Raw genomic sequence first — 69,139 nt, forward strand, 5'->3', positions numbered from 1 at the left:
CCCCAACCCTGCCTCAGTTCCTCCCCCACCGCCCTCCATGGGGGGAGCTGGGAGCTTTCTGCCTGGGCTGCCTCTGTGCTTTCTGGGAGGGGATTCATATGCCCCTTGCACAGTTCCTGGGCCTTCCTTGCCCGCCTGTCCCCTCAGCAGCAGTGATAGTGATGTGACACCCCGACAGCCCAGATCCCATTTCCAAACATTAATAACTTCCTTAATCTCCAGCTGGCTTTTTCCAGATCAGCCTGGCCAACCCCCTCCCTGAGAAGCAGGCTGATGGGATTGGCTTCCCTTAGAGCCGCCCAGGGTCTCCTGGACCCTGCCTGGGTTTCCTGTCATTGCCCCCCCACAACCCCGACTCAAGTCCTGCCCTGGCTCCTGTTCCCCACAGTCCCGAAGCTCCTGCTGCAGACTGATCATGGCAGCCAGAGGGGAAATTTCTCTGTGCTGTGGAAGGAAGAGAGGCAGGCCCTGCATGAACTGGGGACAGCCCACCCAGCCATGCCCCCAGCCGTGCCCCCAGCCATGCCCCCAGCCATGCCCGCCCTCCAGGAAAGGGCAGCTGACTCCCCCTTAGAAGAAAGTGCTGCCTAGGATGAGTTCTGCCAAGAGAGAAAGAGGAGAGGGAGTAAGTGGTGGGGTTGGGGGGCCCTCAACCCGGTGGTCCCTGCCTGACACCGCCTGAAGTGAGGGAGATTTGGGGGTGGGGTGGGGGGGCTCCTCCCTGTGTCCTGTCTGGAGAAGGGCCCTTGGCCAGCATGGGCAGCACCAGGCCCTGATCGTCCCAGTCTGGACTAGGCATTACTGGGGATTTGAACTTCTGGGTAATGATGGGAGAGAGCGAAGACAAGTTTTGTGGACTCAGAGGAACCAACAGCTCTGTTTTTTTCACTCTCAAAATTTTGTCTCAGAGGCAACAGCCTGGGGCTGAGACCTCAGGGGGCAGGGGCACTCCCATGGGACCCATTCTGAGCACTGCTGGATACTATCTTCCACGCTGAGTCCTAGAGACCAGACAGTCCCTAATGTTTCGGGCTGCGTTCCCCTGGGGGGTGGGGGGTGGGAGGCTGCTGAAGTGAGTCAGGAGAGAACCTGTCCTATCTGTGAGGAGAGCCTGGAAGGCTCATCCAGTGACAACACCCCTTTTCAGAAGGAAGGGAAAGGAGGTCAGAGAGGACAAGGGACTTGACCAGGGTGACCCGGGGAGGGTGCGGCGTTGCTGGGACCAGGACCCAGGCACCCCTGAGACCTGGGGGCGCTGGGGGTAGAGTGAGGAGTCTGCCCCTCTGCCCACAGCATTCTGGGGAGCCCCGCCAGCTCTGCCAAGCTCGCTCCGTGGGCCTGGAAGGGGTTGCAGCCAGCAGGAGTGTTGGGGACATGGCTGTGCCGCTCTTCGTTTGCTTCAGGGAGGGTAGACTGTTGTGGCCGCAGTGTTGAGCACAGGACAGGATGGTGGGGAGATGTGTGTGCACATGTCGGGTGTGTGTGTGGGTGTGTGTGGGTGTCTGGGCTGTCACCACTCCACTGCACGCATCGGCCCGGGGCCCAGGCCTGTGGCCCGTGGGTGCGCGTGAGGACGCTCGGTGGCAGCCAGGAATGTTAATGGTGCCCGGCTCTGCAGGAGCTAAATTTAGAAACCCAAACCGAGAAGGTGAATGGGGCTCACCTTCCCAGCAGCAGGCCCCGTCCCCACTGCAGCCACGGCCCTTCTTCTCGCCAGGAGACCTAGAGACCTCCCCACCCCCCGCCTGGCCTGCCCAGCCTTCCCCCCACCCCAAGCTGGTGGGAGGAACTCTGGGGTGCCGGCCAAGTTGCCCCGGCCTCAGAGCCAGTGGGCAGCCTCTCTTCCTGGGGCTGCCTTCCCATAAAGGAGAGTGTTTGGGCCCTGTCCTGCCTCACTGCCCAAGGCAGGAGGACCCCAGGGAGCCCCCAGACAGTGCTGGACCAGGTCCTGAGCTGGACTGGGCACGGGGCCCTCTCCCTGCCCCCACCATTCACGTCACTGGCCACTGCCAACCTTGCCCCTGCAGGATGCCACCCCCACCATCTGGGGGTGGTGACGTGGCCCATATGACGTGGCCAGGCGCCTGAGAGCCGTCTGTCCGTGGCAGAGGGAGGTGTGTTTCTGGGAGTCAGCCCAGAGCCCCAGGAGACAGGCAGAAAGGAGGGGCCCCATCCCTGGGGGTCAGGGTTGGGGTGCCCTTCGAGGGGCAGAGTCGGTGCTCAGGCCTCATGGGGCCAAGGAGCGACCAGCAGGGAAACAGACAGCAGCGGAGCTGGCCCCCCCATGGTGGTGACAGCTTCATGCAGGGCCCCCGGATCCTTGTGGCCAAGGCTGGGCCCCAGCCTACTCCCCCTGCCCCCCACCCAGGCCCGTGCTGGGGAGGCAGGGAGGGCGCAGTGCTGTCTCCCTGGAGTGACCCTCGTGCTGTCTCCACAGGGCAAACGCTACAAGAACTCCTTGGAGGCCGTGGGCACGCCAGACTCAGGGCGTGGGCGCAGTGAGAAGAAGGCCATCAAGTAGGTGCCAGGCTTCGAGTTTGGGGGGGGGGCACGCAGGCAGCCCCGTGTGGGAGGAGCCTCCCTGTTCCCCGGAGCTGGCCACACACCCATTCAGTTTCCCCCTCCCATCGGGCGCCATTCTCTCTCCCTGCCCCCTGCCCGCACACTCCTACTGCCTCAGGGTGGCCCCGGGCTCTAGCTTTTCTGCCTGTGCCCCCACCCCCCACCCCAGACCCTCACAATGTTCCAAGGACCCCAGCTCCATTTTCCGGCCGCTGTTGCTTCCCGCTCTGTCTGCCTCCTCCCTCGACCCTGGTTGCCGTCTCCTCCATGTCCCCTCACGTCACAGCCATCTCCAGCACGCTCCTAGCTCCCCGGCATATCCGAGCCACCTGCCCCCCGCTGGGATCCCCTCTCCTGGGGGGCTCAGGCTCTTCTCTAAGGCTTCACCAGGGTCCTGAGGGTGACCTGGAAGGTGGGCAGACCTCAGTGCTGGGCCACCTGGGAAGCAGAGCAGGGGGGACTCGTCCCTTCCCTGTCACTCCCGGTCCCCACGGCCTGTCTTGTTGCCTCAGACTCCCCCGGGCTCCCTGCTTTTGCTCTGAGATCCCTCTTCAAGGAGGTGGGTTTGCCTTCCGCAGACCACCTCGGCCAGCCCACGGCAGAGGGTCGCTGGGACACACGCAGGGCAGCCCCCCCCCCCCCGCCACCAACCACCCCACTTGGCTGGAGGCTGTGGGAAGGAGGGTTCTCTCTGGAAGGTTCCTCTCTGATGAACCCAGGCCTTCCCCTCCACCTTAGCCTCGTGAGGGCCGAGCCTGCCAGCAAGGGGCTTTGCCTGAAGAGGAGCCGCCCCAACCTTCCTTGACCCCCACTTCCTTCCTGTAGCTCAAGGCCTGCACCGCCCCCGCCCCACACCTTCCCTTCTGCCCCCTTCCCACAGCCCCGTCCCTCCTTCCTGTCCGTGTTCTCCCCTCCTCTTCTCGCCTGCCCCTGAGGACTTCCTTGCTGTGCCTCCTCTGTTTTCATCTCTTGCTCTGACCCTGTTTGGGGCCTTCACAGAAGCTTCCAGCGTGTGCCTTGCAGTTGGGGGGGGGCGTACGGGCAAGTGGAGGGGTGGGCCTGCTGAGGTTGGGGGCGGGAGGAGGCTCGGGAGGAGGCCTCGGGGAGCCTTTGAAGTGGTTTGGTTGCACACTCTCCAGTCTTCAAAGCAGAGAGCTGGCAGGTCTCGGGGGCTGATGCCGAGTGCGGGCCCCAGGCTTTCTGAAGGTGGGGAAGGACCATGGTGTGGGGGGGGCCGGCCCAGCACCTGTGCCGCCTCCATACCAGGCCCCTAACCCAGTTTGCAGCTTGGCCGGGGGGCCTGTCTGCCGAATGACCATAACCTGGGGATGGATATGTTCTAAATAGTCGTGGAAAGGGCCCGTGAGAGGAGATGGGATGACCAGCAAGGGGGAAGGCCGACAGCACAGCGGGCGGCAGGCTCTGCAGGCTGGGGCAGCACCCTCGAATGTTCTTGAAAACAAAGTGAGGGCAACGGTGGCTGTCCCCTCTTTTCTATAGCTGCCGCCTCTGCCCACCCTGCTGAGCTACAGAGCCTTTGCCTCAGGGGAGGGAAGCCACCATTCAGCATGCCCCTAGGTTCCTAGGCCTTTACCTCTCGCCAGGGCCCAAAGCCAGTCAAGTGGCAGGAAGCAGGGCTTACCCATTGCACTTAGGACCTCCTCTGAAGGGATCTTTTGTCAAGGATTCTGGGACATTGCATTCTTTAGCAGTGGTTCCCAAACTGTGTTCCTCAAAGCACTCCATAAATGATTACTGGTTGTTCCATGAATTACTGAGGTTTCATGGGTTCCGTGACCAACGAAGTTTGGGAAGCACTGCACACTCTGTCTCCCTCTTGGAGATTAGGGTATTCATTGATACATTAAAGCCTCTGAGAAGTCCTGCAGTAAAGGAACCTGTGTGTCCCAAACTTTTAAAATGAAAGATGGTCTTTTCCAGTACCGCAATGGACTACATGAGGGACCCTGGAGCTCCTTGGAACAGGGGGTGGGAAACCAGCCTGGCAGTGATGACCCTGGTGGCTCTTTCTCTGCAGGACCTAGGATTGGAGGACACTTGATTTTGGAGATCTGGAGGGGGCAAGGGGAGGGAGGCCGTCCAACTTGTTCCATCTCTCTGTAACACTGGGGGAGGTGGACCAAAGGATGTCCCTGGCAGGAATAAGGTCTTCTGTCGAGGGAACCTCTCCAGGGAGGGGCCTCCCAGTGCTGAGGGCCTGTCCTGCCTCTCCCACCTCAGCCTCCACTGTGCCCCTCACAGACTGACTCAGACTTTGGCTTCAACCCTGTGTACAGAGTCCCTGTGAGACATTTCTAATGTGCACTCTGGACAGACAGACGCTGCCCAAACCCTCCTTGGGCCAGGACCACCATCTCCTCTGGGCCTATGGTGGCCACTCAGCTTCTCTCCTTTGTTCCCAGGTCTGAGACAGAGAACCAAGGTCAAGGTCAAGCTCTGATGTGGGGTGTGGGGGAAAGAAGCAAGTCCCCCAAGAACACATTTGTTCCGTCTTCAGAGGGTGTGCCTCCCGCACAACACGGCCCTTGCCTTGGCCTTGAGCAGTGGCAGGGCCTCAGCACAGGCCAGGCCCACCCCAACACCCCCTAGGGCCCTTTTCCCTAGATGTGTTTCTGAGGGCTCTGGCATGACTTCCTTCTGGAATGTTCCTTTGGCCTGTTTCTTCTGCCTTTCCTCTCCCTGTGCTCCCAGGCCTGCTCCTCAGGGCCCCAGGAGCCTGACAAGCTGACAGAGCCCCTTGTCTTTGGCTCCTAGTATTTCCAGGCTGTGCCTTCTGCTGGCCGAGGCTTCTGCAGCCAGCCCCCAGCGGAAGTCCCCACATTCTCTCTTCTTCCAACCTATCTGCCTCATCCGTGTGACTTGTCTCAGAGCAGGAGGGGGTGGGAAGAGTGGTCAGAGGGTCCCTACCAGACCTAACATCTCCACCTTGGAAAGGATCGGGGCACAGAAAGAGGCTACCCTGGCTGCCAGGTCAGGTACTTGTCAAGGGCCTGGGGCTGAGTCTGCCCATCAACCCCTAGAGAGAAAGGCAGTCTCCCGCCACACAGGCCCCCAAACATTGGACCCGAAGGGCTCCGGATGACTCTGGTCACACCCTCAGCAAGGTCAGAGGCCTGGAGACCCTTCTCTTCTCTGGGAGGCCACCCAACCACCATATCTGCAATGAGGAGCCTATCCTCAGCTCGGCTGAGATCCACCAAGCTCCCGCAGAGGCCGTGTCCTAGGAGGGCAGAGAGCAGAGGAGGTGGGGGACCTTGGGCCAACGGGATGAGAAGAAGTTGGGCCGGGAGCTCGGCCTGGCCCAGGAGCGGCTCAGTGGAGGTGGATGGAAGAGGAGAGAACTTTGGGTCTCCGCTGTGGGAAAACCGACAGTCCAGCGGTTATGGCCAACCTTCTGGTTTGGCAGGTGGGGAAACTGAGGCCAGGAGCAGTGGGGCCCCCCCACCCCCGAGAAGTTGGCAGCAGGGTCTGATCTACCTTTCAGCTCTTTCCAGCCAGAAACCGGCACCCTCTCCTCTTCCCACTCCCCACGCCATCCTCCCCCAGGCCTATGCCCAGCCCCCTCTCCTCCCCTCCCCTCTCACCATCTTTCTCTCTCCCACCAGCTTCCCGGGGCGCGAGGCTCCAGCCTGCCCACCAGCAGCTCGCCTCCTTTCTGCGTGGCTTCTCCCGGCCCTCGGCCCTCGAGCGTGTGAGCGTGTGCGGGCGCGTGTGTGCACGTCCACATGGGGCGCAGCTGCCCCCTCTCTTCCTCCCGCAGGAGCAGACCCTGGCCCTCTCCGCTCTCTGTGTGCGCGGCCCCGGGGCCCCTGTCCCCTCTGCCCCCGCAGGACTTGCGGTTCTTGTTTCTTCTTGTATCTCCCTGTTTTCTCCCCTCTCTCTCTGCCCCTCCAGCGATCTAGACAGAGACTTTTGGAATAACAATGAGAGCACAGTGCAGCAGAAATGGAGCTCCTATCCTCCCAAGGAGTTTATTCTAAACATTTCACCCTACGCCCCTTATGGCGACCCACGACTGTCCCTCAAGTGAGTGACTTTACCTGGTTTGATCCTATGTACCGAGTATCTGCGCACGCCCTCACTCCCCCTCCTGCTCCTGTCCCGGACTTCCCCCAACCGGTGCACCCATGGGCAGGCCGACCATGGAGACGAGCAACCCCTCCTGCCTCCCCTCTCCCTCCCGTTCCCGCCCGCCCCCTCTCCCCTCCTCCCCTCCCCCCGTCTCCCAGGGCCAGCCGAGCAGGAGAGCCTCCCCACCCCCCACAGTGGGTCCCCCGCGGCCCCCACCCCCTTCTCTGTGCAGTCAGGATGGGGTTGCCCGTTTGGTCCCTCCCTCTCGGTGTGGCTCGCTTTCTCATCCCTGCTGTGTGCCGCTGCCCAGGCTGCTCGGTGGTGGTGGTCGGTGGTCGCGGTGTGGTCGGTGGTCGCGGTGGCGGTGGTCGGTGATGGCGGTGACGGTGGTGGGGGTGATGAATTCTGACTAACACGGCTTTCTCTTTCTCCCTGCCTTGGGGCCTCCTGGCCTGGACAGCCCGCTCTTCCTCCGTCGTTAACCCTTCGTTGTCCTGTGGGATAGAGTTGGAGGTGGCTGCCCTCCCCCCACCCCCGCCGCCCCTGCCCCAGGCGGTGGGGAGGGGCCGCCCCTCCATTGTCGTGGTGCGTTGTTCTCCGACCCCAGCCCGCCCGGCCCCCTCTCTCCTCTCTGCAGGCTCTGCTGTTCACCCACTTCGCAGTGCTGATGTGTCTCTCTCTCTCTCTGTCTGTCTCTTGTCCGTCTGTCTCTCTCCTCCTCTCTCACTGTCTCTTTCTTCCTTTTATCTGTCATTGTTTTCCTCCCTCTCCCACCCCCACCCCCGCGTGTGGCCCGCCCTCTCCCCCCCACCGCCACCCCCGGCGCCCCTCTGGCCCGCGCGCCTCCAGTGGCACCCTCCTGTCGGGCGCCAAGGTGGCCGCTGCGGCGGGGCTGGCGGTGGAGCGGGAAGGCCGGCCGGGGGAGAAGCCAGCACCGGTGCCGCCACCCGGAGAGGACGCCTTGAGAAGCGGCGGGGCTGCCCCCAGCGAGCCGGGCAGCGGTGGCAAGGCGGGGAGAGGCCGCTGGCGGACGGTGCAGAGCCACCTGGCCGCAGGGAAGCTCAACTTGTCCAAGTGAGTCATGGCCCTGTGGCCACCGGAGCCGGAGCCGTGAGCTCGGGCCGGCCCCCCGCCAGCGGGGACAGCGGGACCCCCCCGGCACGCCCGCTGCTGCCCCCAGAGGTGCCGTCCTCGGCCTCTGGTTCATTCCATTCCTTCACAAGACACGCATCATCCTCGCCATCGGGCGCAACAGCCATACCGTGTCGCATCCCAGCCTCCGGCTGCTGCCCCCCATCAGTCTCTTTCCTTGCCAGTGACCAAGCCATTCCATTTTCGGCCCCCGAGGCGGCTTCATTTCAATCCTCAGGTCATCCCATCCTCTTTGACTGGCCGCCCCATCCCAGCCGTCAGGTCATCCCTCTGTGGGCCACCCGTGGTCGTTCAGCCATTGGACCATCCCATCCCTGGGGAGCTGGCCTGCTCTCAGCCTGTGTTCGATGCCACTCACCGGCCTTCCCTCTTACAGCCAGCAGGTGGCTCTAGACCCAGAGGCTGAGCCATTCCATTTCTGACCATCAGGCGCCTCCATCGGCTTGTCCCACTCTTGCTTGCACCATTCCCCCGTCTGTCCTGCAGGCCCACCCTGAGCAGCTGGGCTGTCCCCATGGGGCCATCCTCATCTCAGCCATCCTCATTGGCTGTCCCGGTCTTGGGCAGTGAGCTGTCCCACTGTTAGCTGGTGGGTGGTATGTTCTCGGCGGTTGGGTTGTTGAGCGCCCCAGCTAGCTTCTCTTTTCTGACGAGGGTGGTCTGGATGTCAGACAGAAGAGCCGTTTCCTTTTTAAAAGCTCTCTGAGCTTTCCAGACAAGACTGTCCCTCTCTTGGGCCGTGGACATAGGGCTGGCCCCTGTTCACAGCAGAAAGTATGTTCTCTCCTCCCCCACCCTGGGCTGCCTTATTCTCATCTTGGCTTTTAGAAACTTCCATTTCCCCACAGCTGAGCCTTTCCAGGCTCTAAATCCTTTGAACTATGACCATTCTCACCCGTTGGGACGTACGTTCCATTTTCAGCTGTTAGAACTGCCTCACTCCCAGCTAAGGGAGCAGACAGCCTATCACTTAGAAGACTGACATCCCTGACCCCTTCTTAGCTGGGGGCTGTCCTCTTGCCTCCATTCAGCACTGCACACACCCCTTAGCCCGGTTCTCTTCAGAAGGCCTATGATTCCTGCTTTGGGACCACAGAGGGCCACTGTGCCGAGAACTTATTGCTTGTTTGCCTGAAGGCACACAAGCTGATTTCTCCCTTGAGCCTCAGGAAGGTCTCGGAGGGAAGCCCCACACTCCCCGGAGAGCCAGGCCCAGCACCCCACCCTCCCCAGCCTGCTCCGGCCACAGACTCCAGGCTGGCTGAAGCCTCCATGCCATCCGCTGGCTCCAGGCCTGGAGGCACCAATTTTAGTTTCCTGTGACTGAGAGGTTGTAAATTGGACTAATTTTGGATGTGATAGGAAACCAAAATGAGGTCAGCAAGGAGGAGGAGGAGGCCGTCCAAGCGTCGTCCTCCCCTGCCTCCACCTGACCCCCAGCACCCCCAACAGGGAGCTGTGGGCCTACCTGGCCAGCCAGGCCTGGGCCTGACCCTGGTGGTAACCCCAGATGCAGGCCCGAGCTGGGCAAGACTGCTGCCCCCTCCAGGACCCCAGCTCCCAGCCAAAGCCATGTTTTGCCTGCCTCTCTCTCTCTCTCTCTCCTTCCTCTCTTGTTCTCTCTCTCTCATTCTCTCTTTTCTATTCTCTGACTTTCTCTCCCTCTTTTGCTCTCCCTCTTTTGCTTTCTTTCTCTCTCTCTAGCCCATAGGGGCAGCCTAACTGTTGTCCTTTGCTTCCCAGGGTAGGCTCGGGGGGAGCAAAGCTGAGGTCTGGTTGCAGTGGTGAAAGCGGTTCCAAGGGCCCTGGAGCCCCTCCCGCAGACAGCCCGGGCGGGGAGGCGGGGAGGGGGGACATGGCTGCCCTGTGGTCCTAGACCAACAGTTGGCAAGCTTTCTTTGTAAAGGGTCAGAAAGAAAATCTTTAGGCTCCACAAGTCACATAGTCTCTTTCATGCCGACTCAAGCCTGTCACAGCCATAGACAGGATGTAAATTAGTGTGTTCCAGTAAAACTTTATTTACAAAGACAAGTGGTGGGCCAGATTTGGCCCACAGGCCACAGTTTGTCAACCCCTGCCCTTGCCCACTAGATTGGGAGACAGAGGGAGGGGACAGAGGAGGAGGCTCGGACCTCTGAGGTTCTGGCCCTGCCTGTGGGATGTGCTCATGTCTCTGGCCAGGGGAATGAAGCAGGCAGGTTGCCTGGGGAAGCCAGGGGTCTCTGACTCTTCCTACCTCCGTCTCCTGAGACATTTGCAGGTACCCCTGGCATGGGGAACCGTTAGCTAATACATGTCCCTGGGCCCAACCTCACTGGGTCCCCATGGCAACCTTGGGACAGAGGCAGCTCAGGGATGATTTTCGTCCAGGCTTTATGAAGACACTCAGATGAAGAAACTGAGGGGTGGGCTCACTCCTCCAAAGCCCCATGGTTCGGAAGCAGCAGAGCTGGGGCTTGAGCCCAGGTTCCTCTGACCTCATCCTGCCTCTGATCAGCCACGTTCTGCTTCCCGTCTGTCCCTGCCCCCTTACCAGCATTTTTCAGGGATGCCGGTGGGCCTGCTAGGAGGGCGCCCTCTTGCAACTGCATAGTCACCCTGTCCTCCATCAGAGTTGGGGCAAAGTGACCAGACAGGTGGTTCCTGGGGCTCCCACCTCATCTGATCCTTTCCCGGGTCCCCTCCTCTGACTGGGAGTCACCCCCAAGAAATCAGGAAGGGACACTGCACCTCAGAAACAAGGAACCCTGGAAGTAGGGCAAAGGTCTGCAGTCCTGAGGCAGCCAGGGCAACCAGGCAGAGGCCCAAGGACAGAGGGTGTCTGGGGACAGTCCCCAGCCTCTGTGGCCCAAGCATAAGAAAGGCCGGCTTTCCCTGTCTCGTCACACGTTACTAGGCCAGCTCTGCACTGGCCTGGATTTCCTCATGTCTCCAAAGGCCAGTCGTACTTAGATCACAGAGGCAGACTTTCCTGGGGTCCCCCAGCGAGACGGCGGGAGGAGGGAGCAGCAGCAGCTCCCTCCACCCCCTGCCGTTCCAGCACGCCAGGTCCGGGGCCCTGGGGCCGCCTTCACCACGCAGCCTGCACAGCTCCCACAGTCTGAGAGGCGTTTGTCCGCAAGCCAAGCTAAGGCCAGAGGGTGGGGTGGGCTGGGCAGGGCCAGCCCAGGGGTGGTGGTGGGGGCGGGCTCAGGGCGGGCGCGGGGCTCGGTGGCCTCCCGGGTGAGGTGGTGGCAGCTACGGCGCGCGCGGCGGCGACAACCGGGATGGAGGCCCCTCGAGGTCCGGCAGAGCGCGCCCTGCACTGGGGCCTCCTAGTCCTGACCCTCGGCTTCTTTCTCCTCCACTGTGATCCCTTCACCTGCTTCTCCTTTCTCTCCTCTCCTCCACCCGCCCCAAGTTTCGAGGACTCCACCCTGTCCACGGCCACTACCCTTGAGTCTATCCCCAGCTCCACGGGAGAGCCGAAATGCCAGCGACCCCGCACCCTGATGCGGCAGCAGAGCCTGCAGCAGCCGCTGAGCCAGCACCAGCGGGGCCGGCAGCCCAGCCAGCCCACCACCAGCCAGAGCCTGGGCCAGCTGCAGGCCCACGCGGCCTCGGCGCCGGGCCCCAACCCCCGGGCCTATGGCCGGGGCCAGGCTCGGCAGGGCACTTCCGCCGGCTCCAAGTATCGGGCGGCCGGCGGCCGCAGCCGCTCCAACCCGGGCAGCTGGGACCACGTGGTGGGGCAGATTCGAAACCGAGGCTTGGACATGAAATCCTTCCTGTAAGTCCCCCCCTTGAGCGGGCCGGCCCCCACCTCCCAACCCAGCCTCTCTTCCCTCATCTCCTTGGGGAGCGGCTGGCCCTCCGCAGCCCCTCTGCCTCTGAGGCAGGGTGCCCAGCAGACTCGGCCCACCCCTCCCCAGCCCCCTGTGGCTCGAGGCTTGTGCCTGAAGCCCCCCCACCCCGCCGTGGAAGGATTCTTATCTGAGCCGCCCCTGTGAGGACCCCAGCTCCCCCACTTCCATTCCTCCCGGGGCTCAGAGAAGGTCCCCCCCAACCCCCTGCTTAAAGTCAATGGGGACACTGGACAATGCTGGTGAGGCCGCCAGGTCTGCCTCCCCTTCTGGCTAGTCCCAGGCTGCTCCGGGCCTCCCTGCCAGCCTCCTCCCCTCCTCCCAAACCTGGGCTCGGGCCCTGCCTCCAAGCCTCCAGATCACCCCTTCCCTGTAACCCGACTCTGCTCACCTTCCTGCGCCCGCACTTCCTCCCTCCCTCTCACTTCCCCTGTTCCTGCCATCAGCCCTGTCCTCTGCCTCTCTGACCTTCTACAGCCACCTGTCCTCCAGCTCCCAGAATGGCCTATCCCCTGAGGACAAACCTCAGATGTTCCCCCCAAAGCTTTAGAAAACGTTCTTTCTAAATCAGAGGCTTCTTTCAAGTGCACAGGCCTGAGAAGTAACCACCCACCTTGGGTATCTAACTGCAGCCATTCCTCACCCCCCCACACTCCCATGCTGCCCCCCCCGCCCCCCCCCGTCACAGGTAGGGGTCCCTGCCCACGGCACTCCCTCTCTCTGGCAGGCATCGCTCTGGGCATCTGCACTCACTCTCCGAGCCCAGGCAGACCTGGGCTTTGGTCCCTGATATCACGCGCCTCCTCCGGCCTAACATGACCTTCCTTCCAGGCTCTGGGGATTATTTCCATCGCCCAGGTCTTCCCTGGGAGCACTTTTCATGGAGCAAGAGACCAGCACTAAGCCTGGGAGAGGAGAAAGGGAGGAGGAAGGGGAAAGCCAAGATCAAGGTCCAGCTCATTGCCAAGATGGTGGGGATTGTGAAGGCAAGCAGGTCCCTCCAAGCTTCCTACTTCTCCAGCTGAGACCCCCGCCCAAGCTTCCGGCCCAGACAGGAGTGCTGCCCCTGGCAGAGGCACCCCAACAGAAGAGGCCTTGCCATGCCAGTGTCCCACACCCGTGCAAATGGCCCATTGCCCTGGCCTGGCAGTCCATGCTGCCCGTGCCCTACTTGGCCCATCCAGGCAGCACATCTGCTGGGGCTTTCCCCCACCCAAGGACCCTTGGGAATCCAGCTGGTGCCTGCACGAGACAAGATGCCCAGCAGAGCCTCCTGGCTTCCAGGCCGCGGTTTGTTTGGGGACGGATACGATGGCACTGGTGCAGATTAGGAGAGTCAAGGGAATTGGTTCTTCTGTGGCTTGAACAGAACTGAGAACCGGCAAGACCCTGCACCCCTCGGCTCCTCCTGCCCTCCGGTTGCTCTTGACACAGCTGTCACCCTGCTATCTGTTCTAGCAGCCATCAGAACTGGGGTAGGAGCCATCCCCAGGCCCTGGGAAGAAGGGAGCCGGCTGCAGGAAAGCCTCTGTGTACCGACTCTTCCCTGCCCGCTGCGCCCCTGCTCGACTGGGATTTGATGAGTGGCACTGCTGGGCCAGCACCCACAGTCCACACTGCTGTGCCCACCATTGCTTCACAGGCCCCTCGCCTGCTGGCCACCACTAGAGATCACCCAGCGCCCCCCTCCTCCACTTGTCATTCTTCCCAGCAGGGGTCGGCAAATTTTTTTTTCTGTAAAGGACCAGATTATAAATATTTTAGGCTTTGTGGGGCACGTGGTCTCAATCACATTTTTTTAAGCAATGCTTTAAACACGCATAAGCCATTCTTAGCTTGCAGGCTGTAGAAAGCCAGGCCACCAGCTGTACTTTGCCCACCTCTGACCCCTGCCTTCCAGTTTAGCTGGTGTGCTTCTGAGGCCCTTCTCTTGCCCCAGATGCTGCTGGTCTACGGAGATAGCCAGGGCGGGAGGGCTAGCCAGACCTCCCAGGACCCCACCCCCTCTTGCAGGAAGGATGGTGTTCCTCCTGCTTAATGGGTGTGACCCCCCCAATACCACCAGCTTCTCCCCAGACTCTCCTCCTGCCCCTCGTTCTCACCCTTGCAGCCAGTGTTGCTGGAGAGAATGACAAATTGGGAATTTATGCAGAAGAGCCGTTTTGTTTTCAAGACGAGCAAAAGGAGTATCTGGAAAATGCATTAACCAGGGAAAAACATGTTGTTTTCATTGGGTTCTCCTTCCCCCAGCTCCACCAGCTCCCAAGCAGCCAAATGGAATTTTACCAACTCTGAAACAGTACCGGTGGGCAGAGAACAAAGAAAACGAGGATTTGTCCTGAGGGAAGGGGGAGTTGTTACCCAAAAGTTAGATGCCAGCGGGAGTGTCAACCTGGAGTAATGTGCCCAGGACAAAGATGTATGACCTCGTAGGCAGTGCAACCACTTGGCTTCCTCCCCTCCCTGGACCCCTACTGCCATCTCCCATTTTCCCCGAGCCCAGCCCCCCCCCCCAGGTGCCACGTGTCACCTGCTTGAGTTCCCTTCTGACAACCTCTCTAGGAAATAACCAAAGCCGCCTCTCCCTGTCTAAACCTTGCCCCCCTGAACGGTGGTTGAAGGGCCGATCTGTCAACCCATGATCCCCCTCTCCAGAATATTTCATCAGGCTTACCATCCTTCCCTTGGCCCCTCCTGAGACATGCTTTCCTCCTCTTCCTTTGGATGAGAGACCCAGAGCTGGATAAGCTCCACAAAATACCCAGAAAATGGCCATGAACTCTGATGATTTTGTGGGGCAGCAGGTCACTTTCCATCCCTGGAAAATGCAGGGTGACCCCGCAGTTGCCACGGAGCTCTCTGAGAATGCCGCCTATGAAAAACGTCACGCCTTGACCTCTGGCCCCACGCTGCTACGCACATGCCAGCTCCTGGTCTGCCTGGACTGAGCCTCCCTCAAAGCAGAACGGCTCCAGCCTCTTCCAGATCTTCCTCATTGCAGAAACGGGCTCCCTCCAAACCTGGCCAGGTCCCTGCTCTTTCTCTCTCTCCACCTTTGCTTTTTGGTGACTTCTGGACTGTTTCTCCAAGGAAAGGCCCCTGAACTGGACTCGAAAGCCTTGGTGGTTTTCCCCTGGATTTCCAGGAAGGGGGACTCAAAAGAAGGCCCATGATGGCCAGCACACCATAAACCAGAAGGGACTTCCATTCTCCTCTGACGGGCTGTGTGTTCAGGGACCCCTCCTGCTGTCAAGGACATCTGGCTGACCATGACCTAGAGATGTCTTTATGAGGGTGCAGCGCCCACTGGATTTCCAGACTTTCTAAGAACCTCCCACATGGGAGCCCAAACCTGCCCGCCCTTCCCAAAGCAAGATGGCAATGGAGCCCCTTCCTCTTCTCCCAGGGGCTCAGCGTGTAGCCTCTGGCCTTTGTTCAACTGGAGATGAGTTCTCCTTGGAAGTTCGAATGCCCCAGGGCATGTGCTCCCCCATCCCCTGGCCTCCCCCACCCCACCCCTGCCAGCCTTCCTTAACAGTTTCCTCAGCAGTGTCCTGAGCACATGCCCCTTCAGCGGGCTTCTGCCCAGCCCCTTCCCCAAGTCTTTCCAGAGCACCTTGCTCCCTGGCCCCCAGGCAGGCAGGGTCTCAGGCCGAGGACACCTCCCCTCATTCCCTCCCTCCCCACGTCCACCCGACTCTGCTCTACAACTGTTGACAGTGCTAAAGTGTGTGGTTTCTCTCCTGCAGGGCCAGTTTCTTACGCTTTTTTCTTCTCTCTCTTTGTCTCTGTCTCTGTCTCTGTCTTTCTCTTTCCCCTCCCTGCCCCAACCCGTGGGGCCTCCTCGTTTCCTCCCGGCCGGTGGGCTGCCCACCTCGGGCAGGGAAGGCAGGATGGTGGTGCTATCCTTGGTCTTAGGGCTTTCGGAACAGGATGACTTTGCCAATATCCCTGACCTGCAAAACCCAGGAACCCAGCAGAACCAGAACGCTCAGGGGGACAAGAGGTACGAGCACAGGCGAGGGCCTGCAGCGGCAGCGGCAGAGATGGAGGCGTGGAGAGGCTGCCGGCCTCCACCAGCCCTGGCCCGGCTGCTGGATGAGGCGGCGGTGCCCTCAGCGATCCTGGAGCGGGAGGACAGCCCCCTCCCCAGCTGGTGCCCTCACACACACCACACCCGGGTGTCCCTTGGGTCCGAGGCCAGTGTGGCCATCCTGGGACCATTCTGGATCAAGCCCTCGCCCGGAGCAAGCCCGCCTTTCTGTCCCATCTCCCTGCTTGGCTCCCTCCTCCCTTGCTGCCCCTCATCTTCCATCTCTGCCCCACCCCCGACCTCGAAATCCCAGTTTCTCTGGTGGTTGGTGGGCAGGGGGGATGTAGGGAAGGGGCACCAGCCTCTTCTCCCTCATCCCCGCCACCTCAACCTCCCTCTTGCCTGGAGGTCCCGCTGGGGTGAAGGTAGCACCCCGTCACCGCAGGGCTACTGCACAGGTGTGGCTGGGCTGCTTGGCTGATTGAAGAAGAACCCCTGGTGGGAGGGTGTGGGGCGTGGGAGAGGCCTGGTGACCAGGAAGAACTGAGAGGCAGCCCTGAACCTGAGGTACCAGGAGGAGGGACTAGGGGGAGGGTCCGAGAGCAGGCCGCGGGTGCCGGCTAGGCTCCCTGTTTGCACAGGCCAAGAAGAGGGCTGGGCATTGAGCCATAGTCTTGACCGTCAGGAACTCGGGGAAGCACCTACTGGTGCCTCCTGTGTCAGGGAGGGCGTGGAGCACTTGTGGGAAAGGAGACCGGGAAAGGTCGGAGGGAGGCTCGGGCAGCGCCACCAAGGTGGAGTGAGCCTGCCCTTGGTGTGGCTGCCGCCTGTCTCCTGGCCTTGGGTTGGGCCAGATGCACAGCTGTAGTCGCAGAGGGAGGGCTCCTCACCTCAGTCGGGTCTGCTTCTCGACACGACCAAAAGCCCCCCGGAGAGCATGTGGGCTGATGGCCAGGATGCCGGCCTACACGCTCTACAGATGTGGGCCAGTCACTGCCCCTCTCTGAGCCTCTGCTTCCTTGTCTGTCAAATGGAGAACTGGACAGGGTGACCCCTTCCAGCTTGGGCATGCGAAGCTTCTCAGAGACCCTCAAGCTGGGGCACCTGTCAGAGCCTGTGAACTGGGCAGGGATCCTGACATTCCCTGAGCCCCTTAAGGCAGGAGGGGACTGTCCCAGGCCACCACCAGGGGCCTGTGGGTTATGGAAGGATAGGTCAAGAGTTAGCGGACTGCCTGTCCCTCCAGCGGCTTCTCGCCTTTTCTTCCTATCCCAAGTTCACTGTTGAATGTCTATGGTGGACACAGTCAGAAGTTCCCAGAGAGTGGGAGGGAAAAGCGGGACGGGTTCTTTCACTCGGTGGCACAGATGGTATCACACCCGAGCCCATGTCCCGGGGTGGGGGCGGGGGGGGGGGAGAAACAGAGCCTACCACCTCCAGCCCACCTGGCACCCCAGGAGTCCTGGACTGGGCCCTCGGTAGGCTAGAGTGCCGTGGGGAAGGGGCCAGGGGCCACGGGGGAGAGGCGGCAGGAGGGGGCTGGAGACCTCTGGAAGCCTGCTGAGAACCCAAGCTCCTTGCCGGGGAAAGGTGTGACGTGTGCAGGAGGCGACGCAGGCTGGAAACGAGATTTCACATCACCCCTGTGTTCATTAGCTGGCTCCATTTCCACGCACAGCCTCTTTTTGCCTCTGCCATATACGTCTCCCGCCCGTATTCTAACACACCCATCCCTTCTGACCATTACATCAGCTGTCCCTGCCTTCCTGGGAAGGGTGGGTGTGAAGGTGGAGGCCGTGGGCCCTCACCCCCCACCCCTGCCTGACTCTCCGGGTGGACACATGCCATTCCCACCCCGTCACACCCACCCCATCCATCTCAGGGTCTCTGGGTATTTTCCCAGGTGACCGGGCGCTGAGAGGGTGTCTGGCACTGAAGGCTTCCTTCCCAGAACTCTCCCCGGCCCCAGGCTTGGCAGCACCCCACCAGGCTCCCGGCCCCTTAGGGCTCCACTCCTCTAGACTCCTGGCTCTTTGGCCCTTGGCATGGTGGGCTTGGGTCATCTGTCCCTTTCTCTTCAGCTTCTGCCTCCAGACCCAGAGTCTGCCCTACTGCCCCGATCCCCCCACGCTTTCCCATCCAGCTGACCCCTTGGCTGTCCTTGGGGAGGACTTTCAGCCCCCAAGGTCTGTCAGCAGCAGGTCCCTGGGTGACAGGAGGGCCCCGGGAAGAGGAGCAGCCATTCCAATTCCCAAACAAGGTAGGGGTGCGTCTAGCGAGCAACATGGAGATGGGAAGGTTGGTCACTACCTCCCTCCCAGGATCCTTGGTGGCCCAGAAGTCCCCTATCCGGGATCTCCCAGTCCCTTAGCCTCAGTTCTGTGGACCCCAAGAACAGAATGCTGTTGGACCCGGGAGGGAGGAAGGAAGGAGGCCAGGACTACCGCCGGTCCCCGTTCCCCGCTGCCTTCACCCGTCCTGCCCTGCATCCACACCCATGTCATGCTCCCTGCCATCCCTTCCATCGCTCCTTGGGATCCGAATGGTGTCCACCGTGGCCCCACCCCCACCTGAGTGGGGCGCGGGGCAGGGCAGGGACCTGGCCACCCCCATCGCTCTCCTCGCCCCAAAACCACCATGTTTCCTCTGTCCCGGTGTGTGTCCCCCGCCTCCTCTCTGCCTCTCCTCTCGGCCGCCTCGCTCGTCCCCTTGCCCACCCTGCAGCCTTCTTCACTAGCCTCCAACTAACCTTTCTTGGCCTCTCTCTCCCCCTCTCCTTCCTCCCGTCTGCTCCTCACAGGGATGTCCCTGGGCCAGTGACGGGGCCCCTCCGCCTCTCCCTCTGCCTCTCTGTGCACTTGTGTCTCTCTCTGTCCCGTGACCTCCGGTAGCTTCAGTGGCGCTGACCATCTTCCCAGGCTGCTTTGCAGCTGTGCTGATGCTGTGGTGTGGCCAAAATAACTCCGACTTTCTCATACCTTCAGCAGTCAATCTGGCGCTCTCCTCCTGTCCCACTCTATTTTTAACCTGACTTTACCTCTCCAGCTATTTCAGTGTCCTCTTCCTCCCCGTGCCTGTCTGCGTGCGCACGTGTCCGCGAGTGTGTGTCCCTGTGTGTGCGCGCGTGCGTGCGTGCATCGCCGTGGCCTCACTTCTGGGAGGGACCCTGGGGTGGCCCCAGGCAGGGCGGGGTGTCTCGTGCTATCTAGGCAGGGCCGGGTTCTCGCAGCAGGTGTGTGTGCGTCTGATTCACAGGGTGTCTGTCCCGGACACGGCTCCCTGCTCTTGTCCGTTTCAGTCGGTCCTGAGTCACACGCACACCTCAGCATGCCTGGGTCTCCCTGGATGTTTCCTCTCGGGATCTAAGTGTGCATCGCTGTGTGTGTGTCATCTCACTGCTGTGGTCGACCTGCCTCGTTGCTGTGCCCTTCTCTCTCTGGTGCCCCCGGGTGTCTGTCGGGCTTGTGTGCACTAGTGTGTGTGTGTGTGCACGTCCGCGTATGTGCACGCGCACGTGCACACCTTGCTGTTGGGTCCTGGTAACTCCCCTCCAGGGCATGACAGATTCCGTGCATGTCTGTCTGCCTGTCGTGGCTAACTGTGTGCCAGAGGCTGGTCCGTACCGAGGGTGTGTGTCTCACCTGCGTGTGTCCCCGAGTCTGAGGCTCTGGGACTCTCGGAGCTGTTCTCTTGCAGCCTGTCCCGAGCCCCATGCTGCCGGACTTCCTGTCTTTTCCTCGCTGCCCGCCCCACCTACCCTCCTCATGAGATGTTCCAGCCTGGTCCCTGGGCAGGCTTATAGTGCCCCCTTCCTGAGCCCCAGCTGGACGGAGCCTGGGCTCACCACCCAGCTGCCGGGCCAGAGAGCCCAGCTTCCCGGGAGCAGCATGGAGTCGGGGTGCACACGGGGCCTCGCACGGAATGGTCAGATCCGGGGCTTCTCGGTGGTGCCCCGTCTCTCTCTGACCCTGGGTGAGAGCCGTATCCCACGCGCAGTCCTCAGAGTGGGAGGCGGGTGGGGACTGGGGAGCAGAGGGCGTAGACTCGTCCCATCCCACAGGTGGCTGTTTCAATCTAAATTAGTTTGAGTCGAACGACACAAAATACTCTGCCCTCAGTCGCACTGGCCACTTCAAATGCTTAGTAGCCACATAGGGACAGTGCAGACATAGAACACAGCTGCCATCATAGAAAGTTCTACTGACCAGAGCTGTGTGGGCAGTGGTCCTGACCTCGCCTGGTTATTCTTGGGTCTGAACAAACACAGGCAGGGCCTCTGGGAGATAACACCCCGGGCGTGTCTGCAGAGGGTAATGATGCAGGGGGTGACCTGGACATGCCGGGGAGCCTCCCGTGCCAGGTTGGAGCGATGAGGGCTGCCAGGGGCTTCTGGGGCCAGGGGCGCACTCAGAGACCACCATGCAGGCAGTGACCGGATGGTGGGGGGTTTCCTGGGGAACAGGAGGAGTGGGAGTACCCACGGGGGCAGTCTACCTGGATCACGCTTAAGTGAGGGAGATGGGCCCTGGGCACTGCCTTAGGGAAGACCAGGCCTCCCTGTGGACCAGAGCGTAGCTCCTGCTGGCCTACAGGAGGTGGTGGCTGCTTAGGTCTCAGAGGACGTGCCGCTGCCACCCCGGCCAAGGTGTCCAGCCCAGCCCACCTCCCGACCTGCACTCATTTGGATTCCATCCCCCCCGCCCCCCCGCCTCCAGGTTGCCCGCAGGAGGGAAAGCAGTGAACACAGCCCCGGTGCCGGGCCAGACACCCCATGATGAGTCTGACCGCCGGACTGAGCCGCGTTCCTCCGTCTCGGACCTCGTCAACTCCCTCACCAGTGAGATGCTCATGGTGAGAAGGGCAGGGCGTTGGGGCTCCAGGCAGGAGCTGAAGTGGGAGGCTAGGGCCGGGGAGGGGACGTGTGTGACAATTGGTGACAGCGTGGGAATTGTCCACTCGGGTATGGGTACCAGCATGGTGACTGAGTGAGCAAGGCTTGGGTTCTTTTTTCAGCTTTTTCCCCAGAACAGGCTCTCTGTGCCTCAGTTTCCTCATTTGTCCAGTGAGAATAAGAATGCCCATGTTCCTCCCGTCTCTTTCTGGGTTGAGTAGGGGTCCAAGAAAACCTACTCATGGGAGGTATTTTTATGATCTGTAGGAGGAAAGACTTGGGGCAGACTGTGTCCCCTCTCTTGGAGCGGTGTCCCACTGAAGGGAGGTCTGAGCTGGCGCTCCTGGTGGAGTGGGGCTCATTTTCCCCCTCTCAGGGACCTCCCTTTAGCCCCCATTGCTGTGGGCCAGCTGGGGCCCAAAGATAAAAGAAGAGTACGACCCCCCCAGGTCCTGATTGCTGGGACTGTGCTGAGGGTCTTCTGTGCACACCCCACTCCACGGGGCTCCCAGCCCTATGGATCTGGGGCGTTTCCACCAAGGCACCTACGCCTCACCCCTTGGTGGCAGCAGTGAGTCACGGCCATGTGCCTCACCTGAGCTGGGGGAAGAACCCAGGGTGAGGACCCCATGATGGGGTAGCCCCGTGGTTTGCAGGCGGCAGTCAATCAGGGCTTTGTCAGCTCACAAGTCCCAAAGAGGCTTAGGGTCTGAGGTTGGGGAAACTGATGCCTGCTGTGTTCCTACTGGATGTGACTGGAGACAAGTAATTTCTGCTCCCTGGACCCAGGGTCCCTCCCCAGTCCCTCCTGTAGAGCAAGGGAAGCCAGTTTGTGGGCTCTCAAGCCCTTGCTGGACATCATTCAGTTCAGAGTTCCTTTGCCCAGGCCCTGGCATGGCAGCTTCCACGCTCCCCTGGGGCCCCAGAGCCCCTGGGCCCCGGCCTTCTGCCAGTTAGGGTTCCGGCCAGCTCCACCCATCCACCCACACTGCCCCTTTTTTTTGCCCAGAGATTTTCAAATTATAATATGCACATGAATCATTGGGCGAGCTCGTAAAAATGCAGATTCCCATGGGGCGCCTGACTGGTTTCAATTAGAAGAGCCTGCAGCTCCTGATCTCGGGGTCCTGAGTTCGAGCCCCATGTTGAGTACAGAGATGACTTGGACACATATAACTATTTTTAAAAATGCAGATTCCCAGTCAGCAGGCCTGCAGTGGTCCCTCAGATCTGCATTTCTCTTGGATGCAGACTCGGGCGTCAGATTTTCCCTGTTCCAGAGCTGATTTCCCCTGGGCCTCTACCTGCCACCCCCACCATAGGCCCCTGCACGCCTGGCCCTCCACTGCCCTCTTGTCTCTCTCTCCCACCCACATAGGTGGACCCAGCCATGCTGTCCTCTGGATGGGCCAGGCCACAGCCCACCCTGCCTCCCTGCCCAGCCTCTTAATTGGTTACAGCTTCCTGACAGTTAGGTTCCAAGAAGGAACAGTCCATTCCCAGCCAGCTTGCCTGCCGCTTGCTGCCCCCAGGGAGGAACTGACAGCCTCAAGCAGAGGAAGGAAGTGTAGGCCCCAGGGCCCACTCATGGGTTTCAGGGCTCAGCCGATGCTCAGAGGGGAGCAAGCAAGGTCTAATGGCCCAGCCCCAGGCCAAAGCTGGATCATTGTCATTAATAGTGATGAGGAAGACAAGCAGGCCCCAGCCCGTCAGAAGCTGGGGGGTCAGGAGTCAGTGCCCACAGCTGGCTAGAGAAAGGGACTGAGGGAAAGGGGTCAGACAGGAGGCCAGGCCACACCCCCATCGGAGTCACCCCAGCCCTGACATGCTTTTTGATGCTTGCTTCTCCTGGAGCGGGGGCTCCCGCCGCACCTCCCCTGGGGCCCTGCTAGGGGTGGCCAGTCTGGTTGCCATGGAAACAGCTCCTCAAAGCTGCCCCGGCTGGTTAATTAGGGCTTGGGACTGTGGTTTGGGAAAGCTGGGAACAGGCATAGAGCCAGGCCCACCTTGGTCCTCTCACCCCCAGACCACCTGGTTGGGGAACCTAAACCACTCAGTTTGGGAACTAAGACCTCAGACAGGGCTGGGGTCCCCTGGGCTCCAGTCACCAGGGACTCCACCCAAACTACAGAAGGAACAGGAGGGTCAAGTGGTCTTTGCTGGCCCTGTCTACTCATGCATGCCCCAGGCTCCCAGTCCCATGGCCAGCTGTGGCAGGGGCTGGGCTAGAGAGGGACCAGAGTCCATTTGCACCATCCCAGGAACCACACAAGATGGATCTTACAGTCCCGTCCTGCAGGTGCGCCATCTAAGATGCACTGGGAATGAGGCTGGTACCAGCAGCGGGCAGGAGCACAGGGGAAACCTTCCCTGCATGGGGAAGCCACATTCTCAGTGGGTCTAGAGGGGAGCCTGATGCTGGATCTGAGTGTCAGAGTGAGGGGAGCCCAAAGGACACACATGATAGCTGGGCACTGACCTGGCCTCGGGTTTTAAATCCCTGTTCCCTCATGGGTGACTTGGGGCAAGCTAATCACCTCTCTGCGCTCCCACCCCGACTGGTACATGGTAGTGCCTGCCTCATCCAGATGTCAGAGGGAGTCAGTGAGCGCCAAGCACAGGACACAGGGCGAGGCCAGGCCTGGTCCTTACTGCTCTTAGAGTGATTTCAATCTTCTCCCCTGGGGCAGGTGAGTTCTCGCTGGCTTGGGGGGGGGGGGATGTCTCAAAATTGCCCTGAGATGTGAGACTGCTTTGGTGGAAAGAGTGGGCTTTCAAGTCAGAGAGGGTCCATGATGCTGTGCAATCTTGGCTGTGTGACTTAACCTCTCTGAGCCAGTCTCCTCAGCAAGGGAGTGGTGCTAACCGCCTCACTCAGCTGTTGTCAGGATTCAGTGAGAAGGTGATGTAAGTCTTCTGCCATGGTAGGTGCGCGCTATATACATTCTTATTTTCTGTATTACGTGCTAGTTCAGAGCCTGGGGCCGCTTCCTAGGAGGAAGGAGGGGGCACAGGGAAGGCTCCTGTAGGGGAAGTGGGAGAGAAACTGGGCCAGCAGTTTCACCCTAAATGTGGTACCACGAGTCCCAACTCGGGCTCTCATCCAGTCACCTGGGGAGCTTTCAGAGAGAGGGATGCCTAGGCCACTAGGACCCCTGGGTCTGGGGTGGGACCCAGGCAGCCCAGAAACTTCCCCAGGTATTCCCATGAGCAGCCACAGCTGAGATTTGGCTGGGAGACACTCCCCCCAATTAACTCCCCCTACTTTTTCAATGTCAGCTTGGGAAGGGGACACCCACACCACCCTCCACGTGCGTGTCCCATGCTGGGCGGGCCCAAGAGCCCTGCCCCCGGGAGATGGGGGCTGAGCACAGGCGGGGCCCTTCCTCTCGGTGGCCCTCGGCCCCAGCAGAGGGAGCTGAGGGGCTTTCTAAACAACTCCACAGCCCAGGCTCTCTCCAGCCCCATGCAATCAGGCTCTCTGGGGACTGGGCCTGGGAACCTGCATTTTTAGCATCCCCACGTGAATTTATGCCTTACACAAATTAGACGTTACTGCTGAAAAGTCATTTTGTAAATCACATCATCCTCAGAACCCCAGAGAGTCACTTTCCAAAGAAATATCCTGGTAAACTCTTGAGATGCGAACAATCTCCCTCATCTGTTCAGCAGCCCCGGCTTTTGTGCTGGTGCATTTCACAGTGGGCCCCGCTGGGCTGTGGAAGGCGGGAGAGTGGGAGGGGGAGCTCGGGGACCTGGGGGGGGGACATCAATGCAGCTCTGACCGGGGAGGCAAAAGCAGCATGGCGGGGGAGTCTGGGGCAGGGGCCGTGGGCAGACCCAGGGCTTCCAGGGCAGACTGGGGAGTAGGGTGCACACTGCTCTGGGGTTTGGGGGGCAGGGGCTGTACCAGCTCTGCCCCTCCCGGATGACGGGACCATCCTCGCCCAGATGTGAATGTGAATGAGACGGGCCACCACCAGCCCCACATGGTGACCAGAGGGAGAGCCAGCGCTTCGCCTTGCTTCGCCGCTGAAGGCTTGGCTTCAGGTCCAGGGAGGCTTCCTAACTGTGCTGGGCTGTGGTGGGGGGCCCCGGGGGAGGGCGGGGAGCAGAACCCTCGCCAACCCTGCCGGCCTCTCCCCCGCCCCCAGCTCTCCCCAGGCTCCGAAGAGGACGAGGCCCATGAGGGCTGCAGCCGGGAGAACCTGGGCCGGATCCAGTTCAGTGTCGGCTACAACTTCCAGGAGTCCACGCTCACCGTGAAGATCATGAAGGCGCAGGAGCTGCCAGCCAAGGACTTCAGCGGCACCAGCGACCCCTTCGTCAAGATCTACCTGCTGCCAGACAAGAAGCACAAGCTGGAGACCAAGGTGAAGCGGAAGAACCTGAACCCCCACTGGAACGAGACTTTCCTCTTCGAAGGTGAGGCCGGGGCTGCCCCCGCCCCCACCCAGAGCCCCGCCTTCCCCTCCCGCCCCCATCCTGGGGCGCCTGTACTTACCGGTGCGCAGGCGCGCGCGCACGCACGCACACACGCACGCGCACGCACTCAGGTAGACACGCGCGTCTCCTGGCGCTCGCCCTCACAGGCACACGTCTCCGCCCAGGTAACCCGAGGCGCTTCGCGTCTAACCCAGCGCAGCCGGTACGTGGGGTCTCGGGGCAGACGCGGGACCCCTCCTGCGGCAGGCAGGGAGGCGCGCACAGGACCCAGAGGGGGAGCCCCGGGAGTCCAGGCCTCGGCCCAGGCTGTGTGTTCGAAACCCAGCTCCGCCCCTCTTTGGCTGTGTGACTAAGACAAGTTCTTGCACTTCTCTGGGCCGAGGTTTCTTCATCTGTAAAAGAAGGACAGTAATAGCAAGGAGGAACAAATCAGTGACTTGTGAAAGCCCTTATGATACCCAGAAGACCCTTTACACCTGTTTGTTGGAGACGCTCCGTCCGTTCCCCTTCTCTGAACCTTTCCTCCCACCCCTCCCCACATCGAGACGCGTGGTGACAGCAGCTCTGAACCATGCCCCTGGTTCCTAGAAGCCACTGAGGCAGATGCCCTTCCTCTCCCCTGCACACCCCCTCAAGGCCGTCTTTATTTCTTACCTCTGATGCGCCAAGGTAACCAGGAAGGTGGGCTGTGTTCAGGGAGCCATTTCTGTCCCAGGCCTTTTTGATGCGTGGACTCCACGTAGAGAAGCCATTATGCTTTCATCCAGTGAAAATAAATCCCTGTGACTCCAACTACCATCTGCCTCGGGGTTCCAGAATTTTCAGTGTGCACCCCAGGGAATCTTCCCCACCTGGTGTCCCAGCCATTTGACACCCCACCCCTTCTGCAAAGTGACAGCCAGCTCACCTCAGATGAGTCGTGGAGGGTGAGCTAGTGGGTGCTTGTGGGGTGGGAGGACCCTTCTTCCCGATTCAGCGGGGAGACCTGTTTAGAGATGGGACAATCAGGGAGAGGCTCAGCTGTCTGGAGGGGTGTGAGGCCAGCTGGTGGGGCGAGATTTATGGGCAGAGCTTCAATCCCCTGGTCTCTTCTGCAGACATTTATCTAGCACCAGCGATGGGCTGGGCACTGTCCTGAGTACTGGGGGTGCAGAAAAGACCAAGACACCATTTGTCCCTCAAGGCATTCCTGAGCTAATGGAGGACATAGGTGTGTAGACAATCAAGCCCTCTGCATGGCAGATGCTGTGGGAACCCACTATCCTCTCCACTTGATGGTGCTAGAAAACATTTCCCACGATAGGGGCCATTCAGGATGGGTTCTCACGGATGAATAGGTGTTTGCCAAATAAGAGACTGAGTCCCTCCTCTGCTGTTGAAAAGAATGGACTCCAGTGTGGGGACCTCTTGGAGCCTCCAACATTTCCAGAACTGTTCACGTGAACCAATGCCAAAGGTCACTGGACAGGTCCCTGGGGGACTCCAAGGTGAGCAAGACAAGACCGAGACCCCTTCGGTGGGAGGAGGGCCTGAAGGAATTCAGGGGTGGAGGTTTGGGGAACACAGGACTTCCTCTTCCAGCACACCTGCTCCTGTGAGAGGCAGTTCTGCTTCTAGTATCTGGCTGAAAGTGCTAGAACGCTCCAGAGCTCTTCCTCTCCCTCCATCTTCTCCGCCAGCCAGGCTAAAGTGTTGGGGGTCCTGTCTCCTTCCCGCTCACACCATGGTTCAGGATCTCACCACCTCAGGCCTCCAGGCTGACCTGCACCTTCTCTGTGCTTTGTGCCTCCCAGGCTAGCCCCTCCTCTGACCAAGCCTCCCCAGGTCCAGTGACTCTGGCTGCAGCCCTTCCTCAGATCCCTCCCCTGGAACTCCCTGCAGCTTCCTCACCCACTCCCCGAAGCACACTCCTGCTGCTCCATCAGGCCATTTGCTGCCATTTATTCATCCTTACAAGTATTGATTCACTTAAACAAATATTTATCGAGTGCCTACTACGTGCCAGAAACAGTGTTGGATGCTGGGGTCTGGTGGTTGAGGACAGAGATGCCTTCCCGGAAGTCCTTCCCTGGTGGGAGTCAGGCCCAAGGAAACAGAGGAGTCTCTGTGAACAGCCCATGGTGGCATGATGTGAACAGAAAGTGCTAGAATCTAGAACAGGGGACCCGACGCCATCTGGGATGTCAGGGAGGAACGCTGAGACTGTTTCGGCCAGGCCGGGTGGTGGAAGTGCCTCCAGACAGGAGATACCGGGTGCTGGAACTCGGGGAAGGAAGCTGGTGTGGCCGGAGCCCATCACTGAGTGGAGAGCGCTGGCAGGAGGGGCCGGGAAAGGACAGCGGGCCAGGTCGTACAGAAGGACTGGAAGCCAAGGCAGGACGTGCAGCTTTTACTCTAAGTGCACTGGGAGCCCCTGAAAAGCTTTAAGCAGGAGGGTGTCACGATGGGATTTCTATTTTTAAGGGATCACTCTGCTGTGTTGACAATGGATGGTAGGAGAAAGCACACAGGCAGGGAGGGTGGTTTGGAAACTCTGGTGACTGTCTAGAACGTGCCAGCAGCTTGGATGAGGGAGGTGGCCGTGGAGAAGGGGATAGCTTCGGGATCTGTCAAGGAACAGCGAAGGGCTGGCTGATCCCTGGAGGGGGAAGCGTGGCGTCTGAGGATACGCGTCCGCTCCTGTTTCTGTGTCTTTGCCCCTCCCGTCTGCCTGAGGCCTCCTGGGGCTGGCTTTCTGGCCCAGGCTCTTTGAGGGATGATCGGCAGGAGCAGGGATGCCCAGGGAGAGAGGGGCCCCTGCCCAGTCCCCGAGACAGGCACATGACCCAGGAGTGCCTAAATGGTCGCGCCTGCTCTTAGCTGGGAGACTGCAGGCAGGTGATATAAGCCCTCTGAGCCTCCGTCTCCGCATCTGTAAAATATATCAGATGCTATCCACCCTGGAGAGCTGTCATGTGGGACAAGTGTGGCCATGACAGTTCTTGCTAATGCTTCAGGAAGGTCGGAATTCGGCTGTTGCCTCCCATACCTCAGTGGGGTGGCAGGGGGCGGGCTTCCTCACAGGGACTTGGTGCCCTGGGGGGTCGCCATGCCCAGGCCCCATGTGGCCCCTCCGTCCTGCGCTTCACCCAAGCCACCGTCTGTCCGCCAGGTTTCCCGTACGAGAAGGTGGTGCAGAGGATCCTCTACCTCCAGGTCCTGGACTATGACCGGTTCAGCCGCAATGACCCCATTGGGGAGGTGTCCATCCCTCTCAACAAGGTGGACCTGACCCAAATGCAGACCTTCTGGAAGGATCTGAAGCCATGCAGCGATGGGAGTGTAAGGCCCCACTTATGGCTCCCTGGCTCAGGGGGCGGGCAGGTCAGGGCCAGCAGAACTGGTCCTAGTCCCCCTGCAACCTTGGGAATGTCAGGAGGGTGGTGGGGAAAGGGCACCCAGGGGAACAGAGTTCCCACCCTTGGTCTCAGCACCTGTGTTTGGCCCTGGGGCAGGGTGGGCGGGAGCTGCTGAGCTGTGGTAAAGGACCTGGTGCCTGTGTAGGGAGGAGGGGCCTCATGGGGGGTGGTGTACGGAACTGCCAGGTGAGGGGACACTGGGTGTGACAGAGGTGAGAGATGGGGATGGGTGAGCAACCTGGGCCCGGGCAGGGAGGGCCCTGGGGCAGTGGGGCCAGCTGGAGAGTTCTCTAACCCTCCCCTCTCCCCTAGTCCCCACACTGCTCCTGTTCTCCCTCCCAGGGGAGCTGAGGCAACTGGAGGGGGACACCCCTCCCCACAGCCCAGGCTCACCCCCAACCTTTCCCTCCCAGGGGAGCCGAGGGGAGCTGCTCTTGTCTCTCTGCTACAACCCCTCTGCCAACTCTATCATCGTAAACATCATCAAAGCCCGGAACCTCAAAGCCATGGACATCGGGGGCACCTCAGGTGCTGGGGCTTCTCGACAAGAGTGGGGGAGGGACCGGGAAGGTTCTGGGGACATGACGGTCATGCTGGATGTGGAGAGCAGGGTCTGAGCTGTGCACTCACCCCTGACCCTCTCACCCCACCTTTCATCTCAACTCTGCTACCTTAGAGCCCTGGGTGGCCCCCTTTGGAGCACCCTCAGGGTTTGTATCACTTGGACTCCATCCTGACCAGAGTCAGGGAGAAGGGGAGCACTGTGGTGGGAGATCTGGGCTCCAGCGCCAGCTCGAACACTTGTCATGGGTGACCTCAGGCAAGACCTGGCCTCTGTGGGGCTCAGTTTCCTTGTTTGTTTTCATAATAGGGCACTGAGTGATGGCCAAGGTCCCTTCCAATTCATCCATCCACTGGTCCCCCAGTTCCCTCTCATTGTTGCTTGGGGCTCTCCTCACCCTCTGGGGAAAGCATGCAGCCCCTCCTGCCCCAGCTGCCACTCCTGGAGAGGGAAGGGAATCCTGGGGAGCTCCAATGCTGACCCTCCTTCTGCCCATTCCCCAGACCCCTATGTGAAGGTGTGGCTGATGTACAAAGACAAGCGGGTGGAGAAGAAGAAGACAGTGACTATGAAGAGGAACCTGAACCCCATCTTCAATGAGTCTTTTGCCTTTGATATCCCCACGGAGAAGCTGAGGGAGACGACCATCATCATCACTGTCATGGACAAGGACAAGCTTAGCCGCAATGATGTTATTGGCAAGGTAGGGGCCTGGTGGGTGGGGCAACACACCTGACTTCCAAGAAGCAGCAGGGGCAGTGGGTGAGCTCGGGGCTGGGCCAGTCCCTTCCCCTCTTTGCGCTTCCATTTCATCTATAAATGAGAGGACGGGACAAAATCTTCCCTGGGTGTCCTACTGTGGGTTGGTCCAGACCACCAGAAGGGCAGAGACAGGAGGAAGTGGGAGAAAGACATGGCTTGGGTCCCCAAAAGGGAGTTTACTGGACAAGACCCTCCGGCTGGGTAAGTCACCCAGGTCCCATCTTCAGAGGGTGAGCTCGATGGAGCAGTGTAAGAAGCCACAGTCAGACCCCAAAGACCCGGCTTTTGTTCCCACCCCATGTGTTGCTAAATAGCTGTGTGACCTTGGGCAAGCCCCTTGTCCCTCTGACCTCCAGTGTCCTCATTTATAAAACGGAGCCAATAGTACCGACCCTATAGCCCTTCACAGGGTAGTATGAGGATTACCCGAGATCTGTGGATGTTCTCCTTGTAGAAAGTGACTTCTCCTCATGATAGACTTACCCAAAAAATCCATGCCTGGCCTTGAGTTTTTCCAGGATGATTCTGTGACATAATCCCTTCAGTTTTTCTACCTTGACATGTCTATCCCTGTGTTCGTTTAAGGTTTAGTATGGAGAGTTTGGGCTTGGGAATCAGATCGCTGGGGCCCAGCCCCACTCTTGACAGCCATGACCTATCTGAGCCCCATCTCATTTCCACAATGAAAGTGAGACAGTCCTAACCTCCCAGCGTGCAGAGATTAAATAAGACAACATGGGCGAAATGCTTAGCACGCTGCTTCAAGTGTGTGTGTTAGCTGCCATTGTAAGAAAAATTATTCGAGAAGCATTCCCACTAAGGGCATGTCTGTCCATCCGGAGCTTTGACCAGGAGCAGTACAGGAAGCCAGGGGGAAGGGCCGATGCCAGGCGCACGGGAGGAAAAAATTTGTGTTCCCTGAGGCACAGCCCCGTATGGGGTAAATGACAAGTGACCTGGGCCCCCATGGGGAAGAGAGCCACGATGGAGGCAACTCTCAGATGGGGATGGAGAACTTAGCTACCTAAGGGAAGCCCCTGACCTTCAAGTAAGGTCCCAGGAACCTGAGCGCCCAACCTGTAGTCACAAGTGGCACCATTCCTCAGGGCGGCAACCCCCGTAGCCTAGCAGGACCACGTGTTCCCATCAGCCTGCGGCCTCCTGAGCCCCCTCCTTGACCAGCTCGGGCCAAGTAACCATTATCTACTTCAGAGCTCTTTGGAAGCTTAGCCTTTTGCATTTGGGTGTTCTCGTGATACCGATCATAGCCCCTTCTGAAACCGTCCCACCTTCTGCTGCCTGAGCCAAGGTGAAGGAGGATGGGTTGTCACTCCAGCCTGGGTCTCTTGGCGAGCCCACGCTTCTAACCAGCCTCCAGTCACAAGGTCAGCTGGGGGAACCATGCCCACGGCTCCACAGGCTGCAAAACCCCCAAAACAAAAGCCAACAGGATCGGGCTGGTAGGACAGAGGCAGAAAGGCCTAGATGTAAATTCCGCTGTACCACTTACAAATTCTGGGTGAGTCTCTTTGCTCTCCGCACCTTCGTTTCTCCATCTGTAAAATGGAAATGATATACCTGCCTCATGGGTAAGGATTCGGGGATCTGTGTTTATAAAGCCCTGACCTCAGTGCCTGGCGGGCAGGAAGTGGTGAGAAGGTGGGAGCGATCAAAAGTGAGAAGAGCTAGACAGTGGCCAACAGGGCAGGGAGGGCTGGGCCTAGCTGCCTCCACCCCCGTTGCAAAACAGGTCAGGAGTCTAACTGGGAAGGGCCAGGCAGGCCCAAGCTCCCAGAGGGAGGCACAGGAAGGAAAATGGGTCAGGCCGGCGGGGAGGAGGGGGAAGGAGGGAGCCTCCGAGGGTAGGCCGTCGCTGTAGGCAGAGGCCCCTAGGTCCCCGTGATCACGATCTCGGGGTACCACTGAGGAGATGGAGATCACCCCCAGCGGGGGCAGGGGACGATGCTTCTGAGGGTGTCACTGATACCGTGCTCTTGCCTTTCTCCCCAGATCTACCTGTCCTGGAAGAGCGGGCCCGGGGAAGTGAAGCACTGGAAGGACATGATCGCCCGTCCACGGCAGCCGGTGGCCCAGTGGCACCAGCTGAAGGCCTAAGTGTGGCCACAGGAGGCCCAGGGGGCCAAGGGCCCGGGTCCCCATCATGCCCTCACCACTTTATGCACAATGCCCGGCCTGGCCCCCCGCCATAGGTGAGGGGAGGACCCTGAGGGCTTGGCCAGGGAGGGGTCCCAGGAGTCCGTTGGGCCCCATTTCTAGGAAGTACCAGCCTCATCCTCCACCGGTCCAGCTCTGGGGGAGGGGCTTTGGGAGCCATTTTCCTGCTTTGCCCCTTTCCTTCCTGACTTGCTGATACTAAAGAAGTGGGGGAGAGTGTGAAGGCCAGACAGGCAGATGGGCAGACCCCTCCAGAGACCCGCCAGGTGGGCACGGTCCCCCGTTTTCTTTAAGGCAGTGCCTGGAGTGGAGAGAAGTTGCCCTCTCCCCAGCTCCCGATTTGGGCCCCGGGGAAGGAAGGCCGAGGCGTTTGGCCTGGCCTGGCCAGGAGAGGCCCATCCCAGGGCAGTTTCAGGCGCCGGCTGGGCCCTGAATGCCAAGGATAGTATATAGCCCACTCCAGGGTCCTGGAGCCCAAGCCCGTGTACTTGGCGTCGCGTCCACTTTGTGTGTGTGCGTGGGGCGGGGGGTGGGGGGCGCTCTTACCCTGTCCCCCCGGGGGCCGCCCGTGCAGAGAGGGCAGGCTTTCATAAAGTGAGGTAGGACAGGAGGCCGAGAGAGGTCAATGCACAGAGCCAGGGGTGGGCAAGGAGAGGCGGGTGGGGTGGCGGAAGAGGAGCAGACTCTGGAGCGGGACTGAGAACTTGGCTGCCTCCACCTCCTGCCCGTCTCTGCTCAGAGCTCTCCCGGAGCTCCTTGCTGAGCGATTTCATCACTTGAACATCATTTCACACCTTTTAGGCCCCTACTGCGTGTACCACATTCCACCAGGACTCCCCTCCCTTCCTTCTCAGGGGTCCCACGGCCCCACCAGCTCTCTTCCCCAACACCCTGACCCAGACACCCTCAGCTGCCCCAGATCTCAGATCCCAGCCAAGCTGGCCGTGTTCTCCATGCTTCCCAGGTTCCTTCCCTGTCTGGGCAGCCCTCTGCCTCCCTCCATCTCCCGAACTCGCAGACCCTCCCTTCCATTCGGGGTCGGGGTCTGTGGCCCAGCCTTCTTTCCCCATTGCTCCCAGTCCCTCCGAGCAGCTCCTTCCACCCTCTCAGTTCAGGCAGAGGAAGCAGGGAAAATCCAGATTCCGCAAATTCTGAGGTTGCCTCACCCAAAGAAGCGGGGATTTCTCTGTCTCAGCCGTTGCAGAGACCAGAACTGGCCTCCCCTTGGAGACAGCAGATGCCGGGATGATCTTTGCTTAAACCTGCTCACCCCACGAGGGTCCTAGTATTGATAAAAGGTAGCTGGGGACAGTCAAATCCAGGGGTCTGCCTGCCTGGGCCTGACGTTGCCGGCACAGGCCGCCAGGTGGCGCCCGGACACCACGTCTTTGGTGGCCGCCTGGGACCACAGTTCTACCCCGAGATGGGCCTGACCCCACGGGGAGACTCTGGATAGGGTCCCCACTTACACAGCACGGCAGAAGCATGGGAATTTGAGAGCCATTTTCCTTCAGTAGGCTGCCCCTTGAGCTGCCCGTATCAAAATGTTATTACACTGAATCTCACACCCGTGTCCTCATCCCCTCCTCCTAGGGTCTGGAGGAGCGTCATACAGTGTCGGTGAATCATTTTGTAGATTGAGGAGTGCTCTTGTAAAGCAAATAGTCACCCATATTTCTTGTAAATCCCAATTTTTCTGTATTGTAGCTTTGCTTAAAATGGGGCCCTGCCCGAGCTGCAGGGTCTATATCGGGCGGCCTGGGGACCAGCCCCCAGCGGGACAGGAGGGCAGCAACTCCGAAGGCTGTGTGGACGTGATCAGAGGGTTTTGTGGGAAGCCTTGCAAGGCGAGGGATCTGTCCTCCATGGCTTCCTCAGATCCTGTGCCCCAACACTACGGGGTGCCAGCTCCGCCCCTGTGTCCCCTGGCCCACTGCGGAGCCTGGGGGCGGGGGGAGATTGAACCAACCTGCAAAGAGTGGGCGGAGCAACCGCATCTTTTCTTCCTCGAGCCCCGCCCACAGGGCTCTTGGCGAATCATATGCAGAGAGCATCTTCGGGCGGAGTCTGTTCCCAGTCTGACCCACCCAGGCATACTGGTGAACCCCGCCTGGGTTTTCCCAACCCCCAATACGCTGCTGCCGGGAGGCCGGGGAGGGGCGGCAAGTGGTGGGCCAAGGTCCTGTGGGCTGGCAAAGAAGGAGGCGGGTGGTATGCGGTGAGGGCGCGGTTGGGCTAGGGCTTGAGGAGACCAGGGAATGGGGAACTTGAGGATGGGGGGAAGGGCACAGAAGCCCTGCCACCGTCCCAGGACCTTGGGCAGATCACCCACACTCCCGGGGCCTCAGTTTCCCCATCTGTAAAATGATGGTAATAATACTTCACCTACCTCATAGGGGAGGTTGTGAGGCCGCCGTCACCTGACCTGGGGGTTGAGGCAGGAGGACTCTGAAGGTGCTACCCGGGAGCAAAGTATTATTACTGTAGCCTGAAAGCAAGGCCCACCTGCCCCTCCCCCTGCAGAGTCTCCAGGGATAGCGAGGCTGGCCTGGGCCCATCTATCTCTTCTCCACTGTGTCCCAGGTCCCTTCATGAGCATCACCTGCCGTCTTTGTGGGCGCCCTAGACTTAGTTGTTATCTCGTTCAGGTATCCTTTCTTGTGACCATCTCCCTTCGTAACTGCTGTACAAATTCCACCTGCCACAGGACCCCGCACCTGTCCACTGGCGCCTGACGCCGGGGAAGGGACAAGGAAAACAGCCACAAAAAAAAGCCAAGGGGGGCCCCCAGAGTCCCCAGCCCGGCTTGGGCCCCAGGGGTGGGGTTGGTGGCCACTGTTTGTATTGTGTTGGAGTCCTTGAGTGCAAGTGTTTTATTTTTTAAAAGACAGACAGACAGAAATTATCACAAGAAAAAAAAATACAGCAAAGAGAAATGAAGAAAAGCTGAAGAAGGAAAAAAGAAGGGGGGGGGAAAGAACCATACAAAATTTTTCCACCACACCCACCCTCTAAGCCAGCAAGATTTCCTCTTTGCAAAATCATATTTTTGTGGGAATGGGCCCTGCTTTTTGTGGCAGGGCCCGTTCTGATCAATAAAGGATCGTGATGAAGTAGGGCCTCGGCTGTTTCCTCCGTGGGTCCCAGCCCTACCTCACCTCCCAGGGAAGAGGTATTGGGTGAGGGGGTTGGGAAGCTTGGGACCGAGTCTCCCTGTGTCCCCTTTGGGATTTGGCTTCACTGGCGATGAGGCCCCCTCTGACGTTCCAGCCTCTCCTCAGATCGAGAATATGAACCCACCAGCTACCCAGAAAGCAGGAGAGCAGCCATATTTCCCGATTAGACCTGAAGCGAGGCTTGACGGGAGTGGAGTCTCTTTGAGACCCTCTCCCTCACCCAGCCCAGCATCACCTCCTTCAGCTCCCAAGGGCCCGTCACCAGCCTCCAAGGCAGGTCAGACAATCCAAACCGGGACCCTCCACCTTGCCTACCTCTCCTCCCGAATGCTGACTGGCCCATCGTGGTTTCGGGGACCAGGAAGGAGCTCCAGGTCTGGTGGCTGGATCTTTGGCTTCTCTTTACCCTTTTCTGATTTAATCCTTTAGGATTAGAAGAGTCTTTCCAACTCAAAAGAGCCCATGGCCAGTTCCAGTCTGAGGAAACTGGGCCCCAGTGTCTTCCTTTTCCAGCCACTGTGGTCCCCGGGCAAGTTACTTCCTTCCCCAGGACCAGGGTCCTTAGTTCACAAAAAAAGCAATAACCATCCCAGCCCATTTCCTGCCCTCCCCACACGTAGCCTGGGGGAAGCCGAGGCCTGGCAGCTCTCAGGGTACTTTAGAAGGAAGGTGCTACATCTGTCGCAGACCCAGAAGGAGCAAGTGCACGTCTCTCCCCATGTGCCAGCAGCTGGCCCTGCCTCCTCCAGAGTGAAGGGTGCCTCCGCACCCCTGCTCCCCAGCATCTGGGGTGGGCAACTGCTTCCCTGCGATGCACCAAGAACCCCCACCTAAAGCCACCTGTCCTGTCCCCTTCCGCCCCGCCAATTTCTTCCAACCTGGCTTCAGTGTCCCGTTAAAAGGTGGTTTTCTTCTTTTGGCTTCTGATCTCTGTCCCAGAGATTAGAGGGAGCCCTCAGGTCAGGTAAGTAGCCTGAAGAGCACGCCTTGCCAGAACTTCTGTTCAGGATCTCTCTGGAAAGCTGGGCCCGAGGGAAGATCCCCTCAGGGGCTCAGGGGCTCCCCCTGGACCTTTTGCCTGGTTCGCCCGCCTTCTTGTTGGCTCTCCCAGCATCCATGCCTTCACCAAGAGATTTGCCATCTCTCCCTGTGCCCGGGGCCCCCATCCTCTTCCCCACGCAAACCCCTCCCGGATGCTGTTGCTTTCCCGAAGGCCATGCTCGGGCCGCGTCCTGCTCTCCTCTCCCTCCCCCACAAAGACAGCGGAAGGACACGCTTGATCATGCTGTACACCCCAGCCCGTGGCTCCCCTGACCATCTGTGTCCCTTGAAGATGCCCCACTCCCTGTGTCTGCGTCCTGCGCGTGTGCGTGTGTGTGCCTTGTGTCTTTAGATTGTGAGCCCCACCCTGGGCAGCGACCCCTGTCTGATACATGTTCTATGTGGCACGCCTAGGTGTGCTAATAAATGTCCATCCTCAGAAGAAGAGTGTCCAGGTGTCCTCAGGAAGCTCTGGGACAGGTGGCTGGGCAAGCCGGCGTGGTGGCATTGGGAGGCAGGAGGGGTTCTGGGCAGGGCCTCCAGGTCCCGAGCAGCGCCTTCTGCTCTCCCAAGCCCCAGAGGGTGGGTGGGAAGCGGGGGATGACTGTCACAAGTTAAGAAGGGACATGCGCACACACACATACCCTAGTCTCAGTCTCTGCCGCTCTGCTGGTCAGGTCTGGCTGCAGGGAGGCTCTGGGAGGGCACGATCCCACCCATCATGCACCGAGACCTGACCATCAGCTTAGGACAGAGGGGATCTCCTGTGGTGTGGATTCAGCTCAAGGTTAGGAGACCTGAACCCCATGGATGAGCAAGTCCCTTCCCTCCCCGGGCCTGTCCCTCACCCTGCTACTGCCTCTGATCATTTGTCATCACGGTCGCCACTGCCTGCCCTCTGGCTCTGATCCCTGAACCCTGGGCACACACACAGTTCTTGGAGACCTTCCAAGGTGCTCCCCCAAGGCCCACCCTCCACTGACTGCCCCGCACCAACAGGAGTGCTGTAGACAGGTCCACTGCTACAAATTCCCCTCCAAAAATCTTTTCCCTTCCCCACCTCCCCGCCCCCTTCCCCCAACGCCAAGTGAGAAGTCACAGGCAGTTGGGGCAGGGGTGAGCTAGGACTCCCGATACCGTGCTCTTTCCAGCTGTCCTTGGCAACTGTCCTTGGCAACGGCCCCCTCCCTACTCTGGTCTCTCCATTTCCAGATGGAGACCCAGACCCTCGATAGTGCTCTCAAGCCAGGAGTCTGCAACCACTTTAGCCAAACTGTCTCATTTCCCAAGAGGAGCTGGTTCCTGGTGGTGGTGCAAGCAAGGAGCAAAGCCGGGAACTGGGCCCCAACAGGTTTTTCCTCTCCCTGGAGAGAAACTCAGCCTTGGAAGCCCCTGCTTGGCTGGTGAGCAGCCATGGATGAGGGTGCCATGTTCGGTAGGGGCCCTCTGTGCCTGCACATGGCCCCGGGGTATGCATGGGGCCTTGGCCTCACCTAGAGTTCTCGGGCAGGTGCAACAGGGGAAGGGGTACAGGGAAACACACCAATGAGAGGGAGGAAATCTGGGCTATGGGGGCCAGTAGCTACTCCAGAGTGACCGTGGCTCCCCCACCCCCCACCCCGCACCTCGACTTCCCCTACATCTCAGATTTGCACGGAGGGAGGTAGAGAAACTCCAGGTTGCATGGTGTTCTGAGCTGTAGCATCACATCTACATAAACCCAACACCGTGTGTGCAGATGGGGAAACTGAGGCCCAGAGGACCACGACGTGCTCCAAGTCACTTGGCCAATCGCAGAACTAGGACTGGAACCCACACCTTCTGAATCTGGCCTCAGGGCTGTTTCCTGTATGCTGTCTGAGTCACGGAGCAAGAGGACAGTCTCTGGTCAGCTGCGGTTCCTACCTCGAGTGATTCTGAGACCTAAAATTCCATCCTCCAAGTTCCCAAGCCCCAGAAAGGACCACTGACCCTGACGGAGCTCCAGCCAGGGGAGCAGGGGCACCTGAGGAGCCCCAGGAGGGGAAAGATCTGCAGCCAAGCCCCAGACCCCTTGTCATCCTGGAGCAGGAGCTCCTGTAGCCTCCAATCTTCCCCACCCACCCACTCCTTCTGTCCGTTCAAGGCCTTTTATCTCATTTGCAAGTCAGCTGCTCCCAGATCCGTCCCAAGCCTCCCTGTAACCGGGGGCCCAGCCCAGTGACCGACAGAGCTGCTGGGCCGGACCTGACCTTTGGGCCTTGAATGACATCAGCCCTGTTGCCATGGTGACCGTGGCCGGGCAGCATCTTCTCATGGGAGATGGGTCTCTAGGCTTGAGGCTTTATGATGTTTTCTTTAAATCTTTGTTTCCTGAATAACGAGGAAAGAAAGTAATACCATGACCGAGTAAAAAAAGAGATAAGGAGGGAGAGACGAAGATAAAGGAAAACAGAGGGAGGGATATGGAAAGAGGGAAGAATAGACCCATGGCGAGGGGGTGTGGGGGGCAAGTGCCAGTGAAAGGAGAGAGAAAGGTCAGCCCAGCTTGAGGGAGATTCACATTATATTAAGAGCCGGGAACCTATGAAGCAAGCTGGAAAGGACAAAAAAGGAGGTGAGAGTGGTTTCTGGCAGGCAGAGTGAGTGAGAGCGAGACAGGAGACCAGCCTCAAGCAGCCAAAGCCATTTGTAACAGAGGGCAGGCGCTTGGTCCCCAGACGGGACACAACTGTTGGCCACGGCCCGCCTGACGCAGAGCTGGCGCACATGGACAGGACCGCCTCGCCAGAGGGAGCCCAGGTTCCCCATAGCCATGGGACCCAGTGCTCCCAGGACTTATAAATAAACAGGCATGTGGGAAACACACATTCTTTCTCCAAGAAATATAATTTATGTTTACAGCCAGTTTTTTTTTTCTTCCTAAAGAAAACACTACCATGCGGGGCCCCTACCCCTGACAGTGTCCCTGAGTGTCCCCCGCCCTGGCCCCCTCTTTCCGTTATTGCTTGGATGGGAAAGATCTGGCCCTGGGAATTGTAGGGCGGCACCCCACTCCTCACCCCCTGAGGCTGTCCCTGGTGACGGAGTGGAGGCACACAGTGCCTGTCCCATGCCCCCACGCCGTGCCAGCCACCCTGACTGTGCCCATTTAAGGGAATGGAGAGTGCAGGCAGTGGGAGAGGCCCCGGAGCAGCCTCCCAGAGCAGAGATCCTCTCTCCTCCGCGCAGGAGGCCCTAGAGGCACAGTGGATTCTTCTCAAACTTGACAGCTGGAAGGCTCAGGCTGTGGGGAAGGGAGAGAGAGCGCTCTGCTCCCAGCGAGATTCCAGGCACAAGCTGAGAGAACAGAACAGAATGAGAGGCAGGAGTAAAGACCCTGCCTTCTAAGCGCCCCCTACCCCATGCAAGTTTTAGAGGGCCTGGGAAGGGAGGTATGTGCGATGGGCCCCAGTGGAGGGCCAAGGGCAGCTTGGGTGTTAGGGCCCCAATCCCACGCTCCCACTTCTGTCCTGGGCACTGGCGCGGGGCCCAGGCCCTACTCCAAGGGCAGTTCGGGCTCACACAGGCCTGTGGTCCACCCCAGAGGTAGCGGCTCCTGCACCAGGAAGGGTGGCTTTAGGAGGTCGAAACTCCAGGAGAGGGAGGGCTGGTGTGGCACGCTGGGCACCCAGACTCAGCCAGAGGTGGTGATGCCGTGGACAGCACTGACCAGCATCTCCACTGTGCTGTCAGCGACGCTCTCAGACTAGACAGAGCCCAAGGCGACTAGACCGAGCCAGGCTTCCCAGTCTGAGGACTGCCCAGAGATCAGCCATGTGGCAGGCTGCTAACCAACCAGGAGTGTGCGAAGGTGGCCCGCAGGCCTGCCTGTCCCTATAGCTCACCCAAAGTGGCCCTTTCACTGCCCCAAGGTAGGGGTCCGCAGTTCCCACAGACCTTCCCAGAGCCCCTCCTCCCAGAATGGCCAAAGTCCATCACCCAGAGCATAGGCTCAGGTGCCCAGTCCCGGAGTGGCTTCCAGGGCGGGGAGGCTGCCCCGGGGGGCCCCCAGAGCCCGGGAGCCACCGCCCCCGATGAGTAGGTCCTCTTCCTCCTCATCCTCAAAGGCCCGAGCTGGGCGCCGGGGCGGCGGCCGAGGCATGGGCTCGTCGCGCTCGGCCATGCGCTCGACGGCGCCCTCGCCCACGAGGAAGACGGTGTCGGCGACGCGCGGGGGCCCCGTGACCGGGTTGTGGTCGTAGGAGAAGACGCGCAGGGCGCGCAGCGGGTGCAGGTCGGGGAAGCCGCCCAGGCGGTTGCGGTCCAGGTCGAGGATGTGCAGGCGGCCCATGCGCAGCAGCGCGGGCGGGAACTCCTCGAAGCGGTTACCGTAGAGCCACAGGCCGCGCAGGCCCGTCATGCGCGGCAGCTCGGCGGGCAGCGCGCGCAGCCGGTTGTCGCCCATCTGCAGCGACTGCAGCGCCACCAGGCGCAGCAGCGGCCGCGGGAAGCGCCGCAGGAAGTTGCCCTCGATCCAGAGGCAGCGCAGGCTCTGCAGCTGCGCGAAGTCCGCGGGCAGAGCCAGCAGCCGGTTGCCGCCCAGGTAGAGGCGCGTGAGGCGCGGCAGGCGACACAGGCCGTCGGGCAGGCGCTCGAGCTTGTTGAAGTCGAGCGCCAGGATGCGCAGCTCGCGCAGCTCCTCGATCTCCTCGGGCAGCTCGCGCAGCCCCGTGCCGCTCACGTAGAGCTTCTGCAGGCGGCTCAGTGCGCACACGGCGCTGGGCAGCCGCCGCAGCCGCCTCCCGCTCAGCTCCAGCTGCTGCTCGCCGCTGCGCAGCTGCTCCTCCGCGTCCGACGGCAGCTCGTCCGGCGTGGACTCGGCGATGCCCATGGTCACGGGCCCCGGCCCGGGCCGCCGCCGCCGCCGCCACCGCCGCCTCCGCCTCCCGGCATCGCCCCGCCCTGGCCGCCCCGGGGGCCTCCCCGACGGGGCCGAGGCCGCGCCGGCTCCGGGGCCCCCCGCCCCGGCCTGTCCCTGCGCCGGGAGGGGGGCCGGGCCGGGCCGGGAGGAGGCGCCCTCTCGGGGCCCCGCCGCCGCGCTCCGCCGCCCGCCCTCCGGCCTCCCGCGCTCCCTCCGCCGGAGGCCGACTGCCTCGGCTTAGCGCAGACTTGCGGCTCCGCGACCCGTCGCCCTGGCAACCCCCGACGCGTGTGCGGCTGCCAATGAGGCGGAGGGGGGGCGGGGCGGGGCGGGGCCGAGGTGCCACCAGAGCGGGGTCCCGGTTCCCGGGCCCGCCCCCCACGCCGACCCCGGCGACCCGCTGGGGGAGCCGGCGCAAGCCGAGGGAACCCAAACTCCGCGTCCCGAAAGCCGGGCGCTGTGCCAACACCGACCCGACGTCCGACGCTGTCTACACCTCCAGCACGACGAGCCGTTTGGTGAGCGGTCGTGTGGACCCGGAGCAGCAAGTCAGGAGGCACCGAGGACCTAGGAAACCTGGCGCGCGACTCGGGACTCCGCCCGAGTGGCTCTCGGGGAGGGACGGAGGGGCGCGGTCACTGCAGGCTACTCATCGCCAGCGGCTTGCGCCCATCCTCACTTTAGGAGAGTAACTCGGAGCAGTGTTACTTTCTGGCCCTTTTCAGGGTGGGTCACATCGGAGGCTTTGTGGGGACCGGGGCTTGGCCCCGCCCCATCCCCCCCGCTCCCACTGCCCAACAGGTTCCTTGTTGGTGCGCTCACGCTCCAGTCTCCTGCCTTGTCCCGCCAGCTACGCTCGAGGTCTGTGTGTGGCTGCGGTGGGCAGAGGACGGGGACACGGTGAGCCGCTCTGAGCACCACCGAGGATGACCACTGTCATTCTGCAACTCTCTTGCGCATGCTCCCACCAACAGCTGTGTGCCCCTGACTTCTTCCCTCCAGTTCAGAGCCCTCCTGCCAGAGCTCTTGGCAAAAACACTCGCTCCCATTTACACGGAGTCTGCCATGTGCCCAGCGCTATACTAAGAGCATTGCACTGAGTCCTTGCAACACGTCTGAGGTTGGTACCCTCATTACCCCAAAGTGAAAGGCGGAGAAACTGAGGCTCTGAGGGGTTTGACTTGAGCCGGGTGACTTGCCCAAGGTCACGGGGCTGGTGAGCAGCTGGGGTTTGTGCTGTTAATCACATACCACACCAACATAAAGAAACAGTGAATTTTCTCACCAGGGAACCTCTAACTCTCTTGCCAAAACTACAAGGAAAGCATCATTAGTCCCATGTAGAAGAGGAGGAAAGTGGCCTGAGAGGGATTAGGGAACCTGCTTAAAAGCAGCCTCCACAGGTTCAAGGCCGCGTGCTCCATCCGGCCTCCCCTTGAACCTGGCTGTTGTGCACATGTAACTGATCCTAACTCTCCCTCTAGCCCCCCTCCAGCCACACCCTGACCTTTGACTCACCCCTATCCCCACCCCCACTGCAGACAGGGAGGGAGGCCAGCCCAGGGGCAGAGAGCAGTGACCAGTGCCAGGAGAGCATGAGAACCGCTCGGAAGCTGGAATGTCAGCTCCCGGGGCAGACAAGTTTATCTCCTTCCCTGCTGCACCGTGTCTGGCACATAGCAGATATTCAACGAGAAACTTTAACATTTTTTAAATGGAAACAAACTTTTCATACCATGAAATGCTCCGATGGTAAGTGTACATTTTGATGAGTTTTGACAAATGGAAACACCCATGTAATATTTCCATCACTCAAGAGTTCCCCTGAGCCTCTCTCAGTCAATCTCTGCCTCCCAGAGACAACCATGAGTGTGACCTTTATCATCACGGATCCGTTGTGCCTGTCCTTGAATTTCATATAAATGAGATTATTCAGTTCCTACTTTTTTCTTTTTTCTTTCTTTTTTGTTTTTTGTTTGGTTCCTGGCTTCTTTTGCTCAGGTGCACAATATATATTTGTTGGATAAAGGGATGAAAAGACATGGGGTTAACAGGTGATGGGACACCAAGGAAGGTATTACAGTGACCCAGGAACCCGGCCACCCACCCCTGTCCAGCGGGGGTCACTCACAAATGAAGGGAGGACTCCCAGCCAAGGCAGGGGACTCAGGCGGAAAATACGTGGAGCCCAGACCCAGACTGGGGTGCAAGAGGGTTCTGAGCTCCTTCTGGACTTGATCTAAGCCCCCATCCAACTCTTTCTTCTACTCCTTTGGGATAACTTTTTCGAAGAGACCAAAAAGCTGAAGAAAACCCAGCCAGGCTGCTGGGGAAGAGGATGAGCACCTCCCCCTCACCCCCCCCACCGCCCCCCAAGCAGGTTCCCCAAGGGAACATTCGTTGTGGAGGAGGAAGCCCAACCCGCGCCCCCCCCCACAACCACCACATGCTCCCAGCTGGCGTGCCAGCACCAGGCAGCCCTCCTAGGCTCTGTGGGCATGGCAGGAACCCCAGGAGCCCCTGAAACTCCAGCCCCAGCCTGGCAGAGCTTCCTGGGTTCAAGGGCACAGGGGACCAGCCCTCTTTTTCCTCCGAGTCTTTTTCTTGCTCTGGGTAGATCATGTACCTTCACCTCCCACCAGGCCCTTCTCAGTGGGTAAAGGTAAAATGTGCTGGCGTTCCGGGCCCACGCAGGCTGGCAGCGGGGCAATCATGGTGATGAATCACGCCGGCACGGCAGGCGCATGGTCCTTGTGGAGCGTCACTAATGAATTAGCTTCACCCCCAGCACGCGGCTTCTCAGCCTTTCCCTACTCCCCAGGAAGGCAGGAAACTGAGACCGGGGAAGGGGGAGCAAGGGGGATGGAAGAAAGGGCTCCGACAACTCCGGGGATGGGCTCCAACCCCGGCCATCCCCTCTGCCCACACGCACACACCAGAAAAATGCCCAAAGTGTGGGTCCCTCAGACCCCCCAGAAACGGCTTCTCTATGCCTCCACATGTGCCCTGCCCACCTCCACATCTGTGGGGTTTTTTTTTTTTAATAAATTTTTGAAATACAGAAAAAGTACAAAGCTCTCTGTGATAAACACCCCCGTGCCCAGTATCCAGCGTGGACAATTGTTCACATTTTTGTCATACATCCTTACATCTGTGTTCTTTTACATAAAAAGAAGGCAGCACATGTCATAATACGAAAGTCTCCTTTGTGCCCTCCAGTGTCTTCCCCACCGCGCTGACCCTGCCAAGGCTCCCCTCTGGCTCCCATTCCCCTCTCGGGGGGCCAGGACCACTGGGGCTGCTGAGACTAGAACAAGATCATGGAATGTCAGCATCATAGGTTCTTAGCAAGGATTTGAGCCTGTTAGATCCAACCAGGAAACATGGGAACAGGGACAATGCTGAGCTCTGTTAAAGGTCAGCGAGAAGTTAGGGACCTTCATCCCAGAACAAGGCATGGAGACAGGAAACTCACCATTGATGTGCACAATTCCCAGGGGTTCATAATCTCCTGGGGTCTAGTCCAACTCCTTCATTTGGAGAAAAAGGACATTGACCATGTGTCCTTCATGCCACAACTCACTCTCCTGACCTGCACCACCACCACCCCCCCAACTTGAGTCCTCCACACCCCCAACATGAAACCCCTACTTGTATGCCTAGGCACTGGGGATTGCTGTGAATGTGAACAGTATAGGCAAAACCCCCTGACTTTGTAGGACTTCTATCCTTGGGGGTGGAGATAATCTACAAAATGCATTCACAGTCTGTCAGGGACTAGGCAGGCTTTGCAGGAAATGAAGCAAGGGAGAGAGTGCTGGAGGATGGAGGACCCCCTTTAGAACAGAGTGGCCAGGGAGACCTCCCCGACAGGATGGCCTTGGAGAAAAGATGGGAAGGACGAGAGGGCAAACCGTGCAGGTCGTTGTCAAGGGGAAATGCGTTCCAGGCAGAGGGCGTGGTGGTGCCAAGACCCTGGGGCAGGAGTGGGGATGGGGAGAGGGTTCTGGAGCAGCAAGGAGCCTGGGGAGCCAGGGGGAGTGTGGTCCAGAGATGAGTGCAGAGCCAGTTAGTGAGGAGGGGGCAGACCTCAGTTGGGCCGTGACCTTTGTGGAGGCTTTGGCTTTGACTCTGGGTGAGAGGTCACTGCGGGACTTTGAGCAGAGGAGTGGCAAACAATCTGACATGTATCTGAACAGGCTGCGGCTGCAAGAAAGGGTGTGGCGGGGATGGGGGGGGGAAGTTTGTGCAACTCATACCCCTGTCTTGATTCACTTGCACAGGAAAATGCCGGTTCTCACTTACTGAGCCCCTGTAGATTATCTCGTCCACCTTCCAGCACAGTTTTTCCAGGCAGATACTAAATCCCCCTTCTCTGACTGAGGAGAAGACAGATCCAGTGGAGTAGCTTGATCGAGGTTACCCAGCTGGGGAGGGGCAAAGCCAGATCACCCTATTGCAAAGTCTGGGCTTCTCCTCCTATGGCTCGTTGTCTCTCTCGGCTGGGGGAAATTAGAGAAACCACCCCGGTTGTCTAAATGCTCGCTCCCATCCTGCAAAGAGTAAAGAGTTTTCTAGAATTGCCCTACTTGGAGATTTTGATCCCAGGGCCCAGGGCTTGGTGTGTTTGACTAAATGGGGGCGGCATTTCAGGGCCCACAGAACAAGCATCGGAACCTCAAACAGGTTCAAGAAGCCAGCGCAAGGAGAGTCCCACATTCAGGGGCAGCCCAGGGCTGTGATCTGAGCTCAGGGTTTGCCTATCAGCAAATCCCAGGCCGTCTCTCTAATCACAGGCAGACCCACGATGAGCCCAGGGTCCTTCACTAGATATCCAAACTCATGAGTCTCGCTCAGCCGCCGCCAACCTGCTCCCCAGACTCCCTCGAAACTAGAGCCTCACCATGTCCTGAAGATCATATTCCCCTGGAACTTGAGCCCTGAGAGTGACCTGCCAGGTCTGTTGAAAGGTGAGTCTTCTCCCTTGTCCCTTCCAGGGACACCAGAGCTGCAGCAAAAGAGGCCGAGAGTGTGAAGGCCACTCCATGCGATGGGCGGGAACCCGACCATTCAAATGGGTTCTGGGCATGACCACTCCTTCTCCCAGGAAGAACCACAGTGCTCTCAGCTAGCAGCTGCCCTTAGGGTAATACATTCCTTGATCTGTGGTCAAGTGCAGGCTGGACACTGTAGACCCAGGTCTCAACCATGACGGCCAGATTCTTGCCTGGCCTGGACCCTGCCCCAGGGAAGGTGCTGAGGGTCCCAACTTCTTCTTCCTGAGCACCCAGCCCAGCTCCTTCTCCTGGGCCGATGGGATGGGGCCAGGACTGAGCCCCGGGCCAGTGGGGGTGGGCAGAAGTGATACCGCCCACACTCATTCACGATCCTCCACTCTTCGATTTTCTGCAATATTAAAGGTAGAAAAAAACTGGATCTCCGAGTCGCCACTTCCAGATGAGTGACCCGACCCACACTAAACCGTGAGGCAAATGAGAAATAGAACTTTTTAAAGATATTTTATTTATTTATTTGTGAATGAGATAAAGAGCACCAGCGGAGGGCGGGGGAGTTGCCAGAGGGAGAGGGACAAGCAGGCTCCCCACTGAGCAGGGAGCCCAAATCAGAGCTCAGTCCCAGGACTCTGAGATCATGACCTGAGCTGAAGGCAGACGTTTAACCGACTGAGCCACCCAGGTGTCCCAAGAAATACATTTTTAGCATGTTTAACTGTTTAGACGTAAGGGCTGTTTGTTACAGAATCATCTTGGACTGACCAGCAGTCTTGCTCTCGGTTTCTCAAATGTGCCGGCTTCTCTGTGTTCCAGGACCTCCAGACACGTGCTGGGTTCTCCTCTTGCTTCTCTACTTGCTCATATTCCTCATCTTTAAGGTTTTCAGCTCAAACTTTCCTCTCTCAGAGAATCCTTCCAGAATCTTCCAGGGCCCATCGAGCCGCCCTATTACAGATCCTCGAGCTCCCACATTTCTCCTTTGAAGTACTTATTGAAGTACTTATTCCAATTCCAATTAAAGAAATGATTACCTGTGAATTCTTTGATTGGAAAGTGTTTCCCCTGTTATAAGATGTAAGCTCTATGAGGATAGGGACCTTGTCCGCTTACTGACCTTACTCCCCACACTGAGCCCCGTGTCTGCTGCATTGCGCCTGCTCAAGACATGTGTGTTGAATGAATGAAAGGATTGGAGACCCTCTCTCCCTCATGCGCCATGGGGCCTTCTGCTCCACCTGAGCTACTCACCGTCTCTGAACCTTAATTTTCACATCTGGAGAAGAAGCCCAGGACCCAGGGGAGGTGAGCGAGGCACAAGATGGGGGGGGGGAGCCACCAAAAAGCCCTCAGTAATCAAGATAAGTAATGGTTTAATGTAATATTTTTAAACCCAAAATTAATGCAAGAAGTCTATGATGAACAAAATATTAAAATTTTAAATGAAGATAGGATCAGTTATCAGTGCTATGGTGAACCATATTGAGGCCTTTGGCAAAAGGAAAAATCAGCAGTACTCAACCTGTCTTTACTTAAAATGTTGGTGTTCTGTTCATTGTGAATTTTTTGCATTTGCCTTCAATGTTTTAAGTAATTGCGTTCAACTGTTGTTTCTCTTGATTGCTGAATTTTCAGGCACCGCTCTGAATTTTGTGCCTGGGAAAAGGCTTCCCTCCCCTCACCCTATCCTGGCCCTGGAATGGGCCCAATCACCCTCTCTTGAAGAAGGATCATGAAGCCTCAGGGAGCAACGCAGGACCTGGGGATTGTCATTCCGAGATATTAACTAATGTTCCACTGGAGACAATTTTCAACATATCCATTCCCATGAGCTGGCTTCCTATGTTCCCGGCTCTCCCAGGGAAACTCAGAACAAAGGGTCCAATCCCTGGCTTTGAGTTGCAAAAGAGGCTTTGAAACCCAGAGTTCAGACTACAGCCGTGCAAGAGCTGGGTTGAGAGAGAGAAATATTTTTTTGAAGGTCCAAAACCTTGGCTTTGAACTTGAGGAGAAAGGAGCTGATGATGTAAGCCCCAGAGTGGGAAAGCATGTGTCATCACAGAAGCCAAGATCCCACCCAACAGGAGATAAAGCTTCAGCCATCAGGTGGGAGAGAAGGGGCAGAGCAGAGCACCCCTACAGACAGATGGCCTGCAAAGGAGCTCAGGGGCCACCTGGGCCGAGGCAGAGGGCAGCATGAAAAACATCCCAGGTACACATAGGGGACACCAGGGCAGAGGGAATCTGTCCTTTCCTTACCACATGAGGCCTAAGAATACAAGAGGCCTCCCACAAGCACCCCCTGGATGTAGGGAGAAGCTTCAATAGAGTAGAAATTGAGGGGAGCTAGCCCCTCCCCTGAATCCCTCTACACACCCTTGTGTCACGAGGGAGAACATCCAGAAGTTTCTGCACCTCTGAGATGGCCTTGGTGGGCTGATAGCAGCTGATGGACCTGGAGGGGCTCCGTGGGCGGTCCAGCTGGAGGGTCCTTGCGTAACCCTGGCAACCACAGGTCAGAAGGTCGCAGCTTCTTCTGGGAGGGCACAGGTGGATTGACCCAAACCCATGGCGATCACACATCTCAGGGGGGGTCCGCATAGATAGAAGGCTTTCCTTCCCCTAAGAATGAGCTCCTGGAGAGCAGGACACGAGAGGGAGGCGTGGCAGAACTCTTGACTTGATTGGATCTGAGTCTTGAATGAACAATTTAAATTCAAAGGGGATGAGGAAGTTGGACTGGAAAGCCAAGGGTGGATGTCTTTGCTAAGTTCAGGTACAGACAGACCAGCGTGCATTTCTGAGCTCCTGACCATGTGGCTGGTGGGGAATCCACACGCGCTGTGTGCCCAGCCAAGCCAGGGGCCCAGGCTCATGGGACGAGTGTGGCCCCCATTTCTGGCTGGGTAGCCTCTAAGCTTTGCTCTCAAGTCTACCTGAGGATTCTGTGAGCTCCAAATTCCTTTTAACAAATTTCTCTTCTGCTACATTAGCTAACGTCGGTTTTTGTTGCTCACAAAGCGCTCCGAGCAGCCCCCACAAGCTCGGACTTCAGCCTGTGAGCACTAAGGGAGCCCCATGATCACCGGGGAGGGTCCACTGTCCAGTGCTCCAGGGTCTTCGCTGTGGTACCCAGGAGGGCCCACGCTGCCGGGTGCCTTGGGTATGCTCGAAATCAGCTTGCCCCGTGTTCTTCAAAGCCGGGGCCAGAGCCCTCCAGGAGAACATGCAGCAAGTCTCTCTCCGTGGGAACCACACCTTGTCACTGGGGCCATAGTAAGGCTGCTGGGTTCCAGAGTCCCATAAAGTCTTTCCTGAACACCACTCCTTTGGCGTCTCACCCAGTCTCCCTCTTAGGATGGGCAGTCTAGACCGATGCCCTTCTGACCTGTCTGTCCCTTTACCTGGGGACCTCGGAAGACCTATGTCACACTCACACACTCACATATCTCTTCTCCAGCAAAAGAAAACAAAGCTCCATGCTGGCCAGCTGCGTGTGCCAGGACCTGGCTCCCCTAGGAAGTTTCTAGGCCCCCACTTCTGCCTCCTGGAGAGCCTCATTCCAGTGATGTGACGGGAGAGGCCTTGTGTTCAGAGCAGACATCCGAGCTGCTTCCTCGCTGGCCCGGATTAACCAGTTATCGCAAAGGTTTTTCCGGGAGTGAAGCTTTACGATGCCAAGAACGTCCTTGGCCGAGCCCTGTCTGTAGCGGCGTCAGCGGCTCATGAGAAGCACAGAGTATCTGAATGCCTGGGAGACCTGGCAGGCTCTCTCCTCTGACCTTGAACCGGAACCCTCCTCTCCGTGGGGGAGGGGGAGTTCTCTAGACCTGTCTCCTCCTCTACCCTTGCATATTTGGCTGTACCGGAAAATTTCCTTGAGAATGGCCCTCCAGATGGTCAGAGCGGAAGGCGGGGATCAGGATCGGATTCTCATTTTCAGGCCCTCCATCTGTCTGGGTGGAGCAAACCCACCGTCCTCCCCACGCAGGCTGCCCGCCGCCCCCCACCCCCGCCAAGCCCACCCAGGGAGCTCCAGGTCCACGGACAGATGCCTTTTCCCAGCTGGCCAGCTGTCAAGCCCGTGAGCTGGTGGCTTTGCGTGTCGCCACGTGACCTGGGCCAGATGGTACCTGTCATCATCAGCTGCCACAGTGCCGTGACGGGCAGCAGCCTGACACGCGTCCACGTGCGTCCGAGGTGGGGCCCCAGAGCGTGGCATCCAGCATTTCTCCCAACCTGCTGTCCCATCAGCCCTCGGGGCTCCACACCCCCACACCGCGGCTGTCAGCGCCGCACCCACCTGCGTCCCCAAACGTCCCCCGGAGGGAGGCCCCTCAGTGTTCTCGCTGAAAAGATGAGGGCCCACGGAACGTTCCCGGCACCCAGCAGGCTGTGGGGGCTTAATGACGCTCGTCCCCGTCCCTGTACACCTCACCACAGTTTCTAAAGCATCTGTGGGGGAGGGGAAGCAAGCTTCCAGGAGCAGCTACAGTTGGCACCCGCTGGGAGTGACTCGCCTCCACTCCCAAAGCCTGGCTTCTTCCAGGTGAGGGGAGAGGCAGGCCGCCTCCAGGAGAGCCTGCCAGAAGCTGGCCTCGGACACGTGACAGGGGCCGCCCAGGCCTCCAGACGAGGCTGGGCAGTGGCTTGCCTGACCCAAGAGGCGGCTGCTCCTGGAAGGGTCCTGGGGAGGCCTGTCCAGGGCCAAGCAGGAGGAGACAACGGCCAGAGCCTGTGCCTGTCTCAAGTCCCCACTCCCAGCTGGGCCTCGGTCCCCTCTGCTCCAGCGTCAAGGCGGCCACTAGTGGCCCAGCTCAAGTCCTTCACCCACCATCTTGTGTAGCCACAGCCTGGGTCCTGCTACTCGCCACTGCCCAGAATGGTCAAGGGGCCTCCACAGCCCGTGGCAGGGTCTCCGAGGGGCAAGGGAACAGGGCGCCCTCAAATGAAGCCGCAGTACCCGGGCCCACACTCACCCGACGGCAGAGACGGGGAGCGACAGGGCAAAGGCCTTCACTTCGATGGGGGGTGGGGGTTCGGTAACCTCAGTAGCCGCAGGGTGGGAAGTTTCCACCCTTCCTGCCCTGGGGACACAGAGTCCCATAATTGAGGAGGAGGACAGAGAAGGTCTCCTTAGCATGGTCATCAAGAGCCGTGAAACCTAGCCCACCCGCCTTCCCCCGGGGGTTGCCCACCTCACAACCTTACCTGTCTGTCCCCAACCCCCTGCCAGCCCTTCAGCTGGCCCCCGCCTTGTGTCCTTGCCCGCAGCCTCACCTCCCTCAGCCCCCACCACTGGCCATGCTGCCCATGTCAAGGTCCAGCTCACACCTGCTCTCCCACCTCGGGGCCTGCCCTGAGTGACGCAGTGGGGTGGGCAGAGGTCGGGAAGGTGGGTGTGACTCGGGGTCCACTCACAGCCCCACTGGGCAGCCGCCGCTCTGGGCTCCCCCTCCAGCCCTTGCCAACAGGTGCCCACCCACAGTCCTTGCTGCTGTGTGACCTGGGTCGAGGGACTCCGCCTCTCTGTGTCTGTCCCCTCATCCTTAAGTTGGGGAAATCCGTGCTCTGTTCCAGGCAGGAGTTCCAGAATTACCTAAGTTAGGTGTTGGCCCCTCCTGGACCCCCTTCCTGCTCCTCACACAGTACTTAGGGCTGGGGCCCAGGATCCAAACGGAGGGGCTGGGATGGGCCGCCTGGAGAGAGGCCGAAGGGGTGAAGGCAGGGGCTAAAGGAAAGAGGGGGTTGCTGTGCAGCCCCCTTCCCTTGGGTGGGGTCCAGAGCTCTAGCACAGGAAACGTCGTGGGGTAGCCCCAGCCCACGTGGCCTGGAAACGGGGTGCAGGACAATGCGAGGGGGAGGGGACCGAGAAAGGGTGTGATGAGGCTCCAGTGTCCCTGAAACCATATCCCCTACTGCGTCAGACAGAGGGGGGCTGAGCCGGAAACTTGAGCTGTGAAAGGACACTGGTGGGAAAGACAGACACGGAGGCGTGAAGTGCGGTCAGGGGGTGTGTGTGTGTGTGTGTCCGTCTTGTCTCTGTACATCTGTTTGGGTGTGTCTGTGAGTCGTCTAAGCGTGTGGAATGTCTCTAAGTCTGCCTCTGTGTCTGTGTGTCTGCACAACAAGCCTTTCGGTGTTTCTGTGAAGATCTGTGCATTTGTGTGCGTTTCTGTCTGTCTCTGCTGCGCTTGTGTTGGTCGGTATGTCCTGGTCTGTTGGCGTTTTTGTGTATGTGTTAGTATGTGCATGTCTCCAGGGGTCTGTGTATTTGTGTGCGTGTGACTGTGGGCGGGAGGGGCCGGTGGATCCCCTTCCCTCACCCCCCAAGCTCATCATGGCCAGGCCACAGTTGGGACCCAGCCCAGCTGGCAAATCTCTGATCTGGTAACTCGCCCCTAACGCTGGAGACCATGGACCAGCAGGACCCACCCACAGACTGTGGGGCTGGCCCTGGGTCCGGAGTCTGGCTGGGTTTGGAGCTGAGAGACTCTGTGTCCCCTACTCCCCCCACTCCAGGGCTAGAGCCAGCTGGAGCCGCCCACATCCCACATGGAGCCCCAGCCAGGCCAAGTGAGGACAGCCCCCGGGCCTGCCGTTCCAGGCGGCTGGTAGGTACACCAGGCCCCGGGGCCAGCAGCACTGCTCCACAGACACCCACCGAGGGTGGAGGGCAGCTGCTAGACCACAGAGTCTGTCCCTCTGCCTGCAGGCTGGCCTGGGAGGCTCTGGAGACATTTGGGCCTGGGCTGCTGCTGCCTCTCTGTCCGTATGACCTCCAGCAACTCATGCACTCTCTCTGGGTCCAGGTCCCCTTTATGAAATGAGGAGCTGGTGGTGGCAGGAACACAGCATACGGTTGTGCAGTTGTGCACTGTGCAAGTGCACCTGGTGGAGGTGGGGGAGGCAGAGGCAGCCCAGGTTCTGCCTTGCAGGCTGGGGGCCCTGGTGATACTTTCTTCCCACAGGAAGTTTGCTCTTTAGGGACCGTGCTTGGGGGTGGGGACACCTTGTTCTAATTCTCACAATTACAATTAGAAAAGCTGCCCTGAGGCTCCAGAGTTTTCCACCAGCCCCTGCCCCTCCCTAGGTCAGTGTCCAGGGGTTCATCCAACGCAGACCCCTGTCCATCTGTCTCTAGAGAGAATCTCTGTGACTGCCTGCTCCTCTGCCCTCCCCTCTCCTTTGAACCATCCTGTGCGGGACCCAGAAGGGCCCTGGAGGTCCTGCTCTGATCTCCTACCCCCTGTATGCTCGCCCCGCCCTCCCCTGTCTTTTTCCCAGCTCTCCTGCCAGTGATTGGACACACAGCCACTTCACTGCTCTTTATTTCATTAGGAAAGTAGCCAGGGGAGTCCCGGCAGGGACAGGGTGGGGGGTAGGGTCTGTAACCAGCTCCTGTCCTGCCCTGCTGCGTTGGCAAACCTGTGGGGAATGGAGATGAGGCCCGAGGGGCTCCCAGGGTTCTGGCCAACCCCCACCCCCACTTCCCACCCCTCACTCTGAGGCTGGGTCCCCAGCAGGTCTTGCTTGACACAGAGCTGGGGATGTGCGGCTGGCCCACATGGGGTGCCCCTTACCCAGACTTGGGCTCAGCTGGGAGTCATGAAGCGGCCGCTGTGAGGCGGGACTCGATAGAAGGGGTCCGTGGAGATCAGGGTTCTGCAGGGCGGGAAGGGGTGCAGGTGAGGGGGATGTGGGGCGCGGTGGGACCTTCTCTTCTGCCTGCCCCTCCCCTACAGCAGCGCTCAGCTAGGTCAGCCAAGCCACAGACGTTTGCCTGCCAACTCTGGGCCATTGTCTTAGAAATGTAATTTTTGAGGAATTGAATTGAGCTGAAGCAAGTCAGAGTGCGGTGGAACCACAGTCCATTCAGCTCTGTCCCCGCCCCCTCCCTGCAACCTGGCTGGGTGTGGAGGGGGCCTCTGGGATGGGAATGAGGCGGGTGGGTGGGGGGCAGCCATGCAGGGGGAAGGGTCGCTGGGGATATGGGGGGAGGACCAGGAAAAGCAGTGAACAAGCCAGAGAGAGGAAATGGGTCTCTCAGACAGACCGACAGACAGACAGATGGAGGGAGGAAGCTGGGGAAAGGTCCGGATGCTTCAACGGACAGGAGGAAGGGCTGGCTACCTTCCCACGTGGGGGTGCAGGTGACGTAGGCTTTCTGTGGGGTTGGGGGTAGCCTCCATGCGGGTGACCGGCTGGTTGAGGGCATAGCCCCCGGGCTTCTGCGGCTGGATACCCCCTCGAGTCCAACCTTCTCGGTCCAGACCTTTGGGGATATTCTCGAAGTACCTGCAGCATGGGAGGGTGGGGTGTTGCTGGTGATAAGGGGGCCTCTGCCCACCTCTGTAGCTTCCCTGCCCTTCTTGGACGGGAATCTTGGCTCCAGCAGAGCACAAATGGCCTCAGATCCCTCCAGCCTCCTTGCTTTTCTCATGCCGTGCCCTCGGCCAGGCACTCCCTGAGCCCCTGTCTGCCTGGGAACGCTGCTCTGGCTCTGTCCCTGAACTGGACGACCCTCCTTTGCACGGCCCCCTGATGCTGTGCCAGCTCTTGGGAGCATAAAGGACTGTGTGCCTGCCGGCTCCCTCTCTAGCCCATGAACTTCCCAGGGGTGGGGAGCGGAGACCCAGTTCATTCATTTCTCTCTAGGCATTCCACTTTGCATCCGTTTTGCTGATGCTCACTAAGCACTGGGCCAGGTTCTGAAATGGCCACGCTTCAGATGTGGGCCCCGCCCTTGAACTTATGATGTGAAGATGTGGAGAGATAAATGAGAAAATCAGTGATTACAACCCCTGGGAAAGGAGCCACATGCCTGACACCTGGCAGGAGCTCGGGAAAGCCGAGGGGTGGGTAGGAGAAGGACTGCATAGACAGGGCTGCAGCTGAGGGTCTGCCAGAGCTCCAGGAGGAGCACGTTTGCCCAGAGAGGTGCCGGGGCACTATTAGCCCCTGACACCCAGCGGGAGTCTTTGCCCCTCCCCTCCCCCCTCCCCCTTCATGGGAAGTGAAGGAGCCACCTGTGTCAGGAATATGCGATATGTGTTGTGGTTTGGGCACCACTTCTCCCATCTGAACTTCAAGGTCCCCATCCCAAAGAGGGGGGCCAGCCCCAGGGATGGGAGGCAACTTGGGAGAATAAGGAGTTGGGGGTCAGTGTGGACACAGGTGACACATGCTCACACAGATGACAGATGTCGTGCAAGGAGGCTTTTGTCCAGAAAATTATACCTCTTTTATCCTACTTCTGTAATGCCCTTCCCATCCAGTCCTGACCCTGGAAGTCCTCCCCATGGCTCTCTGCCCACTTCTTCCTGGAAGCCTTCCCTGATGCTTAGCAAAGAGCTTACTTTCAGCCCAGAGCCCACCATGTTGCTCTACCCAGACCCTCTTCAGCCCCCATGTTCTTCCCCTGCCCCCCAGCCCTGGCGCCAGTAGCCTGCGTGGCATCAGAGAGAAGTACAGAGGAAGGCTGCCCTTGGGCTGCTGGGGCTTGCTTTGCCTGTAGCAAGGAGGTGCCTGGGATCTTTAGTATGGTCCCTGGGGACAGCCCTTAATTACTGATTGATGGATGTGGGGGTATCAGTACCCCAGCTCTCTCTCCCCTCCCTTGGCCTGTATCATTCCGAGTTGTGTGTTTGCACTGTTTTCTAGAGTCTCCCCACGGGATATCCGGTTAATAACACGCTGGCTTTGGGCTGCCTTCCTTTCTCCACATGACTTCCCAGCTTCCCCACTGTCCCCAGTAAGGGGTTCATGCTCAAATCCTTGGCTCAGGGGCTGCTTCTGGGGGAACCCTCATTAATTCAGCGCTGCTCTACTTCGCAGGCTGTGAGCTCATCACGTGTCCCAGTGTCTGTCTGTGAAATGCATGGTGGCTTCACAGCCCTGGATTTGGACGGGGGTGGGGGGGTGCTCACCCTTGGTTGTAAGTGGTCAGGTACCGATTATCCAGGTCAGGGTCATAAGGGTTCCGGAAGTAGCCGGGGTTGTTCAGGCTGAACCCCGTGGGCTCCTGCACCAGAGGTATGGAGGGGAGTTGTCAGGTCAGGAGGGGTGGAGATTTGGGGGTGGGGCTGAGCACCCTGGCCTCACCTTGTTCCCCACGGTCTCCCGGCCCAGCAAAGCAACATTCGTCTGTTGCACCCGCTGCGGGGGCTGGAACTGCTGGTGGCTCATGCTGCTAGGTTCTGGGCCAGGAGGGGGCACCTGCAGGGGACGGAGCCACAAGAAAGGTAGAGGGTGGTCTGGGGAGGCGGCAAGCACAGAGGGCAGGCAGGCAGAGGCACACGGATCCCCAGCTTGCACCCAGTCCCAGGACCTTATCCTTCCCCGTCCAGGCACACCGAATGCCCTGGTTCAAAGACACCCTCACTTTCCAGCTCCAGGCCTTCACCCCTCCCCTGGAGGGTCCAAATATCCTGATTCTTCCCATCCTTAGTGCCCAAATGCCTCTGAGCCCAAGGAACCTCCCTGTCCCCTCCCGTGGGAATACTCCCTCTCTGAGGGAGCCCCCACCCCACCGAGGGCCACTCACTCTAGGGTTCAGTGTCCTCTCGGTCACCCGGTTGTAGCCAGTTTCCCGCTCGGATCCTCTGGCCAGCACAGGCAGGAACTCGTCCCCCTAAGGCAGCAGAGGGGCCCCTGGCACCAGAGCTGGGCTACTCCTCCCACAGTCCTCTGGGTACTGTTCTAACTGCCCCGCAGAACAACCCCGGCTGTGGGCTCAGACAGGCCCCCACCCCCACCGGCTCAGCTTACGTGAGGGTGGGTCATGGGGAGGAAGTCGGACCTGGTGACGCTCCGGCCAGGGAGGAGGACCTGGAAAGAGGCCCCCAGGGGCGCATTAGCCAGGCAGAGGCAGCTGCCCCAGATCCTGAGCACCAAGGAGAGCTCACAACACCTGCATATGATTGGGGTAACCGAGGAAAGGGAAGTTTGGGGAGTAACAGTGCTTAGTGAGAACCAGCAGGCCAGGGCTCTTGTCTGGACTCTGAGTAACATTGGCTCTGCCCCTTCTCCTCTTTGGACCTCAGTCTTCTCATCTATAAACTGGGGGAGCCGGACCAAAGTGGTCGTTTTTAACCCACATGCGTTCATCTCGTGTTTGAACGCAGGTCTCTGTAGCTCACATTTTCTTAAAAAGCTAGAAGTAGCCCTGAGATTCTAGCAGGTACGGGCCTGACTTACGGGGTCCCCCGGGAGGGCCTGGGAGGGCGACCGGAAGACAATGGGGTTCTTGGCGGACTCTTCGGTGAAGCCAGTCTCTTCCTTGGCGCCAATTGTTTTTTTCTGCAAGAGATCTGCAAAAGACATGGGCCCCCTATACTGCACCCCCCAACCTCAGCCACCCGGCCCCACGCATATGGCCTCCAGAGGCTCCGAGTCCCAGCCAGTGGGGAGGGAGCTGGCTCCAAGGGTCCGGACGCCAGAGCTCTAGGATCATGGGCACCAGGAAGTCTCCAGAGTCCCGGACAGAAAGGACAGAGAACAAGACGGGAGAGGAGAAGAGAGGCACAGGAAGGACAGGCACCGACAGGCCTGGAGACGGCTGGGGTCAGGATTGACAACCCTCCTGAGCCAGTGAGTTGCCCTTCCAGGGTTCGGCGCTAAGGCCCAGGTCCCCCAGGCTGCCTCTACAGCCTTCTTTCTTTTGCTGGTGACATCTATGTCCCTGGCCAGCTCCATCTGGGTCCCCCAGTGTCTCTCCTTGTGGCTGGGTGGGGGGAAGTGTCCTGGGAGAGAGGCAGGAGCGCAGACTGGTGCCTACCTGGCTGGTTTGAAGGCTCCTTGAGATACTTGGAATTGTACTCAGAGGTCATGAAGCGCGGGCCCTGGAACACAGAGGGGAGAGCACTGGGGCCTACAAGGTGGACCAGGGCCTGGAGGCAGCTGGTGGCTGTGGTGGCCCTTCAGTGCTCCGAGTAGACCTGTGCAGTACAGTCTGCGAAGGGAGGGCGAGTACAGCAGGCCCGGTGCAAATCCCTCCCCTACGGGGCGGCAGAGCCCCGTAGAGCCATACAGCCCACCATAAGCTCCCCATGACCGTGAAGCCCGTCCCATCCCACACAGGACTCCCAGGAATAAACATGGGCCTCAGGGACCCCGACAAGGAGGGGGCCCGACGCGAAGAGAGAGGCTAAGGGAGTAAAGTGGGTGCTCCCATCACACTTCACGGCCCTGAGCTCCGGGAGTCTGGATGGGGTTAAGTCCTAAGTCCCAAGACACGAGTAAGGAAGCGTAGGACGACGTTGATACTGTCTTGGAAATACCAAATATCCTTGGCTCTCCCCAGTTTTTCTAGGGACCCTGAGCCCCCAGGTATTTGGCTTTTGGGGTGAGTCACAGCAGTGACTGTCTCCAGGAGGGGAAGGAGGTGGGTCTGCTCCCCCTGTCCCGCGCACAGGCCTGACTGGGGGCTGCCCACTCACGTGCCGGGCGTTCTCCCACTCAATCGAGCCCTTGCCCTGCAGCTGGTGGAGCAGGGGCCCGTCCCGGGGCTCCAGCCCTGGGATGGCCTGCGGCCCATAGTCCTGGGTGTCAAAATGGACCTTCCTGACCTGGGAGGAGGAAGTGGCTGGTCATGTTCCAGGCAAGGGGGGGCAGTCACATCTTGACTCTGCTCCTGCCCTTAACCCCTACAGAGTATCCATAGCCTGAGGGGTCCCTTGACAATGAAGTCCAATCACGCCCACCCTCTGCTCAGAACCCCACAATCGTCTCATTGCACTGGGAGTAGAGCCCCATGGCCTGACAGAGACCCACAAGGACCTCAGCCCCTCCCTGGGCTCCAGCCACCCGCCTCCTTGCTGGTCTTTGTCACAGCAGATCCTCGCACCACAGGGCCTTTGCCCTTGCCGTCTGCACTACCGGGAACTCACACATCGCTGCATTCAGAGGGCACTAACTTCCCTTGAGTCTTTGACTCGTGTCTCCTTAGCAAGCTCTTTTCCCACCCTCCTGGTTTGCAGTTGCAACCCCTTCACTACTGCTTCCCCCCCTGCCTCTTCCCTGTTGTATTTTCCCCCCAGCACTTAGCACCTTCCTGAGCATCATAAAAGAGATGCTCAGAACATATCAGTTGAATTAATGAATGAATGAATGAATGAATTAGTATCCATTCTACTGCTGGTGATAAGGACCATCATCGTATCATTCTAATGATGTTAGAATGAAGAGGATGGGGACAACACGGACAAGCGTATGTGACATTGGTGGTAAGGACGGGCATGCGGTGTTGGAGATGTCAGTGGGATGGTGGAGACCATGGGGTGGGGATGGTGTTGGGGTTGGGATTGGAGATAGGGGAGGCAGAGGTGATGGCAGTGACAGGGACGGGGAGGGAGGTCAGGGGAGGTGATGGTGCAGGTGGGGATGGGGACTAAGGCGACACAGGTGGGCAGACTCCCAGCCCGCATATGGCTCCTCTGTGCCCAGGCATCTAAGCCCTGACCAACTCTTGGCAGCGCAGTCCCACCCTGCTGGAGAGATCCTCACGCTGTCCGCCGCCCCCCGGCCCTTCCTCCAGCCCAGCTTCGGGGTCCCGCTGACCTCCTTAGTGGGGGTCGCTGCACTGGGCTTCTCCCGAGAGTAACCAGAGCTGGTCTGATGCATGTTCCAAGGCAGTGGACATTTGCCATCCGGCACCTCCAGGGGGCGGTAGCTTTGATTGGTCACTGACTGGAAATTGTGGCGGACTTGTTCTCTGAGGGTGGGGTGGGAGCCGTGTATGACCAGGGCCAAGCTGGAAGCTGCTTATCTCTAGAAGCTTCCCACTTCCCCCAAACCTCCCCCAGGTGCCTCAGGAGTCCGCCTGCCTTGGGTCCCCAGCTAGGTGCCATGCCCTGAGGGCCCCAGGACCCCAGACCCAGGCCAGGCAAGGTTCTGGGTCTCCGTGTGTGGAGCCCACAGCTGGTCCAATGAGCTCCAGTGCCCCTGAGCACTAAGGCCCAGGGGCGCAGAGAGGGAGAAAGGCTTGCACAGACCGTACCCCATGGCTGGGTTGTCCAGGGCATCGAGGTTGGCGTGGTAGGAGACCACGGGCCGGTAATTTGATCTGTAGCCTGTGCCTTCGTGGCTGCCCATGCGGGGCCTGAAATCCTCCCGACCTGCCAGAGAGGAAGCCAGGAGACGGGACCGGCCCACGGGGCAGGGGAGTGGACGAGCAGTGAGCGGGGTTTCCCAGGCAGGGCCAGAAACACCCCCCAACTCCCACCCCCACTCAGGGCCCAGGGGTGCTCGGGCTGGCGAAGGCATAGAACCAGGGACTGGAGCAAGAGCCGTGGAAGTCTGGCCCTTTGAGACTGTGGCAGCAGGGAATGGAAGGGATGGGTTAGGGACACGGTCAGCGTGGCAGAATCACAGGACAGCCATGGGGGAGGGGCAGCGGGGCGAAGCCAGTCTGGACACGGCCCCTGGGGGGCTCAGGCGATGGATCGGTTCGGCGTGCTGGGGTCCCTCGGAGCGTGTGATGGGCCAGAGGCGCTGCTCGTCTCACAGCAGGAGGGCCTCCCCCCATCCGGCCCCGAGTCCTGGGGTGGCTCCAGCACAAAGGGGCGCTCACCATAGGCTGTGCAGTAGCTGGTGGCGTAGAATTTCAGGGGGTCCGTGCAGCCCCCCGAACTCATCTTCACATACGGAGAGACAACGCCCAAGGGGAGTTTCCCCATCATGGTGCTGGGGGGCAGGGCCCCGGCGGGGAGCCTGAGGAGGAAGCACAAGGAGCCCCATCAGCTCAGTGGCCCAAGGGCCCAGAGTCTGCCTCAGGCCCGGGCTGCAGAGGCCCCAGGGGTGACGCTCGAGCCCCACCCAGCCAGTGCCATCCCTGCTCCGGGGCCCGTCCCTCTCTCCACCGACACCCACCCCTCATACTGAAGGAAGGACTGGTCACCTTCAGCACCTAATCATATACTCATCCCGCCTTCCCCACACCTTGTTCTCTCCCCAGGTCACAGCCGGAAACAAAGACTCCGAGTGATGAAAGATGAGCTCATAATGGGGGGTGGGGTGGGGGTGGGGAGCCAGGATTCAGGCCTGGGGTGTCTGACTCCCTGCACTTGACCTTAATCCCCTCATGGCCTCCTCTGGGGACTGAATGGACAGACACCCTCCCAGCCCGTCCCCGGAGCTCACTGCTAGCCCCGGGCTCCTTGTCCCTCCCTTAGCTCGCCCCGGGGCCTCGCAGAGGGATGTTGGCTCGGCCCTCCTGGGTCCCAGCCGCAGCTGGCCCCACCCTCACCTGCCCTCTGCTGTGGCTCTGAGGTCTGGGGAGAGGCTGCAGGAGGCAGGAGCTGCCCCAGAGAAGCCCAGGCCCTCTGGGAGGTGGCCAGGCCAAGAGAAACAGTGTGTCGCCTAGCAACCGGTGCCTAGCAACAGCGTCCCCACGCCTCAGAAGCCCTTCTAGGGCCTGGGCCCTTGAGAGGCGGAGCTGGCCCGGATGAAGGCAGCTGCAGGGGGGTCTAGGGCCTGCCTCCTCGGCGCCCCCCCACCCCCTTCGCCCCAGTCTCCAGCTTCCCCTGACAGGGCTGGGCAGAGCTGCTGTCTTCTGAGTGACAAGAAATAAAAGATAATCTCGAACGATCACTCTCCCACTTATTAAGTATCCACTTCTCAGCAGACACTTTATATCCTTCGTGGCCAGTCCTCTGAGTGGCTCCTCCAGGTGGCTATTATTATCCCTCTGTTCACCTGGGAAAAATGAGGCTCAGACAAGCAGCGTCTTGACGAGCCAGAGATCTCAAAAACATCAGGAAAGAGACGAGTTGAGACTCAAACGTGGGTGGGCCCGGATCCCACTTGTAAGCCTCTCGGGGAATTATCCTGTTTCCTGTGTCCTGCTAGAGCCAGATTGGTGCCAAGCTCTTCCACACACACTTTTTAAAAAGATTTTATTTATTTAGGGGCACCTGGGTGGCTCAGTTGTTGGGCGTCTGCCTTCGGCTCGGGTCGTGATCCCAGCGTCCTGGGATCGAGCCCCGCATCAGGCTCCCTGCTTGGCTGGAAGCCTGCTTCTCCCTCTCCCACTCCCCCTGCTTGTGTTCTCTTTCTCGTTTGTCCCTCTTGCTGTCAAATAAATAAAATCTTAAAAAAAAAAAAAAGAAAGATTTTATTTATTCATCAGAGAGAGAGAGCCAGAAAGAGAGCATAAGCAGGGGGAGCAGCAGACAGCGGGAGAAATGGGCTCCCTGCCAGGACCCTGGGATCATGACCCGAGCCGAAGGCAGACGATTGACTGAGTCACCCAGGCGTCCCTTCCACACACATTATTACCTCGGACAATCCCCAAACCACCCTGTGGCCGGGTACTAGGATTACAGGGCCAACAAGCCCCAGCAGCTAGGAGTGTGGCTCAAACCTCAAACCTCTTACCACCCCCAATTCCTCGTCTTCACTGAGGGCCGTGACCTCAGTTTTTCAGGGCTGCTATGGTCAGCCCATTTTGCAGATGGGAAAGGTGAGGCCCAAGGACATTGACCAGGCCTCAGAGTTGGTGAAGAATTACAATGGCAGTGAGCCAAGCCCATAGCCCCTGCTCCCTTTGAGCCAGCCCATTTGCCCCACGGGGCTTTGAAGCCTGTAACTGTTTAACAAGTGGATCTCTGGGGACAGGGTGGGAGTGGGGAGCCCAGATGGGTAGCATTTGCCACATTTCTGTGATGTAAATACTCCCCGCATGGCTGCTTTCAAACCACCAAGGCAAGGTCACCGAGCAGGGAGTTGGAAAGTCGTGCTCAGCCCCCTATGGAGCTGCCACCATACAGAATTTGCGTTGTACAGATCCAGTAGACGCAAGTGACCTTGAGACCATGACTGATGGACAAATATAGTAATACAATAAGGAGATGATGACTTTGAAGTATTTATTACCTTCAGGTTTGGGTTTTTTAAAGATTTTATTTATTTTTATTCATTTGACACATTGAGAAAGAGGGAGAGGGAGAGCGCAAGCAGGGGGAGCAGGGAGCTGGCTGTGGGGCTCGATCCCAGGACCCTGGGATCATGAGCTGAACTGAAGGCAGATGCTTAACCGACTGAGCCACCCAGGCGGCCCTTAACAAAGTCTTTATTTAAACAGAAAGAAGAAGAAGAAGCTACAAGGTGACAAGTGAATGCACACAGTCCTGCTCTCCCCGGGGAACGACAGAGGCTCAGGAGAGCCCCACCCATGAAACACAAGAGAGGGAAAGACCTCCATGGGCGGTTGGGACAGAGGGATGGAGTGGCCTTCCTCCAAGGGTGCAGGAGTCCAGACTCTGAAGCCGGTGGGACAAGCCCTGGCTCTACCATTTACCAACAAAGAGTCGATGCGTGTTACTTGTGCCTCAGTTTCCCTTTCTGGAAAATGGTACCTACTTACAGGGTTGTAAAGCCCTTGAAATACATAAAGCCCTCAAAATACTCCGTGCCCAGTGTCCAGCAGGTGCTAGGCCTGCACCAGGCGAAGATGAGGGAGGGCTCGCCGCCTGGAGGGCCCTGCAAGGGCAAAGGTGGGTAGCGCTGGCAGGCCAGGGGTGGTGATGGGTCCCAGGTAGCTGGAGCACTGTGTGGGGAGGCACTCAGCGGGGCAGCTGGCAGGACAGAGGAGGTGGTGAAAGGTTTGAAATAGTTGGTAACGCTGTGAGGGAAACTCTGGAGCTGCTGGGGACAGCCTGGCCTGAAGCCCACAGAGGATGGGGCCGGGTGGGGGGTGCGGGGGTGAATTCTGGGAGGTGTCTGCTCTTAGACTGAACTCCCATTAGGTCTGGGCTCTCAGGGGCTTGTCGGTTTGTTTTTGTTTTTGTTTTTTGCTGTGGGGCGACACCCAGCGGCTGCCACTGGAAACTGCAGGAGATGCAGCAGGTGGAGCCCTCATAAGGCTGGGGGGCTCCTGAAGGGAACTGAGGAGGGGGCAGAGCCACTATCACCTCAGCCACGGACCATTCTGCCTCACCTGCCCTCCGGAACAAAAGGGGCCGACCTGGCAAGGAGTGCTCTGGGAGGGCGAGGGCCAGAGCCTACAAGCAACAGGAGACTAGGGGCTGCTCACCAGGTGCCGGTCTGGGCAGTAGTCAAATTGCTGTGTGACTTTTGGACCTCTTGGCTAGAGGCCTGCTTTCCTATCTATAAAATGAAGCAACAGACTGAATGATCCTTCCAGATTTTAAGCAGGAAATCCAGGGCCCACCTCAGCCCCTCTTTCCATAACTGTTCCCATTTATTAAGCATTTTCCATGCAGGTGCCGAGCTGCGCCGTCTCCTCACTCTTCAGTCCAGCCTTATGAGCAGGGACTATTGTTACTGCCCCCGATTTACACACGAGAAAACTGCCTAGGCCTCACGAGCAGGAAGGGGTAGAGCCAACTTTGACTCCAGAATCCACACCAAGCCCTGCTAAAACATGCTGGCAAATTCGATGTGAAGTGCTGGGACTGTAGCAGTAGACTCTAACACCATTTGGTTGAGCTCAGTGATTTTCCAAAGGGACAGACTGCCCTGGCCACATGGGTGACCTCTTTCTCCTTTCTAGACCTGCCCTGTCCTGAGCAATAAAATTCAGCCCTGTTTTCCTCCTGCGAGATGGCATAGTTACAGACACCCTGTGGCTGGCCCCAACCCCCAGCAGCTGCCTCGCCTCCGAAGCCTAGAAGGTTGAGGCTCAGAAACCAGCTAGAGGATTTGGGGGCCCTGGTGCCCAGAAGTCCATAGCTGGGACCATTGGGGGAGGGCCCCGACGGGCATCCAGGGCTAGTGTGCCCTACCCTTTGCTGAGTCCTGAATGGGGACAGACATCTGCACTCTGGGCTCTGTGAGCTTTGGGTCCCTAGAGGAATATCAACTCGGGCGAATGAGGCAGCACGCCACCGAGCAGGTGTCATTTGACTTTGATTGACATGTGTCTTCATGACAGACCTCGGAGGGCAGGGCCAACTTTGTCAGGAAGAGAGGCTCAAGGAGGGAAAAGCTTCCTAACGCACCCAACCTTCTAACGGGGGAACAGGGTGCCCTGGTGGGGAGTGAGCTCTCCATCACAGAATCAAGCAGAAGTTTGAATTCACATGAGTCTGGATGACAATAATACCAAACTCTCTTTTGGGCTGTATTTGGTACCAGGCACTGTTCTAAGTGCTTCACATGTATTAACACATTCAAACCTGATCACAGTGAGGTGTGTTTCTCGGGGTGGGGAGGGTAGCATCAGCCCCTGCATTTTACAAATGAAGAAACTGAGACACAGAGAGGCTGCTTCACTTGTCCAAGGTCACACAGCAAACAGGGGAGGGGTCATTATTTGAATCCAGGCAGGCTGGCCCCAAGGGGAAAGCTGGTGGCTGCTTTGATGTTGCCTCGTGGGTTGAACTAGAAGGTTCTCCAAGCTATTTTCAAAATCTGAGCTTTGATGGAAGTTTTCTTTTTTGAAACTTGTGCCTCCCTTACCCTCTCCCGCACAGAGCTCCTTGTTCGATGCTGGGCACCTCAGGGTAAAAATCCACAGAAGAAAGGTTTAAAATCATCCAAATCAGCCAAGATGACTAAAAAGCAGGAAGCGGGCCTCTGGGGTGCAGCTGAGCGGGAGGCTGGGGTGGCGCTGAGAGGGGACTTGGTTATCTTTTTTTAAAAAAATTGTAAAATACACGTAACAGAAAATTTCCCATTTCAACCATTTTAAGTGTACAGTTCTACGGCATTAAATATGTTCATGATATCACACAGCTATCACAGCGTCCATCTCCATAACTCTGCCAACTTCCCAAATTAAAACTGCGCCCATGAAACACTCCTCACTCTCTTGTCCCCCACCAGGCCCCGGTAACCACCCTGCTACCTTCTGCCTCTATGAATTGGACGGCTCTCAGACCGCTTGTAAGAGGGATCATACAGCGTGTGCCCCTTTTTTTTTTTTAATTTAAAGAGTTTTCTTTTTTTTTTTTTTAGATTTTATTTATTTATTTGACAGATAGAGATTCCAAGTAGGCAGAGAGGCAGGCAGAGAGAGAGGAGGAAGTAGGCTCCCTGCTGAGCAGAGAGCCCGATGCGGGACTCGATCCCAGGCCCCTGGGATCATGACCCGAGCCGAAGGCAGAGACTTTAACCCACTGAGCCACCCAGGCGCCCCCAGTGTGTGCCCTTTTGTGTCTGGTTTAGTTCACCTAGCATCATGTCCTCAAGGTTCATCCCCAATGTAGCCTGTGTCAAAATTTCCTTAAAAAAAAAAAAAAAGGCTGAATGGTATTCCATTGTGTGGATATACCACACACTGCTTATCCATTCAGCCGCGCATGGACCCTGGGGCTGTTTCCACTTCAGGTTATAGTGAATCGTACTCCTACGGACACGGATGCACAAATATCACTTTGAGTGCCTGCTCGCATCTCTTTGGGGTGTAGACCCCTTGGTGGGAGAGGAAGAGGCAGGGGGGCTCCTGTCTTGAGGGAGACCAGGTCACATCCCTGCTCCTCTCTGACCCTCTTCTAGAACTTGGCTTTGCTGTCCAGCTCTGGCACTGATGGGGCTGTGTGACTTTCCTTAATTAACAACCACCTCTGGTCCTGCTGCCTGTGAAAAGAGGGGCGGCCCCGGAACAGAAGGTTTGGCTTGTCTGAAGTTTGAGAAGTGTTGTTTGTTTTGGCCTCAGGGCCTTGGAACTCTTTCTTCAAACAGACCTGGAAATGATGGTTGGCTCCACACTTCTGTCATCTGTGCCATAGCCGTAGCAGTACCCCAGCTCATTCTCTCTCAAGGTCCTTCCTCACCGCCAGAAACCGAAATAGCCGGAGTCTGATGGCCTAAGCCCACTCTCTGTCTCTCTTTTCCTAAAAGGGAACAATTCCCTTGGGGATCTGAGCACACTCTCTCTCCACCTCCCGCCATGCCCGCACCACCTCTTCTGGTTCGTTTCCCCCGCAGGTGGACATTTCCTGGAAGAACTCTGGCGTGCCTCTTTGATGGCTGTTCCGTTTCTGTCTGTTCTGCTTCTTTTACTGTCTCCTCTGGGTGAACTGGTTGATCTTGCACAAGGTTTAAAAATTCATGACTCCCGGGGAAGATGAAATGAGACTGAGCAGAAAACAACAGTCCCAGCGCTCCAAGGGGATGAAGATATTCCCGGCAGTGATCGGCAAGGAATTCAGGGCAGGGGTCCTAGAGCAGTTCTGGATACAGAGATCTGGGTTCAAATCCTCCTGCCCTGTGCTCTTGGATGCCTTTAAACTTATTGACGTCTGTCCCCTTAGCTGTGTGATGAGGTCACGGTAGTGAGGCCTCACAGCAGAACTCACACAGTAGCCTGAGGGATTCAGAAGAGACACACTTACGTGCTTAGCACCCAGGCCGGCACAGAGAAAGCACTCAGTAAGGGTTTGGGATGAATCTACATTTCCCAGCTTCCCCTGCGGTTAGATAAACATAGTATGTCCAGTTCTGGGGGGTCGAGAACCACTACTCCCAGCTGGAGGGAGTTAGAAGTGGCTCTGTGTGTGTCGGGTGGGGGGTGGTAAAGACCCTGTGTTGGGACAGAGGAATAAAAGATGGGAGCAGCCTGGGTCACCGAGTCACCACACAGAGGCTGACTGCCCGAACAGCCTCTGTCACCGTGCCCTGCAGTATTCTAGAAGGGGCTGCCTGGCCAGCATGAGGCCAGGCACGAAGACAACACAGACGTCATGCCGAGCTCCCCACGGGCCTGACATGCACACGCGGTAAGCCAGCTGTCTGGAGCCCTCACCATCAGAGCTGGTTGTTAGCGCAGCACAACCTGGCCCGTTTTAACTTGGAAGCATTATAATCTTTAAACACTATTATTTCAGAATTAAGCGCAAAAGGTTGGGCATGACATCGAACACTGGCCATCCTTCCAGGCCTCGTTGCTAACCCTCCCCATGTGTGGTAAACATACACTGAAAAGGCAGAGCCTGGATCACTCGGCCACCCCAGGAAGGTCTGCGCCATTCTCACTGGACTTGGCCCAAGTGAGAAATAAACTTTGCTTTGTTAAGCCACTGAGATTGGGAGGTTTCTTTACGACCATAGTCTAACCGGCCAGGTGCCCTTCTGCTCTAGACTCACCATGAACCATTTAGAGACGCTCCAAACATGCCCTGCATTCTGTCGGCCCCTTTACCCCTGTGGTTTCTCTCCGCCTGGACTGCCTTTCCCGGTGCCAGTGGTCTTCCTAAAGCCCGGATCTGTGTAAGTCACTTCTCTGTCAATATCACTCAGCCCCGGAAGTAGCCTCCAGGAGGTGCTGGGGAGGATGCAGGCGGCGGGCACCCAAGGAGCAGTGTAGAGTTCCCAAAGGGGACACACTCCCTGATGTTTTAGGATGGACGGAGACAGACAGGTTTTTAACAATTTATAAACCTAAATCACCGAGTAATGGGAACAGTACATACAGGCAGCATGCCAGGCTCTTTTCTTACGAGAAGGCAAACGTGCAGAGAACTTAGGAGGACGGGCGGGGAGCCATGCAGCCCAGCTTTACGTGCGATTGCCCCCAGCTCACCAGTGGAGCGACCTTGGGCAGCTGGTGTGGCTTTTGGGCACCTCTGGTTCCCAGGAAAGGCGGGGTGACCAGGGTGCTTCTGCCTTTCTCTAGGAGGCGTAAGGGAACTAAATGAGAGGCGTGCCTCACACGATAAGCACATCTCGCTATTCTTAGTCCCAGGATAAAGCTAAAAGAAGCATGGTCTTGGCTGTTCTTCTGACACTGACCAGGACACCGACCACGCGACCACGTGGCCCTCCTGCCACACAGGGGATGGATACCATAGGTGATGGGGATCACTGGTGTGGGTTTCCAAGCACTGACTGTATACACGCATCACCACAACAAACCCTCCTGGATGCTGACGATCATTTTTTTAAAAAAAGATTTTATTTATCTATTTGACAGAGAGAGGGATCACAAGTAGGCAGAGCAGCAGGCAGAGAGAGAGAAGGGGAAGCAGGCTCCCTGCGCAGCAGAGCGCCTGATGCAGGGCTCGATCCCAGGACCCTGAGATCATAACCTGAGCTGAAGGCAGAGGCTTAACCCCCTGAGCCACCCAGGAGCCCCCCGACGATCATTTTTTATGTGCCAAACTGATAAGTAATTGTATCAGAAAGACAGTTAACATCTTTCGCTCTCTCC

General features: G+C 58.8%; 3 protein-coding genes across 3 annotated transcripts; 1 reads left to right on the forward strand and 2 right to left on the reverse strand.

Annotated features, from left to right (window-relative positions):
* Positions 1–11,072: 11,072 nt before the first annotated feature.
* SYT7 (synaptotagmin 7) lies at positions 11,073–36,566 on the forward strand (the record flags this gene model as incomplete). Its single annotated transcript, XM_080816879.1, has 7 exons — positions 11,073–11,575; positions 20,397–20,532; positions 24,727–24,997; positions 28,170–28,339; positions 28,830–28,944; positions 29,482–29,681; positions 31,751–36,566. 7 exons carry the CDS (start codon positions 11,073–11,075, stop codon positions 31,853–31,855), a joined length of 1,500 nt encoding a protein of 499 aa, XP_080673005.1. The 3' UTR covers positions 31,856–36,566.
* Positions 36,567–40,105: 3,539 nt separating this feature from the next.
* On the reverse strand, positions 40,106–40,984 carry LRRC10B (leucine rich repeat containing 10B; the record flags this gene model as incomplete). The annotated part of the gene is made up of 1 exon (XM_080816908.1): positions 40,106–40,984. One exon carries the CDS (start codon positions 40,982–40,984, stop codon positions 40,106–40,108), a length of 879 nt encoding a protein of 292 aa, XP_080673034.1.
* Positions 40,985–53,341: 12,357 nt separating this feature from the next.
* Positions 53,342–60,707, reverse strand: SAXO4 (stabilizer of axonemal microtubules 4; the record flags this gene model as incomplete). Its single annotated transcript, XM_080817709.1, has 13 exons — positions 53,342–53,454; positions 53,610–53,691; positions 54,160–54,324; positions 55,956–56,050; positions 56,131–56,244; positions 56,573–56,659; positions 56,797–56,856; positions 57,226–57,338; positions 57,806–57,869; positions 58,467–58,595; positions 59,587–59,740; positions 60,026–60,143; positions 60,599–60,707. 12 exons carry the CDS (start codon positions 60,705–60,707, stop codon positions 53,622–53,624), a joined length of 1,278 nt encoding a protein of 425 aa, XP_080673835.1. The 3' UTR covers positions 53,342–53,454; positions 53,610–53,621.
* Between the last annotated feature and the right edge of the window lie 8,432 nt (positions 60,708–69,139).

The sequence above is a fragment of the Martes martes genome, assembly GCF_963455335.1.
Source record: "Martes martes genome assembly, chromosome: 10".
Lineage (NCBI taxonomy): Eukaryota > Metazoa > Chordata > Mammalia > Carnivora > Mustelidae > Martes > Martes martes.